Here is a 67635-nt window from a genome sequence, read left to right on the forward strand (position 1 = left end):
TTCAACCTCATTAGTCTTCCACAGAGTAGTTGGTGACACTCCAAACACAAACACATATCCAGGTCTTCAAAATTGTGCAAGGCATTGTTAAAGCTGAACTTTTTCAATGAAATAGTGAATCGTGTTTATTAGGACACCTTGGGGTGATTGGTGAAGCCCAACGTGTGTGAACTGAACATGCAGTAGTTGACTGTCCTCTTATACAGGGTGGCACACGAAAAACCGAACCATCTCCGACTCCAATGTCGACGTACGTTTCTTAGCCCGTAAACACAAAATGAAAGACAAGCAATACAAAAATCTGTACTTACTGGTTAGAGGAGGTGCTGGAAATGATTTCCTTGTGCGTCAATACACTCTTCTGCACGCCGCACCATATTGTCACAGACGCGACACAGCTCAGCCGCTTCAGTTTTTCCAGTTTCACTCCATATATTGTCCTTCAGTTCCCCTCATGTCTTTGGATTATTGACATACACCTTTCCCTTCAGATTGCCCCCCAGGTAAAAGTCGCAAGTGGATAAGTCCGGTGATCTTGGTGGCCATAAAACTTTGTGACAGTTTCTTCATCTGAGACAACATTGTGAATTCGAGAAAGTGACTCGCGAGAAGTGTGACATGTCGCTCTATTCATATCGCAACGGCTTCCGCCTGTATAACAGCTCGAGCCAGCCGGTCGGAGATGGTTCGGTTTTTTATGTGCCACCCTTTACCATATTTCTGTACTGTAATTTCATATATATTTGTTAGGCTGATTGCATAATTTCATTTTAACAGCACTGCTCTCTAATGCCCAAACTGGCATTATTGTCTCTCCTTTATTCCCCTCAGTTACTATGAGCTCTAACACCTCATCATTTATGAATTAAGTGCTGCAGCAAAATTTACAAAATGGATGCTGTCATGTAAAAGAAAAATACAAATGTAGAAACCACAAGTGAATAGACATGCAGTTGCTTCCAAAAATAGTTTTGTGAAAAATCTGAATAAGTCTAACCACTTTAGGAAGGGCATGTTCAACGTGTCACCATAAGGCCTTTACAGTATGTGTGCAAAACACAGAATGAGTTCAGACTTTATAGTTCATACCTCTCTCAGCTATAGCAATATTCACATTGTCATCAAAAACTGAAGTTTCTCAACTATTTTCAATACAATATTAAAATTATCCAAATTCATCACTTCACTTTTTCCACAGATCTCTCTCTCAGTTATTTCTTCCCAGGCATGAAAGATTGTAGAACATCAATTGGCAGGGGGAAAACAATGGTTGAATTTTTCTCGCTTGCAATGGTGGTTAAAGTCTGAAGGTAGCGCAGCTGGAGAGCTGAAGGAGACTCTGCAATGACTAAGGACGCTTCTTTAAGGTGTCGCGAGGCATTCATCTCCCCCTCAGCAGCGATAACCTAAACGAGAAGCACAGAACAATTAGTGAAAACTCTCACCCTTCAGATCTGGGTGCAACGTTGTGCTGGGAATGATCTTCACGAGAGAATGGCAGAGTTACATTTGCAAAATGAATTTATACAAAATGTAATGAGCAATAATGCACATCTATTAATGTAATGCTTATTTGTTTGCGGGTGTGTGTGTGTGTGCCCTGCGGTGGGCTGACACCCTGCCCGGGGATTTGTTCCTGCCTTGCGCCCTGTGTTGGCTGGCATTGGCTCCTGCAGACCCTCCGAGACCCTGTATTGGGATATAACGGGTTGGATAATGACTGACTGACTTTTTGATTGCAGAACTTTCTTTTCGAGGACGGTACTACAGAAAGGTAGTAGAAATGAGTGAGCGCTGGCAACTAATCTGAATGGGATGTCAGTCCTACAACAAGATGCATAAAACCCAGACAGGAAGCTCACTTGGGTGTAACTGTACTCATTCTGAATGAATGGCTTTCGTCCCTTCACTTTTGAAATAAAATGACATTTTCAAAAGGTGTTGTGCACAGCTCTATGCGCCATTGCATGGCTTAGTAAATTGGTTTTCAAATTCATTCCTGAGGCACAAATGTCTCTTTAGGTTTTATTGCCAAACAGTTTCTTCTTTTTAATTGGTTTCTGTCTTTTCTTGTGTTACTCCAGAAAGCACAAGTTATTGTACATGACTACAAATGGCTACTGTAAATGATTGCTGGATGAGATAAGCATTTATATGTCTTGTAGGTGGAAGAATTCATTCTTTTTAACATGTGCTTTAATATATATACAGTGGTACCTTGGTATATGTCCTTAATCCGTTCCAGATTCTTGGACTTATACCAAACAAATTTTTCCCATAAGAAATAATGGGAAAATGATTAATTCGTTGCCATGAAAAAAAAAATCCTATTGTTATTGGCATATTATACATTGATGGGGTTGTATAAAATAATTTAAACACTGCTTAATACTAAAATACATAAATACAAAAGCAATTAGATGAAATAAATGATAAAGACTTGTCCGATAACAATGAGTTTAATTTTACTGCACAACAAAGGAGAGCGTTACAGCTCTTCCAAAGGAGCCACTTCAGGCGATTGTGTAGCACCACCGTTGTTCTTCTTCTGGCAGTCTTCAATCTAAATCCCTAAAGCAGATTGATTCCATCCAGACTACTGCCTTATTACATCCACTTACAACTCATTTTGCACCCTGGTTAAAAGGACACTGCGGCCGTAGATCTTATATTCCTTTCCTACTTTTTAAATAAAAGAATCGTAGCCTTCAACAAATCCAAAACGTTTACCTTTTCGGCAATCATTAACATCTTCCTTTTGCGCTTGGGCACGGCCCCTGAAGCGGTAGCAGATCATTTTGGAGCCATAATGAAGGGCTTGACTATGCACAAAGATAAACACAAAAGAGCACAACTCTTTACACAGCGAAACACGTTGATGCTGAATGAGCGAGACGAGACTTCCTGGTTAACACTGCATTCAGCAAGCAGGAACTTAACTGCGTGCTCTGATTGGTTAGCTTCTCAGTCAGGAGAACTTAACTGCGTGCTCTGATTGGTTAGCTTCTCAGTCATCCGCCAATAGCGTCCCTTGTATGAAATCAACTGGGCAAACCAACTGAGGAAGCATGTACAGGAAGTAAAAAGACACATTGTCCGCAGAACCCGCGACGCAGCGAAAAATCCGCGTTATATATTTAATTATGCTTTCATATAAAATCCACGATAGAGTGAAGCTGCGAAAGTCGAAGCGCGATATAGTGAGGGATTACTGTACAGGTTAAAACTTTTTTTTTTGAAGGCGCGCGCCTGGTATACCACACGTGTTGGTCTAGCACACGAGTCGTATTCCAAACAAAGGTCGTATACCAAGCAAAATATTTCGCCTCTAAACAGGACGTATACCAAGTTGGACTTATTCCAAAGCAGACGTATACCGTGGTATCACTGTATATATATTTGTTCTTTATTTCGTCTTATACAATTTCTTGTATTAGGAATTTGTTAGTTTTCGCATACCCCTTGGGGTCAGAGTGCAGGGTCAGCCATTGTACAGCACCCCTAGAGCAATCGCAGGTTAAGGGTCTTGCTCAAGGGCCCGTCAGAGTAGGATCTCTTTTGGCAGTGACAGAGATTCGTTCCGGCAACCTTCGGGATACCAGCGCAGATCCTTAGCCTCAGAGCCACCACTGCTCAGGTTATTTAAACCATTATTTGCTAAGAACTACACTAATGGTGTCACGCACGTGCGAGTAAAAGGACATTGTATGGACCAAGCGAAGGTAATTCCACGCCAGGCCAGGGGGCGTGGGGTGTACTAAACCTTCTCCTGTTACCTCTACAGACCAGCTGCAGGAAAACCTCTCTGACTAAGCATTGAAGATGCCAGTTCTGGTTTCAGCGTCTAGGATGATGGCACTTCTTGTCCCCGGTGGATAGGACAACGTCATTTCTAGTCCTGGCACCTAGGATGACGTCACTTCCGGTCCCGGCGACCAGGACGACGTCATTTTCGGTCCCGGCACCTAGGATGAAGTCACTTCCGGTTCTATGGCCTAGACTGACATCAGAAGAAGGTCACTTCCAGCTTCCCTACATCACTTCCAGTCTACTCATTTCAAACCACCATCTTTCCAAACCTTCCTCAGTTCATGTCTGGACTCCAACAGAGACACATCTCTCTACAAAACAATCCCATTGAAGCCAGGGATAATATACGGGTGGCTGGCACAAACCTTTTTAAGTCTGATCTTTTCACAATGGATAGCACAGAAATAGCTGCTGCCCTATAGCATTTAGTATCATTTGTACCCACATCTGCTCTGTTCATCATTAATTGTCAATATATTGACATAATTAAGAGAGTAAACTCCACAAAAATATCAATTACAAAGAACATAAAAAACAGGGTTGAACATTTAAAGTTATGGCACACAATTCTGAAATGTAAATCTCTTATTAGTGCACTTTACTGAATGCGAAATAAGATAAGAAGAAAGATCAGCTAACTAAATAATTTGACTTGAAGGTAAAGATGACTCACCGATTGTGAAATTAGATGAAACAAAAATCTGCAGCCACCAAGGCTTAGTGAAAAGCGGGCAGCAAAGGGCAACACTGCCAGTTCAATCCCTGCCAATTCCTCACTGTGTAACCCCCAGTGGGTCACTCCCTTTTTAAAAGAAATTTGCAATTGTCTCGCTTGTATGATGAATTTGTACGTAAAGGTGTCTGGCAAATATAAATGTTAACACATGTAAATCTCTATAAAGATAAAATCCAACATCTATCTGTCTGTATGTCTGTTCGCTTTTCATGAGAGAAATACTTAACAGATTTAGATCAGGTTTTTTTTCTAGAATTTGCTTAAACATTCCGGTTGATTTTGTGACTTCTGTCATTGAGCTAAGAATCATAGTTCGCTTGCAGGAGTGATATAGTCGTGCTAATCCGAGAGAGAGGATGTGGGCCGAGGGGAGGGAGAAGCGTGACGTTATGAGTGGGGAGCCGGTCTACCTCGGTTTTTTGGAGCGTAATTTGCCCCAACTTAACTAGTGATACTTTTTGTTTATTGATTTTTAAAGTTTGTCCTGTTTCACTATTATGCAGGCGAAGCTGTGTGGATCGGCCAGCAACTTTATATATAGAAGACATAACTCATCTAAAAAATATCTAGAAGATGGCAGAGATTGTCACCCCATGAATAGTAATTAATAAGCTGTGACCACAAAGTTCCAAAAAGTGAAACGCACTAACTATGATGCACAAATTCAGAAATACAAACTTCTTTTTTTAAATACACATTTACATTATTTTGGCAGTAGCCGATTTCATGCTCGTACTGCTGTTAATTGTATAAATTTCTCTTTTCATACTCCTCTGTTGTGTCATGCTTGCTGTGGCCTGATTAATTCCAAGCTGGCATAAGGAAACTGCGAACCCCAGAAAAAGATCTGTAGATGTACAGTATATATCTGTAGTTCTATATTTAAAATCTACTTCATTGAATCATCTTTTGCATTTCACCTAAGCTGATTTTAAATGTGGGTGGCACAGTGACTAGTGCAACTCTTTAATGGATCCAGTATTTGAATCCTGTGTCAGATTGTTGTCCTCATGGAGTTTAATGTTCTCCCCGTGTCTTCAAAAGCTTCCCTCAGGGTACTCCTGCTCCCTTCCCACTTCACACAAAAATGTTACATTTTTGGTTCATTATCTGTTTCAGACTGGCCCTGTGGGTGTGTGTGTGTGAGTGAGTGAGTGAATGAATAAGTGACAGAGTCCAGCAATTGACGTGACGTCTTCTATAGGGTGGCTTCCCAATCACAGATACGGTATGTAATTTCACTCTCTAGCACATTCTGTTAATATGCTTCTTTCAATCAGATCTGAATGTAACGCTTTGATCTGTAATCTTGAACAACTGCAATGTTTTGGAAGGTTTGTATCAAAAGCAATATACTGTACACTGAATTGGGGTTTACTTTAACTTATAACTAGGGGGCTCTGCCCCCTGCTCGCTTCGCTCGCCCACCCCCGTGTTTGGTTTACCGGATATACAATTTAAAGAGATTGTTATTTTCATGGGAATTGTTACATATGCATTATTTTCACTTTTACTTTAAAACTTTTGTAAAAACAATACTTGTCCTTTATTTCTGGCCCCGGGTGTGGTTACATCTCTTTCTTGCAGGATGTATAATGCTGCTCGCGTTGTGAACGGGAGGCAGCTGAATGCACGCTAAGGAGATGCCGTCGGATCATCTGCTGTCTTTCTGCTGCTGGCGAGCTGCCTGTTCTGCTTGTCACATGTCGTGTTTTTAGGAGCTGGGAGCACATGATGCATGTCTGCCAAAAGTAATCCAACAACTGCTAGGCTAGATGTTCGTGGACTTGTTTTAAATTATGGCTCACTGTGTTGTCTCACGTGACGTTGTAAAAACAATACTTGTCCTTTATTTCCAGCCCCGGGTGTGGTTAAATCTCTTTCTTGCAGGACATATAATGCTGCTCGCATTGTGAAGGAGGGGGCTGCTGCTGTCGCGCGTCCCGTCGATCATTTTAAACCCGGTACAGCCGCTGTCCTTTTTGCCACTTCGTGTCTCTGCTGCTCGCGTTGTGAAGACAGGGGGTTAGGGTGGCTGAACGCACGCAAGGAGAAGTGGTCGGGTTATCTGCTGCGAGTTGCGTGTTTTGCTTGTCGCTTGTCATTGTTTTAAGAGCTGGGAGCAAGTTAAAATGTCTCTTGTGGGACTTCAAATTGTCTTCTGAGAAGATCACGTTTCGTCTCTCTAGTCTGCCTCCCCAAGATTTCTTTTTATAACAGAGAGATTACATTTAGCACTGATGTTTACAGGTTGCAGATTCGCATGGTGCATGCAATGAACTGAACATTTTAAGCATTGTCGAGAAAGGAATAGGCGAAAAGAAACGATATGGTGAACTGTGTACAATGTCCACCTTATTTACGTTCTGTCTGAACTGTGCAGTAGGCCGGTACACTGTAACGTCACTACACCAGTGTGTAGTACCCAATTTTCTTCAAGGGATACCCCAGTTCTCCACAATATTGCAAGCATTTTACAGCAAAGGGCTGTCTGTCCCCTACCCTGTTCTTCAAAGTATAAGTATATAAGCGTGCCCGACAATTCAAGCATGAAAACGTACCCGCAACCTTCTTCAAAATTGTATGTATTTCATACAACATTGTAAGGGGTAAAAAGCAGCGTACCCAATAACACAAATTGCTAAGCATGACTTCTTTGAGCTTTGCTGAACTTTCATCCCCTCATTTAGTTTCTGGTAGTGGTCTTCATTTGCATAAAGTGGCAGACCCAATTTTCGGTGAAATGACAGCCTTGGCACTTAGCTCCTACTCACTACAGTATTATTATCAACAAAAACTGACAAATAAAAAAACACGTGTTAGCTAATTTTCTTTTTTCTATAACTGGAACAACTTTCAATCTAATCAGTCAAAGAGTTTGGAGATTTTGGGGTAATTCATTTTTCTATTGGGGAATGGTTTACCCTGAAATTTTAACATATCGAAATGTCCATTCTTAGTGGATGCCCACTGCTTCGATGTATCATCAAGCCAAATTTCAGCTTTTTAACTAAATGAGAAACAGTGCGTTGGTTGATGAGTGAGGCACTGAGTTAGTTGGTTAGTCAAATTCGCATTATATACTGTAATGGACGGCAGGCATGGGCTGGCATCCTGACCTGGCCAGGAGGCCACAATACAGATTGGCAGACTGATCCCTGCTTTTGCCAGGAGGTTGGCAAGAGGTGGCAACCTCAGAGTGAATAGGCTGGCATTTGGCAGGGATGGACCATTGTCTCCTACCTGTCCAGGAGACCAGTGTGACGGAAGGGCCGAGGAAGATAATCTGTCAGGACTACGGGCTCCCCCCATATGCTAGATGGCAACATCCCTGGGTTAAGATTCCAAAACAGACATCCTCAGGGTATACTGGGGCCTGTTGCCCCGTAGGGCAGCCCAGTTGTGTTCTGTGGGGGCCACTGGGATTATTGATCCCTACTTTGTGGGGCTTCCAGTTGACCTGAAAGTGTTTCCACCAGGTTATGCCTTAGCACCGCAAGTGTTCCTGGGTCCAAGAAAAAAGAAGCCACACAGCCTCATCCTGGCAAGTTGGAGTCGGGTGTGTTATGTCCAGAATTGAACCCTGTGTTTCTTTAAGAGTTTTGGACATAGTTGATTTCATAAAAGACAAGGGGCAGGATGGGAATCAGGGAGTGTGGTGAACTGGGGGTTTGTGGGGAAAACACAGAAAGAATAGAAGGAAGAAAAACGTTTGGGCAAAACCCGTGGGTAAAGAGTTTTTTTGTCTGGATACAACAGGGTGGAAGAGGACAAAGCTTGCCTAAGAGCAGTGGAGGAATATCAGGAGGGACTGGACGTGTGTTTGTGTTTATTAAGACGTCTTTGTAAAGTCAATTATTGTTAATAAACCTTGTATTTGCACCCAGGATTTGTGTCTGTGAAGTTGTTTCTGGGGATTGGGATGCTGCAACACCACCTACTGGTTACAAAAGTAACAACAACAAAGTAAACTTACCTTGGCTTTCGCTTCTCTGGCAGCTTCTGCCTCTGCAGCCATTGCCCTCTGCATTTGAACGGGCAGTTTGACATCCTTAATTTCCACACGTTCAACTTTAATTCCCCAGTTGTCAGTTGCTTCATCAAGGGTCACCTGAAACGGAAAAAAATAAAGACGTCTCGTGTTATTGCAGGTATCTCAAAAGTTTTGTTTTCCATCCAACTATCCAGTCTTTTTGAACACACTCAATTCAGTTCACTGCCCATCCCAGCAACTTTGGGTGCAAACTGGAACCGATCTGGGCTGGTTAAATTCAACATCACTCAGTAAAGCATTAACATAGCATGGTGAAACATCAAAGGGCTTTGGGAAACAAGTGCAGATGTAGTGGGGTCCAAAAGAAGTTGCCAGCTTCAAAGAAGAAACGCCCTTATAAGCAGCAGCTTCATGAGACGCTTAAGCCAGTGGAGATCTCATTTGGTTCGAGTAGGTAGTAAGACAGTTGTTTTTTTTACACTCCATGCGATACGTGGATCAGAGTTTGTATCTTGGCAGTTCAGTGGGGAGTCCATCAGGAGCAGGCGACAGCCCTGGATACACTGGTTCTGTGACCCAAAATCACAAACAAAAAAACAAAACTCGCCAAGAAAGGAGAGCTTTTATGAAAGAATGTAGAAGGGCACACATGAAACAGGCCCAACACCAAGAGATATCCCTAAAATCACAATCAGCTGACAGAGGTTTCCTTTGACTCGATTGGCTAAAATTCATTTTTTCACCACTTTGCGTTAAATACGGACCTGACTGAGGGGGATGCTGGAGGCACAGCACGAACAAAGAAATGAGCCCAGGCGTTAACTGGGCCAAGATTGGAGCTTAGGGAACTCTGCACCACCATGTGCCACAATACCTCCCCAATACATTTAGTTTCTTTTCACTTACTGAATATTTAATAACACACTTAACACTATTTCATATATAAACCGTGTCTAGTTATTTATATATGCTTTAAAAAATATTATTATTAAATTATAATACGAAGTGACAGACAAAAATAACTGGATTGTTAAAAAAGTATATTTATTGATGAATTCCAGCATTCTAAATATTGTCACCTTCTATATACTCCCTCTCCCGATCTCAACACCACTCCATGCGTATCTTCCATTAACTAAAACAGGGCTGGAAGTCTTCTTGCTTGAGGTTCTTCGTGAACAAGTAAAAATCATCCATCCATCCATTATCCAACCCGCTATATCCTAACTACAGGGTCACGGGGGTCTGCTGGAGCCAATCCCAGCCAACACAGGGCGCAAGGCAGGAAACAAACCCCAGGCAGGGTGCCAGCCCACCGCAGGACACACACACACACACACCAAGCACACACTAGGGACAATTTCGGATCGCCAATGCACCTAACCTGCATGTCTGGACTGTGGGAGGAAACCCATGCAGACACGGGGAGAACATGCAGACTCCACACAGGGAGGACCCGGGAAGCGAACCTGGGTCTCCTAACTGCAAGGCAGCAGCGCTACCCACTGTGCCACCGTACCGCCCAAGTAAAAATCACAGGGGGCTAAATTGGGCGAATAGCGAGGATGATCGAGGACAGGAATGTTTTTGTCTGTCAAAGACTGCTTTATGGAAAAAGCATTGTGTGCAGGAGCATTGTCTTGGTGAAGCACCACATTCTCTTGTCCTTTCTTGAAACGCTTGTGCCACTCAAAAACTTGTGTGCGAGACAAGCTGTTATGACGTACACTGTTTTTATCATTTCATACGTTTCTGTGGCCGTTTTGTTCAATTTCGTGAGAAATTTGATGTTGATTTGCTGTTCGATTTTTTCACCCGACATTATAGCGGCAACTCGTGTAGCGATTGTTGTGCAAATACTGACTGGGCTATTCACAGATATACCTAGTTGGCTGGCGGTTAGGGAGGGCGTGTAGGAGGTGATGAGATAGTTTTATGGTTCACGTTTCGCTGACCTCCAGACGGTTTTCCAGGAAAGCCCAAATCCCAGTCCAGTTATTTTTGTGCCTCACCTCATATTTCCATCAGTTTTCTTCTTTTGCTTTTTCCTGAAGTATCCCTAGATTTACAGAGTGGTTATTGTCCTATGTACAGGGTATAGTGTATTGGTAGAAAAGATGTGGTGTTGTGGACTTTACACTAAAATAACTCTGATTCATTCTGTGATCCTATGCAACATTTTTTATGAAGGACAGACAGAAGAGAAAATGGGGGTTGCTGTTTATTTTAAATAATTTAAATACAAGTCTTCTTCAGTTGGATGATGAATCACATCTTAGTAAGGACATCTGGATCTGCCTGGAAAGCAGTAGGGAAAGAGGCCTTATTTTAGGAGTGTGCTATAGACCAAGGTTCCTCAACTCCGGTCCTGGAGGACCACAGTCACTGTTTCCATTCTAACCCTTCACTTAATTAGTGACCTGTTTTTGCTGCTAATTAACTACTTTTGAATTAATTTTAATTGACTTGTGTTTTTAAGATTTCTTCCCCTGAAATTCTTCATCATTCCTCTTAATTGCTTAATTTCTTTCCTTAAGTTGCACCCAAACAGAAATGAAATGTGAAGTGAGTGAGCCAACAGTGAGACCAACTAAGTCAGGGCCTCAAACTCCAACTAGTTGCTTAATTAGACGTCGAGTCTTGTTGTTAATTAAACCCGATCTTTAATTCCGCATTAATCTAGACTGATTAGGTGCGCCAGGAATCAGGACCAGAGTGAGTGGCAGACAGGCAAAGAATCATGGCAGGGGTGCCCGCAGCCCCAAACAAAGCACTCGGAGTCTCAGGACAGGCAGCAGAATCAAGATTTATTGTATCATATACATATAGAGTCACTTAAGATGGGAATGAGTGTCCAGCCATAAGCACCTTTTACTTTTATTACACTTATCATTTAAGCCATTATTCTTCCTCATCTGACTCCTAACATTCCATTACTCCAATCCCGTCTCTAATGAATTCCACCAATAATTCTTAGTTGAGGGGGTGTCAGACCCTGCTCTGTCTGTCTTATCTGTTTGATAAGGACTATTCTTGCTTGCTACCATGATTTAAGCAAGGGGGCCTATCCTTCAGCTCTCTAGCATGTCTGACATTTGGCTTATGAAAAACTGGTGTTTCCCAGCTCATACAAAATAATAAGGAATATGTAGGCATAAGTCTTTTTAGTCCTAACTTTTATATCTTAATGCCTATTAAAATATAGAGTTTACTTTTCTCATGTGTTTATAATACTTTCTAATACGTACAGATTACCAATTTTAAGAATACGTTTTTCTATACCAACAGCTAAAACTAGGCCATGCTATATAAAATTAATTCAACACATATCAGCATTTCTACAATTAAGTGGCTAAAAAAGAAAGTTTTTAAAGTTTTGGAATGGTGGAGTCAAAGTCCAAAACACCGGACCATCGAGAAACTGTGGTGAGGCCTTAAGAGAGCTGTGGAGTAAGTGATAGTCTCAAATATCAGTGAACTGAAGCAGTGTTATGAGGTGGAGAGGACCATAATTTAAGGAATAGAAGAGATGAGACTGATAAGTTTACACAAGAAAAAAATATCTGTAGTGGTGGTTCTTCAAGCTGCCAAACTGGGTATACATTCACATTGTTCACATGTGGCTTCTTCGTGTCGGTTTATTGCTTTGTTGAATTTATATATGTAAAATTCTTTTCGCGTTTGAAACGGAAATTGAGTATGACCATGCGAAACAGAAATTACGTAGGACCACAGAACATATTATAATACAGGAACTAATCACTTTGTTTGTGGATGCCATTTTTATATCGTGTTTATGAATTGTTATTATTTGTGTGAGTCCGATCTCCGATCTATCCCATAGAAGTGCGCCCTGCATCACCCTCTCCCAGCCCTCCTCTCTGAACTCCGGCGCTGAGCCGTCCGCCGCCAGGCGCGTTCTGACAGTGAAGTTTTATTTATTCATCCAAGTGACTGTCGCGGAAACTGCCACATTGTAACTTTTTTTTAATTGCCAGTACTTGATAGTAGAAGAGATGAAGAAACCAGCTTTGTGTCTTTCTACTTCTTAACTGTGCCGAGCTATAAACAATGTGAAGACAAGACCGTCTTCAGCGGCGAGGGGTCGTAACAACAAAGTGGACGCTCGGAGGCAGGAATGTCAGGCTGCTCTGCCGTGTCGACAGCTTCACAGTTTCGGGCAGCGTCTGCTCTTCTCGCACTGTTTGTGACACTTCAAGTGCCCTGTCGGCTCCTTGGACAGTGGAAATCTTTGTGAATGAGTGTAGTCGGCGCCATCAAAGTGTGACTCTCTTGGTAAATTGCGGTGCACGGCTACTTATTGTCCCTTAAGGTGAGATCTGGTCACTAAAACCCCGTAACATTCAAGGTTGCTTTTGTGATGAATTCTTTTAAGAAAATGGAAGGTTTACATCTAAGAATATGTACCAACCTCTTCATGTAAACTATTAGACTTGGGAATTATTTGGACCTTCTGCCCGTTAAGCACGGAAGGGCAGCGTCCACACTTCTCAGAATAATTTTTCTCTTAAATCACAGTCACGTTGTGCAAGGTTGTCAGGCAGGTAGTTTACCCGAAACCAATGCAGTAATACTCAATGTATCTTTACTTCTTAAATGTTAATGTTGTACTGTTTAATAATCTATACACTTCTTATATATCATTCAAATTCTTTTATCAAAATGTTTTACTACTTAATAACTTATTTTATAAATACTACATTTTATTTTTTCCCTTGCACTCATTGAGCGAAGCCACTGGGTAATCAGCTAGTAACCAATAAAATAGTAAAACCTGTTAAGTGTAGATTTATCTAATTTTGGGACTTTGTAAGGACTAGAAAATTGTTAGCAATGACCTAAACCAAAGAACTGAAACCAATGTGACGTTACATTCCAAATAGCATTTGTGTTATACTTCATAAATTGGATATTGACAAGTACAGCTATATTTGAATACGCCCTACCCCTGAATTTTACCCCTGCCATTTCAGCATCACAGCTGTTGAGTACTTGACTTCTCAACGTACAACTTCTGGTTTCTCTCTCTTACTGTTCGTTTCTTACCTGCATGTTGTGTGCGATTTCTTCTCTGTCTGACAAGATGTCAGAGAGGTTCTTTGTGCCGAGGACGTTTCTTAGGGTTGTCTGTGCCAGCAGGCGCGTTGACAAATCTGCCATTGAGACATTAGCAACTGATGAGACAGCAGATTGCACCCGGTAGTAAACGACTCCATCAACACAGATGGTCACTGAGTCCTTGGTGAGAATCTGGAATAATAAAAAATGTATTATTTTCTTTGATTTAACTCTAAAACTTGGCAAAGCAAGTGTGAAGAGAGGTGCCTTTGAGGTAAAATATGCAAATATTGCTTTACTTACTTACTTGTGACAAACAACTTTAATGTTATATAGCAACTAACCATGCGATCGTGCAGCACCTGAACTAACGCTTACCAGACCATATAACATTTGTATCAAGTTTTCCAGGTGCACGAGTTAAAGGTGTAGAAAGAAGAGTCCCAACAGTCCTTGAGAAGCACAAGGGCAGGACTATTGGGATGATTGTAATCCATGAAGTCGTTACCCACGTTCAGTATTAACAGTTGAAATTCCTAAGGACGGACTTCACATCCCTCATTCAGGCCATGAAGGAGAAGATCCTGGCTGTGAGAATTGTTGTATCAGTTCCCATTGTTCTGTAGATCAGATGAAACCTACAGTTGACTCCTGGCCCTAAACACATGGATAAGAACCTTCGGCGAGACGTGAAACATCAGCTTTGTTGACAACTGGGACCTTTTCAGGGAGAGGACGCTTTTCTACAGACATGATGGCCTACATCCAAACAGATTCGGTGCCCAAGTAAAATATATCTCAAAGGTAATCTGGCTGTCTTGACTACACAATTTTAGTCCTAATGTTTTTTATAATGCCGTGTTAGGATGTGATCATTCTGTAGTAAGTTCACCTATAGATGTGCACTGTATTAGCACTGAAACATAGTCTAACTAAAAAACCTGAACATAGTAATATACATGTAAATACCTTAATTATCATTTCACCTATAGATGTGCACTTTATTAGAAGTATAATAACAGATCATAGATTAAATAAAAATCACATAAAGCGGCATAAATAACTTAATTACCATTTCAACTGCAATAACACTTCCATTCAGCTCTGCTCTTCCAAGACCGTAAATCTGCCTTTAGTAAGTATTAGAGCTTTAACAAGCAAGAGTTTTTACATCAACGATATACAGTATGTGAAAATAGACTTTGTGCATTAAGTGAAATGTGGCTCAGCTCTGATGGCACGGTAGTGTTAATTGAAGCAGCACCTCCGAATTACAGTTTTGTTCATTCAGTTCTCCAAGGCCAAAAAGGTGGTGGTTTAGCAAGCATTGACTCAAGTTGATTAAACTAAAGATGCCAATTTTGGTACTTTTGCGCGCTTCGAATATGTTGCCGTGATTATTCAAGGAGTGTTGCAGTCTCTTGTATTGGCCACTTGTAGACCTTCAAAATATAAAGCTCTTGAGGATTTCTCAGACTTAGTATTTATAATAAAAACTAACTACGAGAGGTTCCTAATTGTAGGCAATTGCAGTCTTCATGTGGATAACCAATGTGACCCAAAAGCAAGAGAATTCATGTAAACTTACTGCACTCTTTTGATCAGAGTCAACACATCAGCCACCCACACTTAAGGGAGGACACACACTGGATTTAGTGATTTCAAAAGGATTACAAGTTTATGTGTGGTAGGTCATGGATATCAATATATCGGACCATTTTTGCAAATTATTTTATGTAGAAATACTGATAAACTAAAACTAATGAGAATCTGGATATTAATAAACATTAATAATTCTGATAGTGTAACCATTAAGGTGGAAAATTTGAAAGCTAAGGTGAGAGCTGCAGCTGACACAGTGGCCCCTGAAAATGCTGATAAGAAATTCCCCAGCACTATTCTACCTTGGAAGACCCAAAGAGTGTTTGATTTAAAGAGAACATGCTGAGCTTAAATGAAGAAAAACTGAACTGATAGACCACTATGAAATATTGATGGCAAAAATAACTGAATATAACAATGCAGTACACCTTGAAAGACAGTCCTATTTCTCTAAAATAATAAGTGATAATGCTCAGTTTTATTCTCAACTATTGATTGTCTTCAAACACAGCCCACTCAGTGGTATACGACCTAAAAACTACTAGTGAAACTTGTGAGGCTTTTGCTAATTTTTTTTTTTTTAACACAGAATAAATGATATTAGAAAAAAAGTTAATCTGATGTAATTGACAGGGTACTTGAATTGGTTAACTCATCATTAGATACGGGGGTCTTCCCTGACTGCCCAAAGACTGTATTTGTTAAACTCTGTCTTTGACAACTTTAGACCAATTTCTAGCCTGCCTTTCTTAAGTAAAATTCCTGAAAGGACAGTTTATAAGCAGCTAAATGATTATTTGATTAAACATTCTATTCTTGACTAGTTTCATTCAGGTTTTAGAATGAAGTACAGAAACTGCGGTAGTTAAGGTAATAAATGATTTGCAGGTTAATGCAGCAGAGGCCATTTATCTGTTCTTGTTCTCTTAGACTTGAGTGTAGCATTTGACACCACAGACCACCGTATTCTTATAAGTCTCCTTAGACAATGGGTGGGCTTCTCTGAAAGAGTCTTAAAGTAGTTTCAGTTTTATTTAACAGGCAGAAAATTCTTTGTTAGTTGTGGTGATTATACGTCGGAGACCTATGATATTTTATATGGTGTTATCATGAGGATCTATTCTGAGTCCGATGCTTTTTCTAATCTACAGACTTCCGTTAGGTCAGATTATCTCAAAACACAAGGTGAGTTACCCCAGCTATGCAGACGACACACAGCTTTATTTATCAGTAGCTTCTGATGACCCTGAGGCTCTTGACTCTCTGATCCAATGTCTTAGCAGTATTTCCAAATGAATGAGTAATAACTTTCTCAAACTATATAAGGGAAAAAAACAAAAATCTTTGTGATTGGCAAATATGGAAATAGCAAGGGAATTGGAAATAAACTTGATCACTTAGGCTTAAAAGTCAAGGTGAAGGTAAAGAATTTAGGGGGCAACTATTGACTCTGACCTAAACTTTAAATCACATATTAACCAGATTACTAGAACTGCATTTTTTCACTTAAGGAATATAGTAAATATTAGACCTCTTATAACATTACAAAATGAAGAAAAATGATTTCATGCTTTTGTTTGTAGTTGACTAGATTACTGTAATGCACTCCTAACAGGAATACCTAAGAAAGACATTACTTGGTTACTAGTGCAGAATTCAGCAGCCAGAAACTTAACTAGAAAAAGAAAATTTGAGCACATCTCACCAGCTTTAGCGTCACTACATTGGATACCCATGTCATTTAGAATTGACTTTAAAATACTGGTAATGGTGGATAAAGTCTTATGTAATCTCGTCCCTTCCTATATTTTGGAATGCCTGTCCCCCTACACTAATCTTAAGTCGTAACCTTAAATCTTCAAATGGGGATCTGTTTATAATTCCGAGAGCAAAGCTTAAATGAAGTGATGAGGCGGCCTTTTGTTGTTATGTACCTAAAATCTGGAATTCTTTACCAATTGAGATACAGCAGGCTACTACTGAGAACATTTTAAAAAAACTGCTAAACAATGATTATTTTAATTTGGCTTTTTTTGTAGCTACATTTTAGCTGTACTCCCAATAAACTATGTAGGCACTGAACTATCATATACTTCTGGTAATTACAATCTTTTCTAATCTCTGCTTTTCTCTTGCTGTCTTTTTCGGTTCTTCTGTGGCAGTGCTCTGCTCTACCACCACCTGATGGAGGCACCATGCAGCCACCAGTGATGCTGGCATGAAGGAGGGTGTCTCCGCTGTCTACGAGACCAACTTCATTGAATCCTCTCAGATGAAGGCTGGAAACAAAGAGGACTCACTTAAGAACATTAACATTAGGCAGAATGTCCAAAGGGGGCTGGGGGGTCTTTTGGCCTTGGGACCCCTGCAGATTTTGTTTTTTGTTTTCTCCAGCTTAACTGTTTTTTTTTTTTAATTTCCTGTCCTCCCAGCCATCTAGCCTTATCAGCAGACTCGTCTTTAGAGACTTACATCATGTTATTGTATATAAGGACACTAAATCTTCTACTTGATTTTGATCTGTTTTTTAAGATCTTATAGATATATTTGTTTTTTTCTTTGTTACATATTCTTAATCTTAGTTGTTTTCTTTTCTTGTAACTTTCTCTTTGATATCTTGTGAAGCACTTTAAGCTACATTATTTATATGAAAATGTGCTATAGAATGAAACATTGTTGTTTACAGTATGCCAACTACAACTCGTTCTGTTTCATTTGTGTTTTATTTTAGTGTGTTTTTATTTTAGAACTGTTTAGATGGTGACTCTTAAACTGTGTGACGAAGACTATAACTATATTTTAGAGCTCATAAACTTTTCCGTAATCAAAATGTTCTGTAACGAAAATAGCATGGAAGGTACAAAGAACTTATCAGATCATTAATATTCATGAGGTCAAATTTGGGATTAGATCAAATTCTCGGGTGTATGCAAAATAGACATAAACAGAAATTCTGGGGAAATGAGTGTAAAATTGTTAAATTAGAATGTGAATTTTTAAACTTAAAGCGACCAGTGTGTGTATGCTTATGAGAATATGTGAAATGGAGGGGTGGGACTTTAAAATGAACATGTTTCAAAAATAACTTAATTAACAATCACCCAGTCCATGGGGCACTAGAAATTAAAAGGATTTGAAAAGATGCAGTAGGAGGAGAGAGGGACAAATAACTGACAAGCAGAAGAGGATGGGAAAGCTGATGTGTAAATAAAATGCATTATTATTGTTATTAAGGCATCTTGGTCAGACTTTGCCACCTACAGTGTGCCCCTCCGCTCCCAAACATCACACTTGGTTTAAGAAAACAAAGACTGTAACCGCCAAAGATACTGGCACCTAATAAGAAGCTTGCTGTGTGACTCTGATTTGACTCGTTCAGGTTATATGGTTTCAAATCTAACTTTTACACCTGCCTTCTAGTTCTTCAAGTAAACATAAGTAATGATTGAAATGGCTGGAGTATTGCTTTGTTGAAGTTGTCCTTTTGTTTATTGACATTTAGTAATGACCAATAATTGTTAAAGAAATGAACTGTGTCTATTTAAGGTTACGTACTGTCAGGGGTAGCCATTAGCCCTCGGCTTCGGTTAGATTGCATAGACCTTTAAAGGTAGCCAGCGTGATGCAAAAACCCGACAGGTGTAGCAGTTCTTGGCTTTTGCTAAGGTATTCTGAAGTACAGGCCTTTCAGGAGAAACAAATCTGATGATAGATAGATAGATAGATAGATAGGAAATGCACTAAATAGATAGATAGATAGATACAGTGCATCAGGAAAGTATTCACAGCGCATCACTTTTCCACATTTTGTTATGTTACAGCCTTATTCCAAAATGGATTAAATTTATTTTTTCCTCAGAATTCTACACACAACACCCCATAATGACAACGTGAAAAAGTTTACTTGAAGTTTTTGCAAATTTATTAAAAATAAAAAACTGAGAAATCACATGTATATAAGTATTCACAGCCTTTGCCATGAAGCTCCAAATTGAGCTCAAGTGCATCCTGTTTCCCCTGATCATCCTTGAGATGTTTCTGCAGCTTAATTGGAGTCCACCTGTGGTAAATTCAGTTGATTGGACATGATTTGGAAAGGCACACACCTGTCTATATAAGGTCCCACAGTTGACAGTTCATGTCAGAGCACAAACCAAGCATGAAGTCAAAGGAATTGTCTGTAGACCTCCGAGACAGGATTGTCTTGAGGCACAAATCTGAGGAAGGTTACAGAAAAATTTCTGCTGCTTTGAAGGTCCCAATGAGCACAGTGGCCTCCATCATCTGTAAGTGGAAGAAGTTCAAAACCACCAGGACTCTTCCTAGAGCTGGCTGGCCATCTAAACTGAGTGATCGGGGGAGAAGGGCCTTAGTCAGGGAGGTGACCAAGAACCCGATGGTCACTCTGTCAGAGCTCCTGAGGTCCTCTGTGGAGAGAGGAGAACCTTCCAGAAGGACAACCATCTCTGCAGCAATCCACCAATCAGGCCTGTATGGTAGAGTGCCCAGACGGAAGCCACTCCTTAGTAAAAGGCACATGGCAGCCAACCTGGAGTTTGCCAAAAGGCACCTGAAGGACTCTCAGACCATGAGAAACAAAATTCTCTGGTCTGATGAGACAAAGATTGAACTCTTTGGTGTGAATGCCAGGCGTCACATTTGGAGGAAACCAGGCACTGCTCATCATCAGGCCAATACCATCCCACAGTGAAGCATGGTGTGGCAGCACCATGCGGTGGGGATGTTTTTCAGCAGCAGGAACTGGGAGACTAGTAAAGGTAAAGGTAAAGATGACTGCAGCAATGTACAGAGACATCCTGGATGAAAACCTGCTCCAGAGCACTCTTGACCTCATACTGGGGCGACGGTTCATCTTTCAGCAGGACAACGACCCTAAGCACACAGCCAAGATGTCAAAGGAGTGGCTTCAGGACAACTCTGTGAATGTCCTTGTGTGGCCCAGCCAGAGCCCAGACTTGAATCTGATTGAACATCTCTGGAGAGATCTTAAAATGGCTGTGCACCGACGCTTCCCATCCAACCTGATGGAGCTTGAGAGGTGCTGCAAAGAGGAATGGGCGAAACTGGCCAAGGATAGGTGTGCCAAGCTTGTGGCATCATATTCAAAAAGACTTGAGGCTGTAATTGCTGCCAAAGGTGCATCGACAAAGTATTGAGCAAAGGCTGTGAATACTTATGTACATGTGATTTCTCAGTTTTTTTATTTTTAATAAATTTGCAAAAACCTCAAGTAAACTTTTTCAACGTTGTCATTATGGGGTGTTGTGAGTAGAATTCTGAGGAAAAATGAATTTAATCCATTTTGGAATAAGGCTGTAACATAACAAAATGTGGAAAAAGTGATGAATACTTTCTGGATGCACTGTGATTACTTTCTGGATGCACTGTAGATAGATAGATAGATAGATAGATAATTAAAAAAAAATGTAAAAAATTAATGTAATCTTTATTTTGCACAATAATAAAAAACATGAACACATCAATATAAATAACAATTTCTCAAGAAAAATAATAATTACATTACACCTCCACTACTCTCCAATACACGTCCCCTACATCGCACACAAATTTAAATACTTTATCATGATTAGTAAATAGCTACATATTTAATTAAGATAATCGTTTTACTCCTCCACTACTCCCTGGTCCACACCTCCTACCCCACCCATTAAGTCAAATACTCAAGTTTGAAGTAAGTATTGAGTACTCAAAACAATCCTTATAACATTTAACATAACATTCGCACACCAGCACTTCTTCATTATTCCAAATTGATTTTTAGTCTGATAGTTTCTATATAAAAAACATACAGTATATGGATGTGAAAAGAGCTCCACTGTCAGTAAAAAGGTTAAGAACCTCCACATGTTTGTTTCTGTCCTGCAGGCTATGGACTCTCAGAAACTTGTCTTCCTATCCTGTTGTGTCTTTGGCTCTGCCAGGTCTGTTCCTGTCAGAATTTCTTCCAGTTACCAAGGTTCTTTTGGCAGTGTAAGAAACTGAACACCTTGGTTTTCTTTGCAGTTTCTGTAATGGAATAACTTACACTTTTAAGGGTTATAATAGTCTGCCTGTCATCTTTTGTTAATTGCACACTGTCCAAATAATATTACACAGTTGGCACCCCTGTAGGAATTGTTTGCATCAGTTTTCAAGACCAAATTAACTTTCACTGCTTCACGTAAGTTGTTAACCTCTTAATAAGGAGGCTTTTTTTGTATAACTTTGTAAATTACATTATTTTTCAGTTTTTGGTAACCTAATTTTTTTTAAAACTTGGTTGCTTACTAGCTCACTTGGAACCTTTTCATATTATTCACTGGAGTTGAACTGATTAAACTTAAACTGAATAAAATTGTCTTACCTCTTGAGGAGGAATGTCAAATGAAATAGTTCGGATGTCAACTTTAATAAACGAGTCCGTGCAGGGCAGCACAAAGAAAATTCCTATAAAAAAATACAAGCTGATGACTTTTCGTGTTGTTAACATTCAGTAGTTGCTCAGATTATTCATCTGTCTATAATCTGCCATCACATTTCTGTTTTCCACACAGTAATCAATGAGTAATTCAAGACCTGAGCTTCGTCTAAATTTAGTTAACTAGAGTGCTGCATGACAAGTCTTCCTTTTGCTGAGTAGGTGCATTGTTTCACTGAAGCGCTGGGTGAATGTCACGTGGACTTTAAGGACTGTTTGTCACGGACCTCCTTGGTTATTACTTTTATCAACTGTGTATGTGTAAATGATTGATAGTGTGCTGACACAGTTGGTGTCTCATGGTCAGACGCAGGCCCAGTTTCTGATTGCATGTTCCCCTGGTATCTGTCTGCAGTTTTCCTCCTGGTGTTCTTGTGTTACTCCCTCAACCTAAACACATACAAGAGGTAACTGTGTATGAGGATGCCAGTCCTTTCTAGGGCACACTCAGAAACTCCAAACCAATCGACCTGACCAACATGTCTTTAAAATGCATGAGGAGATGGAGTACGTAGAGAAAGTCCTGACTATCACTATAAAATAAAGCAGAGAACAAGATTTGAAAGTAGGACCCTGGAGTTTTGAGGAGGGGGAACAAACTGGAGCTCATTCTGTTCATTTTCAACTTAAAACATAGAGAAGTAGAGTTATACGGCAGTGCACAGGTTAGTGCTCTTGCCCCAAAGGTTCAGGAAGTAACATTCAAACCTGACCAGTTTAAATGTCTGTGTGGAGGTTGTGAGCTCTCCCATTTGCTGTGTTGTTTATTTGCTAGTTCTCCAGGTTCTCCACCCAGGTTAGCTTATCTGATGACTCTAAATGAGTCCTGCATAAGTGAGTGAGACCCGAGGCAGACTGGTACACCACAATTCAGGATTGGTTCCTGCCATGTTGCTAGGACTGGACGCAGCACCCTGGAACAAGTGGGATCAGAAACTGGATAGAACAACACAGTTGGAATGGCTTGACTTCATCACCACCTGAAGGTTTGCCTGCTACTTTAAGATGCACTCCCCATTAATGTAGTTATATCGACATTTTTGCATTAAATATTTCACTTTTTTAAAATGACCTACCTGGGCCTTTTGCCTTGCCAGATACTATTCGTCCAAGTCGGAATATGACAGCTCGTTCATACTCTTGAACAATCTGAAAGGAAATAAGAAAAACTAAATCTCCAATAATACTTTGTTATCAGCAAAAATGTTTTTTATTTTTTTAAATTTCAAATTTGAAAAATTATTCATATGTGTAGATTAGGTTAATTGGCAATGCTACTCTGGCTCAAAGCTACCAGGATGGCAGTGGCCCTTAACCCTTTCGGCCCTGACATTCTTTTACTAGTACATATATATGCAGACGTTTTTGTAAAGCACAGGTACATTTGCAGCCACTGGAACTGGGCATGTTACTATTAGCACAGACCGGAGAGACTGGCATGCAGTCTGTGAAATACAGAAGTGAAAATGGACACTTCCAGACTGTGCGCGCCACTTTCAATTGTATTTCCTCAAGAAGTTTGCAGTATTTGGCAGCTATCTTACGAGGGGGGACCCAAAAATAACCGGAATTTTGTTGTTGTTAGGTTGGTACTTGCAGTACGTGGTTGGGCCGCTAGGGCGATCTAGTTACACTCCTCACAAGTCAGTCTGCCAAGTGCCATCAGTCTGTGTGTTTGTGTTCAGTGAATTTTGTAAAACTAGTTTTGTGCAAGCGATGACCGATTATCGTGAGCAACGCGCGGCAGTGAAATTTTGTTTTCTTCTTGAAAAAAGTGTTGCAGAAACTTGTTATTGAAACGGTATGACAACCCTGAACCACCCACCCTACTCATCGGATTTAGCTACGTGTGATTTCTTTTTGTTCCCTCGGATAAAAAAAGACTTGAAAGGAAGGCGTTTTGCTGACGTCGAAGAGGTAAAACAAGAAACGACCAGAGCATTGATGGGCATTACTTCAGACGAATTTAAAAAATGTTTCGAACAATGGAACAAACGGTTAGATAAGTGTATTTCTGCCAATGGAGAATACTTTAAAAGGAGACTAATTGTAGTTTGTACAGAAAATTAAATTAAACACGTTTTAAAAATTTTTCCGGTTATTTTTGGGTCCCCCCTCATATATATAAACATCGACACGTGGAAGTGTGTGTGTCTGTCTGTCCAGCTTCGAAGTGCAAAAATACAGCATGAAGTTCAAAAAAGCAACTCTGTCGCCAAAGTGAAGCCGACGAGAAAAGAGAAATTAGCTGCTAATACACAAGCGAGGCGAGCACATCGGCAAAATGAAACCTCAGAGGAAAGAAAAACTCACTAAGCAGCTGATAGACAACGGAGGCGAGCACATCGGCAAAATGAAAACGCCGAGGAAAGAGAAACTCGCTAAGCAGCTGATAGACAACGGAGGCGAGCACATCGGCAAAATGAAACCACCGAGGAAAGAGAAACTCGCTAAGCAGCTGATAGACAACGGAGGCGAGCACATCGGCAAAATGAAACCGCCGAGGAAAGAGAAACTCGCTAAGCAGCTGATAGACAACGGAGGCGAGCACATCGGCAAAATGAAACCACCGAGGAAAGAGATCCTCACTTAGCCGCTAATGCACAACCGATGCGATTGATTGATTGAAGTGCCAGAATCCACGATTTCCAGGAGCCCAGACTTTTTACAGCACAGGCTTACACAGTTAGTTGTATAATAACAGTGATATTTTTTTTTTTCATTTTTCAGTTTCCTAGACACCCCAATGGTGAAATATCTCACAAAATAATTTTTCCCATAAAAACAGAAACTCCAGGGCTGAAAGGGTTAAAATGAAAGCCGATGGCTGGATGGGCAGTGGTCCCCTATGACTGAGTGTGCCTGCCACCATGATAGTGAGCTCGATAAGCGTGGTAGATAATGGCAGGATTAATTCAATTCTGTTCTTCTCTATAGCATAGTTATCTGTTCATTTTTACCTTATATTATGGCATGCCCATATCAATTAGAGATATCCCAAAGTGAATGTCAGAATTGGTAAAATGCAGCACACTTTTTATGACCACTGAAGCTTGTCTCCAAAAATATCAACACATATTTCTTTACAATTTAAGAGATCTGCAATATGTTTCAAGATAACTCAAGCAGATTTTCAGATACCTCAGAACAATGGTGTCCATTTTAAGATATCTCAAGTACCCAAATTGACCACCCAGGCATTTTAAGATACCTGAAATGCATTTTGAGGTTTCTCAAAACCACTGAGTCTAAAATATCTTCTTCTTCCACGTGGGATTTCCTGTCCAATTTGGAACATATCCAGAAAAGTACTTTGAGATTTCTTGAGATGAGCTGAAAGTTATTTTGAGATACCTTAACACAGTGGTGGCGGGCCTCCCTAGGGGGGCGCGAAGATGTGAAAAAAAGAAAACAAGAATCCAAAATATGAAAAAAACATCTGCTGGAACCAAAACAAATTAACTTAAACTACATTCTGATACTAGAACAATAAATATAGAGTTAGATAAATGTCGATAAAAGTTAAGTAGGTATCATAAAATATGCATCTACATTTCAAAAAAATGTTAGGGGGGGGCGGATTAAAACTGTTATGAAAACTCGGGTCACAAATACTTAATGGTTGAGAAACGCTGCCTTAAAATGTCCGTCATCTATCTGAAATGGGACAGGAAGCTATTTTGAGATATCTGCAAATGTATTAGAGATATCGTAAACTGTATTGTAGACAATGATATTCTGTTATTTTGAAACAAGTTCATATCTCTTTAAAGATATCTTAAAATTTCTTTGAGATATCTTGAAATATACTTTTAGAAATCTGAAATGGACCAAAACCACATTTTGAGATATCATGAAATGAAGAGTTGCCCAGCTTTCCTCCCAGATTAGAATGTAAAATGTACATGAGATGTCTGAAACACGAGTCACTATGAAGTGTCACACGCGTGTGTTTGGGAGGCAGTTGGAGTGGGCAATTATCCACCGAACTTAGGGGCTGGTGTTGTGCTGAATGCCTTCTACTCTTACGCCTTTTGCAGAACTGAAGATTGATGGATACTTCACTGCTGGACGCCACCTTCTGTTGTCTGCCCACCTAGACCCATCCATTCCTGACGACAGCTTTTATAAGCCGGGAATCTGCCATTTCAGTTCAGTTCTGTGTTGGACTTGTGTCTGAAAAGATGGCCCTCATATCTCAATAAAAAATAAAAAAAAATATTTATTTTTTTCTTTACTGCACATTATTCAAGATGCCCTAAAGCAATGGTTTGCAACTCCAGTCCTGGCTGCAGGTTTACATTCTAACCCTTTTCTTAATCAGTGACGTTTTGGCTGCTAATTAACTTCTTTTGAATTCATTTTAATTGACTTACTCTTGAAGATTCAGACCCCTTAATTGTTTCTTTTTCCTTAATTAGCAGGCAAACAATAATGAGATACAAAATGAGCCAAAACATGAACATCAAACTGTGTCCATCATACAATATCTGAAATAAAGAAAGATGAAGGTCTCAGGAATGTTGGTCTTCTGGGGTCTCCTAAACATTTGACCAGAGCTCTTAGAAAAGAGAAAATCAACAATTTAGGAAATGTCTGCCATTGTACAATGAGAGCAAAACAAGTCATGGAGTTTAAAAACGGGTTCAATTAACAATAATCGGTGCCTAATTAAGCAGCTGGTTGGAGTGAAATTGGTTGGAGTTTGATGCCCTGACTTAGTTGGTCTTCTGTTGGCTCACTCGCTTCTAATTCATTTCTGTTTGGGTGCCATTTAAGGAAAGAAATGAAACAATTCAGAGGAACGATGAAGAAATTCATGGGAACAAATCTTAATAAACAAGTCAATTAAAATTAATTCAAAAGAAGTTAATTAGCAAAAAAACAGGTCACTAATTAAGAAAAGGGTTAGAATGAAAATCTGCAGCAACTGCGGCCCCCCATGACTGGAGTTAGGGACCCCTGCCCTAAACATTGGTCCATGTTTAGTGTCCTCTTTTACAGAAAATATCAGAGATACATTTTTAGGGTATCTTGATTACATTTCAGAATATCTTAAAATAACTTGCAATAATCCCAAGTTTTCCAAAATTCATTTTAAAGTAACGTTCTGCTCATTTCAAGATATCTTAAAATAGATTGTAAGTCCCACTAAAAACACAAGCAATTGTAAAAAAAGTCATTTGGAAAAAGCTGAGTACTCTGTCTGTGAACACTGTTGGAAAAAATGATTTTTGACCTGCACAAAGCAGATGTCTCAAATGATATGCCAAATGTATAGTTTGTTAGCATAAAATCTATGGAGGGGTTATAAAGTGAGTTTTAAAGAATTCACTCTAAGTGTATGTAAACGTCTGACTTCAACTGTATCTCTAAATGAATTTCAGATATATTACAAATGCAGTTTTTTAAAGATATCTGAAGCTTGTTTCGAGATATCTCAAAATATGTAGCTTTACATTTTACCTTGGAATCTGTTTGGGCTGACTTTAAATGCATTGGAGCAGACGTACATTCAGACATCTGCCATGCATTTGAAGTTGTCTTAAATGCATTTTGAGATCTCTCTAAATGTTCGTAGGTGATGACGGGCATCCTGGCTGAGAAAAGGGATGGTTTACTACCCAGATGGGGACCCAGGATGGAACAAACGTTAAATTGCCCGGCTGGATGGACCTATGTGACCAGCAGGTATAAAATAATAGAAGGACCAGTGGAAGCCGGAACTGGTTTGGGGTCCATACCTCGACTCCCATAATGTGGAAGGACAAGAGAGATCAATGGTTCCTGCTTATTGTCTCCCCTCGTGTACTAGATGGCAGCAGCCCTGGATATCGGTACCCACCTGGACACCCACAGGGAATGCAGGGAATAGTAGTCTGGTAGTGCAGCCCTGCTGAGGTCTGGAAGTTCCACCAGGGGGTGCTACAGGGAGTTACACTCCTTACTATTTGGGATTGCCATATGACCCAGAAGTACTTCCAATTTGGCAGAGCCCTGGCAATGGATGTACTCCTGGGCCCTCAATAAAAGGCAAGTCGGTGTTGGGAGGAAGGAAGGCGACACTCAACTGGAAGAGCTCAGTGCAGTGGAGTGAGGAGGGGTGAACTGGAGGAGAGATAACTGAATTTTGAGCTTGCAGATACTGACGTATTGTGGATTAAACACCCTTTGTTTGAACCCGGGACTGTCTGGTATGTTCATGTATCGGGCTCTCTGGTGCCCCCTTGCTTTCACAGCTTATTTAAAGAGTTTGGTTTCAAATTGCAGTCCATAATCTGTATATATAAAGGAGAGTTGGGATCCGAGAGACTGTGTTTGTGGAGGGATGAAGAGCTAAGGTGGGTAGGGGAGTCACGTGATCATTCCCCTCCAATTCACGTCATTTCATTCACTTCAAATCATTTCGCTCCGAGCTGAGCTCCGCAGCTGACGTGGTCTTGCCGTTCTTCTTCCTTAGTGTTTAGTCCTTTCTCCTTTACTAATTTGCTGTTTAGTACACGCAGTACTTACACAGTCACTTATAAAAGGGGAGAAAACTCCGTGCAAGAAATGGATATTGAAACTACCTTGAAAGACATGCAATCAACGTGGCCATTAAAGGATCCCAAGAGAGGTCTTCTAGGTTGGAAAAAAAGCGCTTGGCTGCCAAAACCAGCACAACAAGAAACGACTTCTACTTTAGAAAGAAAACGATTCGCTGCCAAAATCAGGCAGTTAAACGAATCTAAAGAAGACAGGATTTCAAGATTTTGAAAAGGACGACTGGCTGCCGAAACCAGGCGGTTAAAAGAATCTGAAAAAGACAGGACGTCTAGATTGGAAAAACCACGATCCGCTGCCGAAACTAGCTGGTTAAACGTGCAGCGAAGCGCGCCAGGTCTGCTAGTAATCTATATTACACTACAGGATGAAACAGTGGCCTCACATCTCCAGAGTCGTGGTTTCAAATGAGGGTCTGGGAACTGCCTGTGCGAAGTTTTTACATTTTCCCTGTGCCAATTTATATTTTTCTATGGTTACTCCGGTTTTCTTCACGCAACCAAAGATGTGTATTTTAGATTTTTTAAAGATTCCCATCTTGGCTCCATGTGAATGCTTGTGAGTGTAGCAGCCATTCTGGAGCAATTTTAGTAACTGTTCATACTTATAGGGTAGGCACTGAGGGACTTTAACACTAAAATTACCAAAGCCTACGAAAAAAATCGTAGATCTCTCCCACCTTAAATTGCTTCTCACCACTCCGTCAGTGTCTTTTGTCCTGTAAATGTGTCGATAAGCAGCAAGCAGCCAGCAGCCTACTATCACATCCCCCACCGGCGCACAGTTTTCTCAGCTCAAGTCTGTTTACCTGCGTGTCAGTTGCTTGGAGTTGTATAGAGTGAGAAGTCAAGCAAAATGACACCTTTTATAAATACTATATTGTTATTTGGAAAACATAACGATCTATGTAAACACATCGTTAAAACAGAAATGTTTTTCATGTTTTAGTAATAATTGATAAAATGTAGACATGAAGTGTATCATGTGTGAAGCCTGAAGTCCAAATATCAAAGAAACACTTTCACAAAAGGTACAAATATAATAGAACAAGTGCGCTTTTATTCAAAAATATACCTTCAGAAAAAGAACCCGCATTAGGGTGCGACATTGAGACACAGTGGCTACAACAGCTTCGGTGGCACAATGGTATCAACTGTTGACTGGTAATTAAAACTTCATGGGTTCGATCCCCGACGAGTCCGTTTTGAGAAGTGAGCTACTTTTATTCTTACTATTTTAGAATAAAAACATACATTTGATTTCAGTCTGTAACAGCTGGTGTAAATTTATGATAATCGTAAAGGTTAGCTTTGTTTTTGTTTTTTTTATTCAGTTTCATTCTCTGTCATATCATGTCATAGCAGACTGCTTGTTGCTTGCTGCTTATCAACACATTTAAAGGACAAAAGACGCTGATGGAGAGGTGCGAAGCGATTTAAGGTGGGACAGAGTTTTTTCGTAGGCTCTGGTAATTCTAGTGTTAAACTGTGCCATATTGCCACTATAAACAGCTACTGTATATTCTGTTGTCAACACACTACTGAAAGAGGAAATCCAAGTTAATAGGGAGGAGTTTGTGCTTAATAACTTTTACTGCATGCCATCTGGCAATAAAAAGTACAATATCTCCAGCTCCCCTGTAAAGACAGTCAAACAGTCTGAGCCACCTATTCCTCCATTTTTAGAACTCACAATGAAGTCACGGATGGCCAGTGCCCATCCTAATGGCTTTAGATTCAAAGCGCTGTTAGTCCGTCAGGTGTCACCCTCATCCACCAGTCTGTCTGCCACGTATTAGAGGAGAATATGGACAAACACCACACAGACAGGCACCAAGCTGTGATTCAGAAACAATGATACCCTGGCTAAGTAGGCTATCAGTGCTAAGTTTAATTTATTTATCTGTTTATTGGCATATCTTCTTCTATAATATGCTATCATGGCTATCTGTTTTTAAATCACCTGTAGCTCGCAAACCGATTGACCTATTGACCTGAAATTTGGTCCACATATACTACATGACCTCTGCTGTCCGCTTCTGGGGGTGATGATTTTTATCCCTCTTTTTATTTTTATTTTATTTTATTGTAGAATCAATTCTCGGCAGTGGCCAGCAGGGCAGCCGTGCAACACATGCGTAAGGGTGCCGTTCTCATTCCTACCACCTTCATTGTCACTTCCCCTGCCTCTTCATATCTTAAATCATTCTTGAGGCAGATTGAAGACTTAAGTGCCAGCTTCAATGAAAAATGAAGAAAAATGTACTAAGTAATTGCAATACAAACACTGACTTAATCAGCTTAAACACGAAAAGATGCAGACGAAAGAAGAGAAGAAGCGGGCCGCTAGGATGGAGAAAAGCAGAGCTGCTCACGAAGCAGCAAGCACATCAACCTCTGAGCAAATGAATGCTAACCGTGCAGAGAAAGAGGATGAAAACTAGGAATGGTCAAGTCAAGTGTATTCGTGCAGCACGCTGTTACTGGTTTATTTATATGTTTGCTTAGCTTTATAATATTCTCTCCCTTGAAAGGTTTTACCTTTTATTGTTACATAACTTTGCGTCTGATCAAAGGAAAAGATTTGTTAATATCAAAGTGAAGTATATAAACTGAAATATAAAACACAGAATCGTTGCTCACGTAATTATTCAGCCCTTCAAGTCAGTATGGCAGCCATGCCAGCCTTGTGTCTGTAAGCACAGGTCTCTCTGTCAGCTTTGCAGGTCTGCACTCTGTCATTTTCCCCTTGTCGGTCCTCTCTGTAAAGCTGCTCCAGCTCCGTCAGGTGTCTTGGCGGTTGTGTGTTTTCTCAAGTTCAGCCACAGACTCTCAGTTGGATTGAGCTCTGGACTCTGACTCAGCCACTGCAGGACATTAATATTGTTGTTTTGACGCCATTCGTGTAAATCTTTGGCCTTAATGTTTGGGGTTGCTGTTTTGTTGGAAAACAGATCTTCTCTCAGGTTGTAGGTTTCTGGCAGACGGCATTAAGTTTTCCTCCAGGGTTTCCCCGTATTTTGCTGTATTCATTTTATCCTCACAAGCTTTTGTAGGGCCTGCTGCAGAGAAGCAGCAACACAGCCCAATGCTACCGCCAACGTGCTTCACGGTGGAGATGGTGTGGTTTTGATGATGTGCAGTACATCAGACTTGGCATTTAGGTGCTGTTTTGGTCTCATCAGACCATGTATCCTTCTTCGCGCTGACTTCAGAGCCTCCCTTTGTACCTAATGGCAAACTTTAGCCACAACATCTTGTGATTCTTTTCTCTTTGCCACTCTCCCATAACGCTGAGGCCAGGGATGTACCCAGGCACAGTTGTTGTCCACGCAGCCTCTTCAGAGTCAACCACTGTAGCTGGTAACTCCTTCAGAAGTCTCATGAGTCCTCTTGGTGGCCTCCCTCACTCATCTTCTTCTTGCACGATCATTCTGCTTTAATGACGGATTACAGCTGTGCCATGCTCTGTCCATTTCTTTATGTTTGAATAAACTGAACTCCAAGATTTGGATCTTTTCTTTTTGCCATCTCCTCATTTGTTCTTTGGATGTTTTTTAGTCTTCATTGTGTAGATTAGGCCACCAGGCTGACACCCCCAAGCTGATGCATTTACAACTCAGGACAGGCGACCGCCATTGAACTAATTGTGTGACTTCTAAAGCCAATTGGATGCACCAGGCATCATATTAATACTGTGAATACTTATGCAATTATTCTTTGTTATATTTGTAATTAAGGGCAGCAAGGTGTTGCTGTGGTAGCTGGAGTTCTTGTCCCAGGGACCCCCTTCATGTTCTTTCCATGTCTGTATGGTTTTCCTTTTACCTCCCACAGTCCAAAGGCATGCAGGTTAGGTGGACTGGCAATGCAAGAATTGTGGGGAAGCTGGAGCCTATTCTAGTGAGCATCAGGTACAAGGCAGGAACAATTCAGGATGAACACACACACACACATCAGGGACAATTTAGTGTCACCAATCCACCTAACCTTCATATCTTTGAACTGTGGGAGGAAATCAGAGCACACAGAGGAACCCCACATGACACGAGGAAGACGCAAACACACGTCTCCTTACTGTGAGGGAGTAGCACTACCCCTGGGCTACAGTGCCACCCAGTTCAATGAAGGATAGCACCCCAAAGGAGATGCGAAAAGGCAATTTCCGCTCAGGGATTACCAAACTCCAAATAAGCCAGAACCTACCTTTTGAACACTGGATACAAGTTAGGAACCCACCCTGGATGGGGTGCCAGTGCAATACCATGATGTGTGAATGACTATACCCAAATAAACAAGCAGAGCAGCTTGGTATGAATGAAAAAGATCATTTGATAATTTCCCAATACATGAATCCATCCGTCCATCCATTATCCAACCCGCTATATCCTAACTACAGGGTCACAGGGGTCTGATGGAGCCAATCCCAGCCAACACAGGGCACAAGACAGGAAACAAACCCCGGGCAGGGCGCCAACCCATCGCAGCAATACATGAATGCACTGTTTAAACAATTTTATTTACCTTAATGCACATCCATATGGAGATTGGGAAGGTGATGATTATCATCAAGTAGGAGAGAATCACCAGTACCCAGCCGCAGCATCCTATGCCAGACTCAGCTGCCTCTGAGAGAAAAAAAATGAGTTAAAAAGTAGATGGCACTACAGCTGGCATCAGTACGCTTTTAGAAGCGGGGTCAGTGGCTGCTGCAAAATAAACTGACTTCCAATTTTACTATATGGGAAAGTCTTTCTCTATAAAATATATTAATAGATAATGACACAATCTCTAATACAAATCAACCATGAATAAATAAACTAAATAATAATAAAAATGATGTTGGATAAAGATTTCTTCATGTCAAATTGACATGAAAGGAACTAATTAAACTGAAAGATGGGGTGACAGGAATGGCGCTATATGAGAGAGAGAAAGTCAGAGAGACAGAAAGTCAGAGAGGAAACGCGCTGTATAAAATAAAACCAGAGATACGCCGTGTGTGAGCGGGCAATGAAGCAGAAGGATATGAAAGATGCTAGAAAGAAAAGAAAAAAAAAAGAGGAACAATAATGTACCACCAACTGGCTGCTGGAGAAGGTGGAACTGAGTGTGTTAGGACACCCGCTGACGACAAAGAAATGCTCTAAGGGTACTGGGACATTAGTGAGAAAAACAAATATCCGCGATATCTGGAGTTGGAGCTCTTAGGGTCTTGTGTTTTAAATTATCATATTAAAGCCATGATAGATAGATAGATAGATAGAAAGGCACAATATGATTGATAAATAGATAGATAGATAGATAGATGAAAGGCACGATATAATAGATAGATAGATAGAAAGGCACAATATGATAGATAGATAGATAGATAGATAGATAGGAAAGGCACTATATAATAGATAGATAGATAGATAGATAGATAGGCATAGATAGATATGATAGATAGATAGATAGATAGATAGATAGATAGATAGAAAGGCACAATATGATAGATACTTTTAAAAAAAATTAATGTAATAAAAAACATGAACACATCAATAAAAATAACAATTTCTCAAGAAAAAAAATAATTACATTACACCTCCACTACTCTGATAGATAGATAGATAGATAGATAGATAGATAGATAGATAGATAGATAGATATGAAAGGTGCTATATAATAGATACAGTATGTAAGGAAGTATATAGTAGAGATACTGTAGATAGGTAAATAAATAGGTAGATATATTAGGCACTATATAACAGTGAGACAAATATGTAAGACACTATAGAATATAAAGTCAGAAAGATATGAAAGGTACTATATAACAGAGAGATAGAAGAATAGACAGATAAATATGTAAGGTGCACTATACAGTATGACAGAAAGATAGAAGGATAGATAGACAGATGGCTATACAGTACAGTATAAAGCATATATAACAGATTGATAGCTATACTGTATGTAAGGCACTTTATAGGAGACAGAATTATGGATATGTAGACGTGAAAAGTTCTATATTAATTAAAACCATATATAGATATGAAAGGAAATATATAATAAATATGAAATGTGCTACTATATTTAAACAAAACCACAGATAACAGATGTGAAAGGAGCCATATGATAGATATTAAAAGTACTGCACATAAAAGAAGATAGATAGATATCAAGAAGATAGATAGATATCAAAAGTGGTATTTAATATAAAAGCATACAGTATATAGATAGATGTGAAAGGAATTAAAAAAGAAGATAGATGGATAATTTTGAAGTGTTATATAAAACTCTATAAAGATAGGTGTGAAATTAGCTATATAAGAGATGGATATGAAAGGTACTATATGAAAAATAAACTTATAGTTGTTAAAGGCGCTATTTAAATGTACCACTTAAAATCGATATTTTAAAAACACACAAAGGGGTTTCGTACATTAGATGTCTTTATCTCTTTCCATGCGGCTGTGTAAACCTCAAATGGGAGCCAAGACGCGATTCTAAGGAAGCCCCTGTTTGCCTCCAGAAGTCTGAGGTTTGTCAGGCTGCTCTGCTTTGTCCCTGGTGGGCCCTCCTGTACCAGTCAGCGTCTCAGGCAGTGCTAAAGGTCAGTCAGTTGTGTTTCTGGCCTTGAAGGATACAAAGCCTAGCAGATCATTTGCTCTGTCCTAGCCGGCCAAGCCCTTCCTCAGGTGTCCAGTTATTTACTCTTATCTCTTCCATTGTTTTGTTCCCACTTTCTTCTTTTAAAAATGTTATTGTCTGAAAACCTGCTGGCTGTTTTCTCGATTACACCACACAGACTGGAGACAGTCGTTTACTCTTGGATTCACACGCGTGAGTAAAGGGGAATCATTCACAACAGCAGCAAAATAATTTGAAGTCTCATTTGTATAAAAGTGAGGAATGACATTTATGCACATCCAGATACACAACTGTAGCCTGAAGCTTCCATTCAAAAACCATTGGCATCTGAACGGTAAATAATTTTTTTGCAATCATTTGTTTAAAAACCTTTCAAATTTTAAGAAAATAGAAATTTTACATTTTCAGTTTGGATTTCCTGTCCTCTTCTCATAATACATGGATTTATTAAACCTTACAAAAGCTTCTGAAAAGACTGGACAGCTGATCAATTTCAGGCAGCTTTTGTGATTTTAATGACGAATGTTATCATCCTTATTACCCCCAAGGTGAATTTAAGTGTATCTTGCGTCTTATTTACAGAGCATATTGAACAAGAACAAACTGAAGGACTCACCGATGAGGTTCTCCTTACTCCGTTCCGCTCCGTTCCGTTGAGCTTGCATTTCCATAGACGGCTGAAGACAGACAGACAGTGGTCTGTACAAGGTGAAATGAAGAAGTGTGTGACTTCATGCATTTTATTTCACTTAGTTGATGATTTACAGAGGGGCGTCAGTCTGCACGGTTTGTGACATCTGGTCATGCAGATGGCCCAGGCATGCAGGCAGTTATTTTATCAATGTGAGGATGCCGTCATCACAAATGAATTATTACAATGCAATTCAGGGATTGAGTTTTTAAGTCATAAAGCTGCCAAGATAAAAGGTGCACAGGTGAAAACGTTAAACTGTCCTTGTTTGGCAGGATATCAATGTATGTGGCAATTCTCCAGTCAGGTTTCATTCCATTGCAGTTCATTCCAATTCATTTCTAATGGTTTCCCACATGTCAGCCATTATGAATGCCGTTTGCAGGGGACCCAATCTGAACCCAGTTTGAAGGATTCAGGGGTCAGCACAATAAAGGAACCTACGAGACCCTGGCAAGAATAAAAACATATGGCAATATGACATTATTGCTGGCATGATGGAGAATGTCCCGGATGTTACTACCTCAGGAGTAAAAAATTATGGGAATGGCAATGGGGAGAACCAAGTCCAGTGTTGCCAGTTGGGCGGTTTTCACCCCAAATTGCGGCTTCTTTTCAAATACCGTTACGGGAAAATTTAGGTGGTGGCAGGTTGCGATTTTTGGGCTAGTTTTAATAGCCATGTTCGAGTTTTTGGGCGATATTTCAACATCATCAATGACGTCATATCAAATGGTTATTGTATGACGTTGTCTGAAAATAAATGTATGGACATGTATTCTTTCAAAGATATGTTTGATTGATTATATGCTAATTATTGGTTACATCGAAAACTGTTAAAATTTTGGAGCATCTCGTTTTAATCGTATCGTCATCATGGACAAGTGGTCCAAATATGGGTGGCAGTATTGTGGAGGGTTGGAAAAAGAAGCGGAATTTAAGGACTGAATTCCAGCAAGTATTGCCGATTTGAAATTCGCACTCATTGGGCTGATTTGAAGTCGCATTGCGCAACTGAAAAGCACCATCACAACACAGCTTCTCATTCTAATGCTCAAAGACTTTTTAATGTCAGATGTCAGCCCACGAAGCCAGTCGTTGTTGACAGCTCAATCGAGTTTGCTGAACTGCAGTTAGCTGTACACATCTACGCTTCATCTACAGAAGACAACGACAGTGATGACCTCGATGCTTTACGTTTCTCCTAGTTGACAATATTCTAAAACGTATATCCTTCTCTACTATGCCGTTAAACTACTTCTTGTTAGCAGCTAACATTGTCGTACAGCCAGCCACAAAATGGTGCCTTGCACCTTGAATACTATGAACGCTTCATTTTATGGTCACATACACTACATTTATTACTTTTAGCGTGATTCTTATTTTCTGCCATTTGCATTAGCTCTGACACTGTTCCTGCATGTCATTATGCTGCACTGAACGTCAAGTTGTGTCACTGGCTGTGACAGATATTAAAGTTAAGGAAACAAATTTATGCAGTTTCCATGTAGAACATTGAATGTTTTCACAATAATGGAGAATAGTGGCGAAATGATGACTTTGATTATATTTCTGTAATATTGTTCAATTTGTTAAGATTTATTGGGCTAGTTTTGGTGAGAAAAATGCAGACTGTCTGGCAACCCTGATCAAGTCATTCTATAAACAGGCATACAGGACATGACGCTAATGGTCACTTAGTTCTGCATCTGCTTGTGCCCCCACCACCTTCAGCTCACCACTGTTTGCCCTTGACGTCTAAACTTTTTCAAAACGACATAATGACAGTCAGCTTACCTTAGTGGATCCGATCATGGCTGCTTCACAAAGAAGATCACATTAGTAGTACGGAGAAAAAGATAAACTGACCTGAAGGCAGCTCAAGGAGAATCCCACCTCTCCCTTCATGGCTTCATTAGTTGAAGAGATGAAAACATTGGTTGGGGAACAGTTGAACTCCTTACATGGCATCACCCAGGAGAATCGTACCGAGCTCCGGGCTGATATGAATGCCTTAAGGGCTTACTTAAAGATGCTTCAGTAGGACGTTGCCTCCATTGAAGCAATGACTGAGTGCCATACTGTGGAAATCGCTGGCAACAGTGGGGAGGATGAGTTATTGCCGGCAAAGCTCACCGAGATGGAAAATCATGAAGTCTGTAATAACCTTACACTTGTCGGCATAAGGATTGGTTGAGAAGGTAATGATATATGGTAATCTTCCTTCGTCATCTCTGGCCAAAACTTCAAGCCCGTAAAGGCGCACAGGGTGTAGTAGTGTGCGGGATAATGCATCTCGCCCTCCTGCCAGTGTTGCCACTCCTATGTTTTTCCACGTACTGTACAGGACATGATTGGCGAATGGGACCCACAAATGATGCGTGCATTGCAGTTCCAGAATGCGCTTGATGGAGCGATCGAACCATACAAAAGCCTCCTCGCGCAAATGAAATGACAGCGCCAGCAACTGCCTATCACAATTTTTTTCAGCCGCGCACCCAGACACCCACTGCCTACTCCTAGTACTGCTTCAGCGGAAGAAGGCAACGATGCACCTGCTGAAGATACTGAACCACCTTAAGACTCTCCTACTGAGGTCGTGCCTTCATAGGTTAGTGGTTGTGTGTAGGAACGGTGTGTGTGTAATTAATTGTACAGTACAATAATAATATTATATTTGTAACATCTAATATGTCTTATTTTCTCTTATTTTGTGTAATATATTGGGTAATACACATGTAATGGTGACTAACGGGTGTTTTTTCATGTCTAGAGGGCTCTACTAATGTTAAAAAACGTATTTAAAAGGTCGTAAACAGGTTTTCTATACTTTAACTGCGAAAATGTTCGATTTATAAATAAAGAATCCTACTTCGCGAAAATTCATTTATCGCGGTAGAGACTGGAACGGATTAACCGCGATAAACGAGGGTTCACTGTAGATCTGTTTTTCTGTTTCTGTCTATGTTTCTAAGTTTTTGTCCTCTGAATCTATGCTGTTTTCAGCACAATCATTTATTTCTTTTTGCACAATTTCTCAACGATAATTTCCTACATACATTATTGTTTTGTACATGTTAACAAAAAAATGATCAACTCTATGCATCTCTAAAATGTAATTACTAGTCTGAGCATCACCAAATTAGCTTGTCGATTGTGATTGGTGACGTATGCCTTGACATCACATCCTGCATAGTGCACATGGCACAAAGTACTGATAGCAAAAGAGGCCATTAAATGTTAAGGTGCTTGAAAATCGTCAAAATCTGTCATCGAGGGCATTAAAGGACGGTGACATAAACGATATTGTGAGAAACTGGAAAATTACAAATTGCTAAATCAAGATGAAGTTGTTGACTTCAGCAAGGATTGAGTCCTGTTTAACGAACGCTCTGCTTGAATTTGTCACTGTGATTTAGTTTTTTGACGCTTTGATTTATTTGAGAGATACATAGTTCTGTTATATTTCATTAGAAATTTCCTTATATACCTTATTAAACATGTCTACGTTTTTCTGTTTTTTTAGTTACACGGCCGGTGTTTTGCCTAAAAGTCTGAGTGGCAACACTGGTTGTTTGGATGCTTGTATTTATGTGGCCAAAGTGAACTGCAATTGTATTTAGTTAGACATTTTATATGTTTACCTTATTTAACGTGTCTATGTTTTTTCGGTTACATGATCTAACTTTTTGCTAAAAGTTAGGGTGTCAACACTGCCTCCCGCTATCAAAATGCGGTGTATCAATTATAAATACCGGCTGACAATTATTCAAGAGTAAAGAAAATTTCGAGAGCTATCCTTTGAACGGAATAAAAATTATTTTTATCAAGGCTTATGTGATAAAATGGGCAATGAACACGCTGATCAGAAGAGCGAAGAAGTTTGAAGTTAACCCCTTTTTCTTTTTTATTTCTTGCATGTCTCCGGTTCTATTTTGGAGGCCAGCAAAGCTTCAGGGGATGTCGAATCGCTCTGTGAAGCTTTGCTGAATGCCTGCACCATTTAGTTGTCCACTGGGAAATTGTCACAACTTTTCCAACCAGCACCATTGTAAAGTTTTCATTGCTAAGGTTCTGCCGGTAATTGCTTCGATTTTGTCAAAGAATTTTACAAAGACTGATTATCCCTCCATTTTTCGGGGACTCTGTTTTAATTTTGTTTAACTGTTGTTATTATGATTTCACCTCACAGGATATTACTGTCAAGAGGTTATCAGTGTCTGGTTATATAGTTTATGTTTTGTGTAATCACTGATCCTGATGCTGGGGGCTTTCATCTTTGTATCGTATTTCTTTTATCCCATTATTGAGTGGGGTGGTGATTCAAATTGTTCTGTCATGGTGTGGATGGGAGAAGAAATGGGGTAGGAGTTACTCTGAAGGAACAGCACGTCAAGAGTGTTTTGGAGGCGAAAAGAGTGCCAGGCAGAGTAATGATTATGAAGCTGGAAATTAAAGGTGTGATGATGAATGTTGTTAGTGCATATGCACTGCAAGTTGGGTGTGCAATGGATGAGAAAGAAGATTTTTGGAGTGAGTTGGATGAAGTGATGGACAGAGTACCCAACGGACAGAAAGTGGTGATTGGAGCGGATTTCAATGGGCATGTTGGTGAAGGGAACAATAGAGACGAGGAGGTGATGAGTAGATATGGTGTCAAGGAGAGGAATGAAGAAGGTCAGAGGATAGTGGATTTTGCCAAAAGGATGGACATGGCTGTGGTGAATACGTATTTTAAGTAAGAGGGAGGAACATAAGGTGATGTACAAGAGTGGAGGAAAATGCACACAGGTAATATAACACAGATTACATACTATACAGAAGAGTCAATCTGAAGGAGATTGAAGACTGCAAAGTGGTGGCAGGGGAAAGTGTAGTTAAGCAGCATGGGATGGTGGTTTGTAGGATGACGTTGGAGATCAAGAAGAGAAAGAGAGTGAGGGCAGAGCCAAGGATCAGATGGTGGAAGCTGAAAAAGGAAGACTGCAAGGTTAAGTTTAGGGAGGAGGTGAGTCAGTCACTGGGTGGCAGTGAAGAGTTACCAGACAGCTGGGAAACTACAGCAGATGTCGTAAGGGTGACAGCAGGAAGTGTGCTTGGTGTGACATCTGGACAGAGGAAAGAAAAAAAGGAAACCTGGTGGTGGAATGGGGAAGTACAGGAGAGTATACAGAGGAAGAGGATGGCAAAGAAGAAGTGGGATAGTCAGTGAAATGCAGAAAGTAGACAAGAGTACAAGGAGATAAGGTGCAAGGTGAAGAGAGAGGTGGTGAAGGCTCAAGAAAAAGCTTATGATGAGTTGAGAGGTTGGACACTAAGGAGGGAGAAAAGGAACTGTACCGATTGGCTAGACAGAGGGGCCGAGCTGGGAAAGATGTGCAGCAGGTTAGAGTAATAAAGGATAAAGATGCAAATGTCCTTACAAGCGAGGAGAGTGTGTTGAGCAGATGGAAGGAGTACTTTGAAAGGCTGATGAATGAAGAGAGCGAGAGAGAGAAGAGGTTGGATGATGTAGAGATAGTGAAACAGAAAGTGCAACGGATTAGCAAGGAGGAAGTAAGGACAGCTATGAAGAAGATGAAGAACAGAAAGGCTGTTGGTCCAGATGACATACCTATGGAAGCATGGAGGTGTTTAGAAGAGATGGCAGTGGAGTTTTTAACCAGATTGTTTAATGGAATCTTGGAAAGTGAGAGGATGCCTGTGGAGTGGAGAAGAAGTGTATTGGTGGTAATATTTAAGAATAGGGGGGATGTGCAGGACTGAAGTAACTACAGGGAAATAAAATTGATGAGCCACAGCATGACGTTATGGGAAAGAGTAGTGGAAGCTAGGTTAAAAAGTGAGCTGATGATTAGTGAGCAGCAGTATGGTTTCATACCAAGAAAGAGCACCACAGATGTGATGTTTGCTCTGAGGATGTTGATGGAAAAGTTTAGAGAAGGACAGAAGGAGTTGCATTGAGGCTTTGTGGACCTGGAGAAAGCATATGACAGGGTGAGGAGAGAGGAGTTGTGGTGTTGTATGAGGAAGTTGGGAGTGGCAGAGAAGTACGTAAGAGTTGTACAGGATATGTACGATGGAAGTGTGACAGTGGTGAGGTATGCAGTAGGAGTGATGGATGCAGAGCCCTTTCTTATTTGCAGTGGTGATGGACAGGTTGACAGACGAGATTAGACAGGAGTCCCCATGGACTATGATGTTTTCTGATGACATTGTGATCTGTAGTGATAGTAGGGAGCAGGTTGAGGAGACCCTGGAGAGGTGGAGATATGCTCTAGAGAGGAAAGGAATGAAGGTCAGTAGGAACAAGACAGGATACATGTGTCTAAATGAGAGGGAGGTCAGTGGAATGGTGAGGATGCAGGGAGTAGAGTTGGCAAAGGTGGAGGAGTTTAAATACTTGGTATCAACAGTACAGAGTAATGGGGGTTGTGGAAGAGAGGTAAAAAAGAGAGTGCAGGCAGGGTGGAATGGGTGGAGAAGAGTGTCAGGAGTAATTTGTGACAAACAGGTATCAGCAAGAGTGAAAGGGAAGGTCTACAGGACGGTAGTGAGACCAGCTATGTTATATGGGCTGGAGACGGTGGCACTGACCAGAAAGTAGGAGACAGAGCTGGAGGTAACAGAGTTAAAGATGTTAAAATTTGCATTGGGTCTGATGAGGATGGATAGGATTAGAAATGAGGACATTAGAGGGTCAGCTCAAGTTGGACGGTTGGGAGACAAAGTCAGTGAGGCGAGATTGCGTTGGTTTGGACATGTGCAGAGGAGAGATGCTGGGTATATTGGGATAAGGATGCTAAGGATAGAGCTGACAGGGAAGAGGAAAACAGGAAGGCCTAAGCGAAGGTTTATGGATGTGGTTAGAGAGGACTTGCAGGTGATGGGTGTAACAGAACAAGATGCAGAGGACAGAAAGATATGGAAGAAGATGATTCACTCTGGCGACCCCTAACGGAAGCAGTGGAAAGAAGATGAAGAAGATTGAGTGGGGTGGTGGACGCATGCAGCCATTTGCGATTTGGTAACGGGCACCATGGTCGTGTTAACTCCAATGCCATGCATTCTTGCCTTGTATGTGTGTCTGTTTTTAAGGCTTTGTACTACATCCCTTAGATTTATTTTTTTAGTCCAGGAATTTTGCTTCACTCGTGCAAGGTCAGAGGTGGGGTAGGGGGTTGGTGAGTGCTTTGGCATCCTCCGTGCCTAATTTAAAGTTTTATGACTGCCTTTCGGAATGGCTGAGATGGCGGTTTTCCAGAGCATGGAGTTACGGGTTTTCTGTCATTTTTGGTTGTGTTTTACTGAGACACTTTTTTGAGTTTGCGGATGAATGGCAGACGTGTGCTCCAGTGGGGATGTGCATGTCTCTTTTGGCACATCTTTCTGTTTTTCTTCCTTTACTGCTCACTTTATTCTTTCTTAGAACATTAGAGTCATGTCGACACCCACAAAAACGTCTTGTGTGACTGACCTTTTACATAGTCACTGTATTGATCTCGCTTTCTTAACTGAGACACATTTGTTAAAGCAGGATGTGATGTCAGGCTGCCTGCAAACGTTATATGGTTGTATTATCCGTGTCTGCCCCCTCCTGCAAGTGTGGAATTGCGTTAATTGTACGGCGATCCCTGCAGCTTCAAGTTCTGGGCGTTGAATGTGATTCTAATGGTGTTATCTTCTGTCTGAGCTGGGTCATAAGAAGATTGGATTCATTGTTGTGTGTACTCCTACACAGCATCTTCTTCTAGGAGTGGGCAAGTCAGGTTCTTGCACACCACGACTATGAGTTTGTTATTGGCAGAGACGCCAACGCTAATAATAATAATAATAATAATACATCAGCACCTCCAAATCCGAGACCATGGTCCTCAGCCAGAAAAGGGTGAGTGCAGTCTCAGGGTTGGGAGCGAGATCCTGCCCCAAGTGGAGGAGTTCAAGTATCTCAGGGTCCTGGTCACGAGTGAGGGAAGAATGGAGCGTGAGATCGACAGGCAGATCGGTGCGGCATCCGCAGTGATGCGGGCTCTGCATCGGTCTGTCGTGGTAAAAAAGGAGCTGAGCCATAAGTCAAAGCTCTCAATTTACCAGTCGATCTACCTTCCTACCCTCACCTATGGTCATGAGCTATGGGTAGTGACCGAAAGAATGAGATTGTGAATACAAGCGGCTGAAATGAGTTTCCTCCACAGGGTGTCTGGGTTTTCCCTTAAAGATAGGGCAAGAAGCTCAGTCATCCGGGAGGGGCTCAGAGTAGGGCCGCTGCTCCTCCGCATCGAGAGGAGTCAGATGAGGTGGCTCGGGCATCTGATCAGGATGCCTCCTTGACGCCTCCCTGGTGAGGTGTTCCGTGCACGTCCAACCTGGAGGAGGCCCCGCGGAAGACCCAGGACATGCTGGAGAGACTACGTCTCCCGGCTGGCCTGGGAACACCTCAGGATTCTCCTGGAAGAGGTAGAAGAAGTGGCCGGGAAGAGGGAAGTCTGGGCATCTCTGCTCAAGCTGCTGCCCCCGCGGCCCGATCTCGGATAAGTGGAAGAAGATGGATGGATGGTCAAGGCACTTAACAGAACAATGCTGTGCTTGACCCAGTCTTGGATGAATCTTCCCCTCTTCTGGGATGTTGGCGTCCTGCTTCAACTCGCAGTTTTTGTAAATTTGATACTGATCTCAATCTGGTTGATTCATATTACATTTCCCTTGGGATCAATAAAGTATCTATCTATCTGTCTATCTATCTATTCCTACCAACTATGCTAAAATATCTATCTATCTAATCCTGCCATCTACACTAAAATATCTATCTATCTATCTATCTATCTATCTATCTAATCCTGCCAACTACGCTAAAGTATCTATTGTTTAATTAACCCCTCTGTTAAAAAGTACTCCTTTTTTTTCTCATCGTTTTAAATCTTAACCTTGCACAGCTTTGATTTTTGTTTCTCCTCCAGCATCTCTGATCATAAGTGTGCGGTGTTATACTTGTTTTTGCCCTCTCTGCTCACCCTGGCACCACAATGAAAATGTATTACATCTCTGCTTCAGAACCCTAAATCGATTGCTTATTTGGCTCCTAAGAAGATTTTTTTCTATCAATGCTGGGTCAACTCAAAATCCTCCCTTTTGTAGGATGGTTGTTAAAGGTTTCCTTTGTGATGCTACAATTGCTTTTGCCAGTGGCTTGGCTTCTGAATCTCGTCAAAAGATCTCCACCTGGAAAATCATCTCTTGCTTTCAAGGAGCTCATACCTCCACATGGTGGACAAAGACCATGAAACTTGCATTGCTAGCACTACGGCCGAGCTGAATGCTTTGCTGCTGCGTCATACAGAATTTATGTTTTGGGGTCTAGACCCAATAAATTTCTGACTCTCAGGTTTCACAAAAGTGATTCCTTCGCTATGGTTTCAGCTATTAATACCAAGGAGGGGTGTCTTGCTATAAAGCAAGACAAAATGAGTTTTTTTTTTCAGCTCTATATTTTCCTTCTGATCCTGCTAATGTGGACTAATTTCTAAAATCTCTGCCCCCCTCTGAACTAATTCTAAAGGTTGCCAGTTCTATTCTGGGTTAGAATAATTAGTGTAATCCTGAGCAAGTTACCTAACCTGCATGTGCTGCAACTGTAAAAAATGTACATATATATACATATATATATATATATATATATATATATATATATATATATATATATATATATATATATATATATATATATATAGATATATATATATATATATATATATATATATATATATATAAAGTTGCATATCCTGACATTGTGACTCACTTTAGAAAAATGCTAAATTTAAAATGAAAAATAGGATCTCCTCTATATCCACTAGGTGGCAGCAAGGAGCTCAGTGGCAATATGTCTGAGTATGCAGATTGAGTTATGTGGGACTTAAACTAGGGCTGACGACTGCACGACTGGAATGTTTAGGAAGCTTTTGTTCTCAGCATTTTTTTGGCCACCTATAGCTGACAGCCACTCATTATTGTAAATTCTGCATTCCAATTATAATTTTTTTTTTTCTACATATATTTATGTGAAAAATACTGTAACAACCCAAGGTGCAAAGAAGAGTTGGCATACAAACTCAAATAGTCCATTAGTAGGCTGAACATGGCTGTTTATTGGAAAGCAATTCCTTAAGTGCCCATACTGCTTCAACTGTTATGCCTTTGGAAGGTGCCAGCCTGGCCTTGCAAGCTAATTTTTGCACTGTTACTCTAAGAGCTGCCATGCTGGACCCTTTTTGTTGGTTTCACCTACAGGTCTCTGCCTGGTGTCTTCTCTCAGGTCTGAGTTACATGCTCTGTGCCTATTTGAATCTCTTATCTTTTCTCACTTAAAAATTAAAGAATAAGTTAGGTATTTTTCAAGTCAAAGTTATTTCTTCATGGCGTTGTATACATTATTTTGCCACATGAAATCGTGCTCTGAGGTGAAGTATATGATAAGCTGTTGTCTTTTATAATGGAAGTTAAGAGTACTTGGGTTTCCAATGTGACAATTATTTCAAGAAAATATACTTTCTATGTTTCTGATGCATGCTTTTGAAAACCAAAGTAAACAGGAAAAATAAACTTTATCACAGATATTTAGCACAGCGGTAGAGCTACAGCCTCACAGTAAGTAGACTGGGGGTCTTGCTTGCATGGAGTTTGCATGTTCTCTCTGTGTCTGTGTGGGTTTCCTCCCGCTGTCCAAAGACTTCATGTTAGGTGGATTGGTGATCCTAAATTGGTCTGGTCAAGGATATAGTATTGAAATGAAATGAGGAGAGCTTTTGTGAGTGTGTAAACTCATTGACACTCACAAATACCAATCTGCGCATAAATACACAGGGTGGACATGCAGATTCAATGCCGAATCTGGAATCTGGAGCTGGGGCGGGGGGCAGGAATGCCAGCTTTTCACTCCCAGTCTATGCCTGAACATCAGTACTGAAGTCACAAAACCTCAACCTAATTAAAACCAAACTTATGCCTCTACCATCCGTTCAGATCTTGAGTGCAGTCTTTCTCTTAATAGACCACCAAAGCACAAGTGTGCATCATCATACAGGCATGAGCAGGTAATGTCTTGGCGAAATAACAAAATAAGGTTCTGTTTACTGAAAGAATGCTGAGTGATCATTGCGTTTTATTGTCTAGCTGTCTACAGAACAGAGACGGCAGTTAATGTCTGGGCATCAACATTCAGTAATGTCAGTAACAGTGCTTGGCAAAGCCCTTCCAAGGTGAAAGTCAAAAAGACGATCAGCGAGGGTGAAATGCACAACAGGTCTCCTTTTAAAATGGCCCAGTGTCACAAATATGTTGGATTTTTTTGCTTTTTACTTTTTCGTATATGAAGTATAGGGAAAGTATTGTAATTGTCCAAAATTTTGATGTCGAGATTTTGATGAATCTTGACGTTTTAGACCTACCTGACTTTCTTGTATGCAAAGTACAGGGAAAATATTAGTATCCTCCGAAAATTCAATTTCGAGATTTTAATGAGTCAAAACTACCTGACCTTCCCGAGTCCGAAAATACAATTTTTGAAATTATGTTTGTCTGTATGTGTGTATAAACACGATAACTTGAGTACGTTTTCACTTAAGTCAACCAAATTTAGCATACAATATTAGGTACAAAACGTAGATTTCTATCAACTTTTGGGCTATTTCCGCTAACTAGAAGTGGTACTTTACCTTTTATTCATGCAGCTGCAGAGTCCAATTCATTTAACTTTATTTTTATAATAATTGTTCAATATATTATTAATTTGATTTGATTTGTTGTTGATGGCTCTTTAATGTACATAATATAAAAATATAATTATTGTCTTGTGGTTTACTCCTCAAATATCCATCCCCATACCAAAGTATACGAGAAAGTCTAAGGGAGACCACTCCCAACTTTTAACCTTCTTAAAACAACATGGAAATGCATTTTTGCAGTTTCGGTGCAATCTCAAGATGTGGACCAATACTTGGTAACATTTTTAGTTTAAAAAAATGGATGTATTTGTTTATTTTTAATGCCTTTCTTCCATATTGGGCCCGCAGTACCTATTAGCTCCATTAAAAAAAAATGCAATAGCAGGCCAGTAATTTTTTTTAATTTATAAAATATGCTCAATCTTAGAGCTCAATTTCACATAGCTAATTGCTATATACCATAATTGTAAAGAAATAACTTGGGCGTGAGTGATATTTGTCAAGTCTTGTGATACTTGTGTGCGTGATATTTGATGGGACCTGTTCCGCCGTGACGGGTTACATCTGAACTGGAGGGGCACCAATGTATTGGGGAGGCGTATGTGTAGGCTAGTCGAGGATTGTTTAAACTAGAGTTTAGGACAGGCCAGATTTAGATCTCTACATGGAAGAACAAACAATGGTGTAGAAATAAAAATGCATAGTAATGTAAATTATAAGAAAACACGTAAATGTAGAAGGATTAACACATTTAAAATAGCTTGCCTTAATGCTAGAAGTATCAAAAATAAGGTAAGTGAGTTGGAGTTGTATGTAGCAGAGCATAATTATGATATTATAGCAATAACGGAAACCTGGCTAAATAACAAAGATGGGGATGAGTGTAACATAAAGGGATACACATTTTTTAGGAAGGATAGACAGAACAGAAAAGGAGGTGGGGTTGCTGTTTATGCCAAACAGGGTTTAAATGTAAGTCATCTTCAGTTGGATGATGAGCCCCATCTTAGTGAGGACATGTGGCTTCACCTGGAAAATATTAGGGAAGGAGGTCTCATTTTAGGAGTGTGTTATAGAACATCCAATTCAGACAGTAATTTCAACACACATCTTTTAGTAATATCAAAAGGCAAGTTTACAGGGGATATTATAGTCATGGGGGACTTTAAATTATCCAAATATTAACTGGGATAACCTTGCAGATGGAGGAGCACAAGAGCAGGAGTTTTTAGAAGTAATCAGCGACTGTTTTTAACACAGCATGTTAAAGCACCAACAAGGGGTGAAGCCTATCTGGATTTAGTATTCTGTAATAATCAGGATAGAATTGAGGGTGTAGAGGTGATTGAACCACTAGGGTCAAGTGACCATAATGTAATACAATTCTCAGTATTTTGTACAGATGCAAAGACTAAAATTGTTAAGTTGAACTTTAGTAGGGCTAATTTTGAGCAGATGCGACAAAGTCTAAGTAGGATAGACTGGGATAAGCTTTTAAATGTGGAGACAGTCGAGGAGCAGTGGAACAGGTTTAAAATGTTTTACATGTAATGCAGGACAGATACATACCTAAATTTGGAAGTAATAGGAAACTAAAAAACTCCACGATGGATTAATAAAGATTTAAAAAGAAGTTGCAAAGGAAAAACTGCTGTATAAGGCATATAAGACTAATGACTGCAAAGAGAACCGTAGAGCGTATGAGAACATGAGGGCAACCATTAAGAAGGATATCAGAGAGGCTAAAAGACAGTTGGAGAGGAATATAGCAGATAAGGCAAAGAAGACCCCAAGAGATTCTTTCAGTATTTTAGTAGTAAAAGAACAGTTAAGGAGGAGGTCAAGTTCATCAGGAATAGTAAAGGGAATTAAAAGATACAGACAATGAAATAGCAGATGCCCTAAACTTACATTTTTCTGAGGTGTTTACAAGTGAGCAAGTGGATAACCTCCAGAGGTAAACGCAACTACTAAGGAGGTACTGAGGGATTTGGAAATTGTAGAGGGAGAAGTGCTGCTCAGATTAAATAAGATGAAATCAAACAAATCACCAGGCCCAGATAATATTTATCCTCGTGTTCTTAAGGAGGCTAGTGAGTACATATATAAACCCTTGACACATATTTTTAGGAAGTCACTGTGCACTGGAGAGATTCCAAAGGACTGGAAAATGGCAAATATCATCCCATTATATAAAAAGGGTGACAGGGCAGATCCAAGCAACTATAGGCCAGTAAGCTTAACAAGCATCACAGGAAAATTAATGGAAGGAATTATTAAGGATAAGATTGAGCAACACATGGCAAGGACAGGAGTTATTCTGAACAGTCAGCATGGGTTCAGAAGAGGGAGGTCGTGTTTTACTAACATGTTGGAATTCTATGAGGAGGCAACAAAAGGATACGATCAAAGTGGAGCTTATGATATTATTTATCTGGACTTTCAGAAAGCATTTGATAAGGTGCCACATGAGAGGTTGGGCATCAAGTTAAAAGAAGTGGGAGTTCAGGGTGATGTTTTTAGATGGGTGCAGAATTGGCTCAGACACAGGAAGCAGAGGGTGATGGTGCGAGGAACCTCATCAGAACTGGCCGATGTTAAGAGTGGTGTTCCACAGGGGTCAGTGCTAGGGCCGCTGCTATTTTTAATATATATAAATGATTTAGATAGGAATATAAGTAACAAGCTGGTTAAGTTTGCAGATGATACCAAGATAGGTGGATTAGCAGATAATTTGGAATCCGTTATATCATTACAGAAGGACTTGGATAGCATACAGGCTTGGGCAGATTTGTGGCAGATGAAATTTAATGTCAGTAAATGTAAAGTATTACACATAGGAAGTAAAAATATTAGGTTTGAATACACAATGGGCGGTCGGAAAATCGAGAGTACACCTTATGAGAAGGATTTAGGAGTCATAGTGGACTCAAAGCTATCAACTTCCAAACAGTGTTCAGAAGCCATTAAGAAGGCTAACAGAATGTTAGGTTATATAGCACGATCTGTGGAGTACAAGTCCAAGGAGGTTATGCTCAACCTTTATAATGCACTGGTGAGGCCTCATCTTGAGTACTGTGTGCAGTTTTGGTCTCCAGGCTACAAAAGGACATAGCAGCACTAGAAAAGGTGCAGAGAAGAGCGACTAGGCTGATTCCAGGTCTACAGGGGTTGAACTATGAGGAAAGATTAAAAGAGCTGAGCCTTTACAGTTTAAGCAAAAGAAGATTAAGAGGTGACATGATTGAAGTGTTTAAAATTATGAAGGGAATTAGTACAGTGGATCGAGACTTGTATTTTAAAATGAGTTCATCAAGAACACGGGGACACAGTTGGAAACTTGTTAAGGGTAAATTTCGCACAAACATTAGGAAGTTTTTCTTTACACAAAGAACGATAGACACTTGGAATAAGCTACCAAGTAGTGTGGTAGACAGTAAGACGTTAGGGACTTTCAAAACTCGACTTGAAGTTTTCTTGGAGGAAACAAGTGGATAGGACTGGCGAGCTTTGTTGGGCTGAATGGCCTGTTCTCGTCTAGATTGTTCTAAAGTCTACACTAAAAAACTAACATTGCTGAATTCATGTTTCGAAGTCTAGTTTTTAGCTAATGATCTACAACAAAAGCATGAAGATGGTGATGGCACCCAGACTTAGGCACATAATACACGAGAAGTCATGTGTGTCTGCGTACATCGTGAAGGAGTTGGATTGGATGGGAGAGAGACTGTGAAGCTGAAGAAATGTCGAAAGAGAGGAAACACAGCCACCACGCAGGACCAGGTTGGAAGGGTTAGTGTAGGAGATTGACTGGCAGAATGACAGCCAACCTCTTGCTGAATCCAAACGGTGCCATCTTTCACCTTTACGCCGGTGTGACTCGACATTTTTTGTGGGGAGGGTTTTTGTTCTTTTCTCCGATGTAGAACCCTCATGTTCATCTGAATACATCTCTGTTATAGCACGTCTATTTGAGAACAGCAGTGTCAGATCGAGGCAGGTGTGAACGTGACCGAGAGAATACAACAGAAGTAAAAAATAAAAACGCTAACCTTTACAAGTACCATAAATTTACACCAGCTCTTACTGACTCAAATCAAATGTATGTTTTTATTTTATAATGGTAATAATAATAGCTGCTCACTATTCAGAACAGCTAATACGTGAAGGAACTGGGATCAAACCCACAACCTCTCAACTTGGAGACAGCTGTTCTTACCTCTGCACCAGCCAAGCTGATGTATATGTGTGTGTGTTTGTGTGTGCCATGCCCAATTCCAATTTCTTATACTTTGGATAAATTCTAGAAAAAAAGAACACTTGTTTTGTTATACTTGTAGTTTTTGTGAAAGTGTTTATTTGATATTTGGACTAAAGTCTTCACATATTATACACTTCTCATCATTATTACTATAACATGAAAAAGTTTCTGCTTTAGGTATGTGTTCAGCATTGCTTGCATTTCCTTTCATCCTACACTTTACCCAGATCTTTGTGGACACGGAATTCACATGAAATACATGTATTTCAAATAACGATATACTCTATTATTTACCCTATACAACTCCAGGCACCTCACAAACAAGACTCGAGCTGGGAGAAGTTTGTGACTGACTTCAGCTCCATTGGTGGGGGATGAGATAGTGGGCTGCCTGCTGCTTGTGCTGATCAACACATTTACAAAAAAAAGACGCTGACAGAGAGGTGTGAAGGAATTTAAGGTGGTCTGGGATTACGAGTTTTTTCGTAGGCTATAGGGATTCTAGTGATAAGAAGAAAATGTTTCTGTTTTTCTTGAACTTCAATAAAGTCTTAATTTGAAGTATTATTTACAGTATCAACCCATAGATCTATCTATCTATGAATTAAAGTAACAACCACACCTAAAATATTATTAACCCATACTAATTCTGAAAGATCCCGTAGTTTGGTTATCTTAAGAAAACAATAGAAACTTTGTTTTCAGGAAGCAATGAGTTCCTGCGTGATGTTGGCTCTGGGCCACTTTCTCATGTTGCGTTCCAACAGTACAACAGGAACTGTAACCTTTATGCAAAATATGCTACTTGCAAAGATGAGTGATGGAGTGTGAAGTGTTGATATTCAGGTGTTGACAGAGGACCTCCCATCCCACCTTACTGCTTCAACATGATCTCAACTTCATGGGGGAAATTATTGCTTCGATGCAGTGCTTGGTGTGGCACATCAGGGAGGAGGCTATGAAGAGTGATGCAGTGCAAAGTGTGGCACGACATGTTGACCAGTAACTCTGTAAAGTCCAAACTACCAACAAAGCTGTAAGATGGCATCAGGACTTGTGGTCAAGCACTGAGCACAATTTATCACCCGAGCCCCACCCTTGATAGTTCCTGGTCGAACAAAAAGTACATACCAGTGTTGTGCAAGTTCACACACCTCACAAGAACTAGCTCAAAGTTCAGTTCACACAGATTAAAATAAATAAATTCACCATTTAAATTTTAAACTAGTTTATGTTCAGTTCATTGTGTATTTTTTAAGGAGTGAGAATAAATGACCCATGAGTTTACTTTTTTTAATTTTGCATGCCTTATATTAGGCTATCACAGTGTTCTTGAATAAAATACAATAAGCAATGGACCTGTGGCCTCATATGAATGAGAGATTGAATGTTTTGATTTTTACTAAATTTGCAAATCTTTCTAAAAACATATTTTCCCTGTGTCATTATTTGACCGGGGTGAAAATATTGATTTTCCAGTAAATTGCTGCATTTAATTTAAATGATTTGATATTGATTCTTAAAAGTATCAAGATCAATCTCGTGAATCTCTATCCTGCTCAGTTACTATATGTAGCTAATTGCTTATCTTCGTTTTTGGCATCCGATCTAGTAGATGCTGCTAATGCATCTTTTAAGGCTTTCTACGAAAAGTTCACTACCTCACATTGAATGAGAAATGCCGTCTTACCAGCATCATAGGCTGCTGGGCAAAGTAGTGTGCTCTGGCCACTGTGTTGATAGCAAAATAGAAATATACACAGACATCAGAAACACTGTGGGTCCCTGGGGTCCCAGGCCAGTGCCCATTGTGCCCATATGTTAAGATGGTCCTGACAATGAGTAAGGTCTGGCTTCAAGTAGAACTGCATAAGATGGGGTATCCTCCTCCACTCGTTAAATCAGATGTGTGGACTTACTGCAGATTCAAACGATGTGTCAGTAAAGAAGAGCCGGATGAAAGCAAAGCCATATGTAAGCTGTGCAGCTCAGAAGTTTAGTATTGTTGTAGCACAACACATTTGAGAAATTGTTTATCCTGATGTCATCCACAAACATAATCTCTGTCGACACCTAAAACAGTAGAGCCTAAACAATCCACCCTGGAGATGGCGGGTAGCTCCAAGTTTCCATTTAATTCACCTCCTGCCCAAAAATTAACAGCATCTATAGCAGTTTTCATCTGTAAAGATACGAGACCCTACACCATTGTTAAAAACGATAGCTTTCCACAAATGATTCAAGTTTTTGAACTGTGGTATACAATACCAAACAGAAATCAAACATGTGAAGTTACTGTACAAGGCTTTATGAAGATCTTAAGCAAAGCAGCATCATGTTTTTCTGGTCAGCAGAGAGAGTAGCCTTGACTTATGACAGCTGAACATCCAGGGCCACAGATTCCTATGTAACAATCATGCGTCACTACATTAGAAAAAAGACCAGGTGCCTGTGGTGGACGTGTTGCAGACATGAAGGCTTCATAGTAGTCACAACAGGAGCAACCATGCTGCCTATACATTATACAGAGCTAATGAGATGTACGGCTGTTGTTCCAAAAACCTTTCTAGCATTTCCAATGCACTGATCCATTGCGTGACTGTATCAATCACAAGTGAGTGAGTGAAAGTGTGTGTGTGTATGTTGGCAGCTCCAAAAAACATTGCTTCTGTTTAAGAATGTGACTAGCCGTACTGCTAAGGTGGAAAAGGTTTGCAATGCGCCTCACCCAGCTGAGCAAGCGGGCTATTGTTGGAATTTCCAAAGCAGCCTGCGATACAAAGTAAACGTGTGCACAAAGCAGCCAATGTGGGTATCGCCATAAGCTGCACCATACAGACCATTTTAGTGGCGTTATTAGTCATGATGGCTGGTTCTCTTTCTTTCATGCTATATTCATCCAATGCCACTATCAACAAGCATCAGCACTAAACTGTCATTTTAAAACGCTTCCTTTTTGTCTGAGGAAGAACAGTCATTTTCAAGACTGATTAACGTGACTACTTACAAGTGAGCAAATGAAGATACGTGTCGCTTATAGAATTATAGAAGGACATGAGTCTTCCTGCTGTATCTTTAATTTAGACTAATTCACGATTATTTTAAATGTCCAATAGGGGATTAAATTTGGCTAACAGTTTAGTTGCAGGGTGTCTACATGGAGATTTGTAACACATGAAGAGATTATTGAATAACAATATGTAAGATGCAATATTTGATTTTATCATAATATTTGCAAAATGACAGTTATTGTGTAAAGTAGATGCCATTGCATTGTATTAAAATAATAAAATAAGACATATGTTTGTTAAATTATTGTGATTTTTTTATTTTTGTTTTAAAAAGACCAATGATATTTTGTTCCACATCCTCAAAAGCTGATATTAACTGTTCATTACAATTGAAGTATTTCTTCTTAAGTGTCATTCCATTCTTATGTATATGTTATGAAGTCACTATGTAGACATCCTTCAAATAAAGTGTTACTGAAATTTGTCACATTATATTAGTTCTCTATGCGTGGTTAAGTGATCTCTAAAAAAGCCACCACTTCAAATAAACCTGTGCACACCAATTAAGTCAAGATAAAATTGATATCGACTTAGGGCTTTGTGAATTGGAGTCAAATCAGAATATTGGTGCCAATACCCAGCCCTAATCATTATGCATTTCTGAGTAAAAAACTGCAAAATGTACCCATTTAAAATATGATCGACAACACAACAAAGTGTGCAGAAAGTAAAAGGGTCTGAATACTTCCTGAATCCACTGTATCTCAGTGAAGACCTGAAGCCAATCCCAGGTGGGGTGCCAGTCCATGTAAGGGTGTATGCAATGCGGGCTTCATAGAGAAGTGGGAGGAAACCACCAGACACTGTGTGGCAGAAATACCAAGTGCAGCATCACCTTACCTCGCCGATTTAAGAAATCTTTTACTGGTAACTTGCCATTTGACTTTGCTAAAATGAGAGCAACGTCATACTGTTGTAATTCTATAAGGAATCAGACATTAAAAACTTTTAAGTGAAGGCCCAGTTATTGTGATGCAAGTTTGTTGAGTTAGTCGCACAGATTTTTTGGAGTTTATTTAACACTACAGTAATCCCTCGCTGTATCACGCTTCGACTTTCACGGCTTCACTCTATCACGGATTTTATATGCAAACATATCTAAATATATAACGTGGATTTTTCGCTGCTTCGCGGGTTCTGCGGACAATGGGTCTTTTTACTTCCTGTACATGCTTCCTCAGTTGGTTTGCCCAGTTGATTTCATACAAGGGACGCTACTGGCAGATGGCTGAGAAGCTAACCAATCAGAGCATGCAGTTAATTTCCTGTGTGCTGACTGGCTCAGCGATGGAGCGCCAAATTAGATTCTGCTGCATTAACCAGGAAGTCTCGTCTCGCTCATTCAGCATCAACGTGTTTCGCTGTGTAAAGAGTTAACTTTTGTGCTGTTTTGTGTTTATCTTTGTGCATAGTCAAGCCCTTCTTTATGGCTCCAAAACGATATGCTCCTGCTACTGCTTCAGGGGCCGTGCCAAGCCAACGGAAGATGTTAACGATTGCCGAAAAGGTAAACGTTTTGGATATGTTGAAGGAAGGGAAAAGCTACACCGCTGTAGGACGCCATTATTGCATCAATGAGTCCTCGCTTCTTTTTATTTAAAAAGTAGGAAAAGAATATAAGATCTACGGCCGCAGTGTCCTTTTAACCAGGGCGCAAAACGAGTTGTAAGGGGATGTAATAAGGCAGTGGTCTGGATGGAATCTGCTTTAGGGATTTAGATTGAAGACTGCCAGAAGAACAATGGCGGTGCTACACAGTCACCTGAAGAGGCTCCTTTAGAAGAGCTGTAACGCTCTCCTTTGTTGTGCAGTAAAATTAAACTCATCGTTATCGGACAAGTCATCGTGTCATTGTTGGTGAGTAACCATAATTAATTTTCTACTTACAGTACTTAGTACATGTACGTACGTTTACTGTCACTGTACACACATTTGCTGTATACAATTTTTCTTGCATTGTACGTATTTATTGCTGGTGGCCTGTCTATCGTAATGGCTGTAACATATGTGATATCGGAGACACTCAATATCTTTAAAATAATATTTCGAGGAGGGATTACTGTAATTATTATTTAGCATTAATGAACTCAATCCCAGATTCTTTCAGTGAACAGACTCAATCCAGTTTTAGGGGGCAAGAAAGCTATACTAGCAGCCCCAGACACCACAGCAATAAAATAATAATATACTCACAACAGTTATTGTTTAGCATTTCTTTTTTTTTACTTTAGAAAAACAAATTGGCGATGAAGTGAAGCCCTGTCAAGATTTTCTCTCCGTTTGGCACCCAGGAGGGACAGCAGCCCCTCACAACACTGAACAGGATTATGCAGGTTTGAGAATTTTCTGCTAAAAATAATTTTATTTACATTGAGTGCTTTTTGTTGCCCCGTACACATTACATCGATGTTATGTATGCTAACATTTGAAGACTTGCTCAAGGTCTACCACTATGTGCCCAGGCTACTGCCCTAATTTCTGAATATCCTGACTTTATGGAACAATTTCAGCAACTATTTAATGCATCAGAGATAAAAACCTATTTTATGATGGCCTAGTCCTTATTTATTGTCACCAGCCATTTCTATGGTCCTCTTCATCAGCTCAGCCTACAATCCTAAGCCATAAACTCTTAATAACACCAAGCGTAGGCTTGTCCTTATCGAAAAATTGATATTTATTAGTTTCCATAAACAGCCAGAAGGTCTTGCACAAGAAAGGCAGATAACAAACATGGGGTTACTTTTTTTGGTTGATATGCTATGAGTGTTCTTTTGTTCATTTTCACTGGGTCTGCTCTTGCATTCAAAGCAGCTTTCAGATAACTCTAAATGCAAGTTTCAATAAATATAACAAGAACTAAAACGTGTGACTGTGACACTCCTGCTCTTAAGCTCTTAACTCTCCTTGGCATCAGCAAAATTTCTGCAGCCACACTTTTTATGAAACAGCCTTCTGTTTAAAGCCCAGCTTAATAACCAACCACCCTTTCTTCTATTTATTCCTACATCCAAGAGGTAACTTCAATATCGAGGAAAAGGCACACACTGAACAGCAGGTGCTGCAGAGCCTGACATTCCCTTTTATCGGAACATGAAGGCAAAGTAAATGTGGCATAGAATTTAAGGCAGTGCAGTGTAAAGCCTTTCAGCACCATTGTGACAGTCAAGTGCCATGCTGGAGGAGATCTGCCTGGTAAAAGGGGAGAAAGCTGAAGAAGATCCATCATCTAGAGCAGGGGTGGAAAATGTCGGTTCTGGAGGGCTGCAGATTTTTGTTCCAACCCAGTTTCTTAATGTGAAGTCAATTATTGCTGATGGAAGCACTTACTGCTCAAGAGACATTTTCCTGCTTCATTTTAGTGGTCTCACTTGTTACAGTTCCCCCACCCTTAATTGCTTATTTTAGTCTTAAATAGCTGCATTCACTAATTGTAATGGCTCCTTATTAGCAATGAGATGCAAATAAAAAAGGAGCCAGCAGTGGGGTATTGCACAAAAGTAGAATTAAGAAAGCCAGGATAACAGAACAGTCGCTGCTTGACCTAGTTTAATCAGTGCATCCTGGCTTAATCCGTTGCACGTTTGCTGAGCCAGGATGAGAACGCGCGGATATGTTAAGCCAGGTGTATATAGTTTGGATAAATGCGCGTTCATGGTATTCTTAAAAAGATCACGAAATCGATCACAGAATCACCGATGCAAAAATGGACAAAACCCGTGCGGCATACTTTTCGCCTAATGAGCAACAGCTTCTTATGGAAACGTATGAAGAAGTGAAACATATAATATGTAAAAAAGGCAATACAGCTGCTGTAATAAAGCAAAGAGAGAATGCCTGGCAAACAATAGCGGACCGATTGAATGCGTAAGTAGTCCAAATAACCAGTGCTCCACTGAAACCCTCATAATTACAATTCAAGGAGTTACTTGTCATTTTCAAAAATAATTGTATACTTTGCCTTAAATGTGTCCAGTGGACATGCATTTAACATGAAGAATAATTGCAAACACTTACCCACTATATGCATCTATTTGATATATTTAGTTTATTTTATGTCTCTAATGTGTTTAATCCTTTTACTCTTATCTATTTGTATGTAGGTTTTGTTTCTAATTAATTTGATGTAATCTATAATCAGATAATTTGCTCTATTTTTATCCATCTAATCTATTTTATCATTTGTATCTTTCTATTCCTCTTAAAGAACAAACATGTCTGGCCAAAAAAGGACTTGGCAGCAAGTCAAGATTAAATACAAGAATATTTTGCAGGCTGGTAAGTGACTTGTTTGCTGAGAACATAGGTGACATGTTTGCTGACATTTTATTATCTGTGCTGATTTTAGCCATAAAAAGAAAAGTCATATTACTGGTATGGGGTGGCCCTCCAACCCAAGACTTCACCCCAGCAGAGGAGCTGGCCCTGGACTCAAATAAAGGGAAGCCAGTGATTGAAGGGATCCAGGGAGGGACAGCCACTGACTCTGGCCCAGCAAGGGATACTGGCCTCTTCATACAATGTACATTATTGCCATACTACTGCGCATGGAAAATATTAAAATCCATTTATATTTTGTTATGTGGACTGTGTGACTTTGCTTTACCTTGCAGTGGCTGGGAACACTCTTACACTTTTGGATCCCCCAGACTATGATTTGCCGGTGAGTATTCTTTATTAAATCATTGGCTTTGCGTGTTCTGTCAAAAATATCAATACCAGTAATGAATATGGCAGAGGGAAAGCCACATCTACAGCAGTGGAGTGCACTTCTGCCGATGATGAGACCGTGTCGTTGGACTCTAGAAGGCTCGAGGTATCATGTCAATTTTGTGGAAATGGACACATTTTTAAGTTTATAATAGATAAGAAGTCAGGAAGTGGTACTAATAGAAAATATCATTTGTTAAAGGATCCTGACATTGGGCAGTCTGATAAGCAGCCTGGTAACATAGTGAGTATTGCCTAAAGTAAATTTACATTATGCAAAAATTGTGCTATGCTAACAAAAAGGTGTTCACAGAATTCACAAACTGTCAGACATCTCTACACAACACATCTTAAGAGACAGATCGAGCTTTCAGAAGTCAAGATTGATGTGAACAAAAGAAAGCTGCAGGACATGGACCTTGACATGCAAATTAAACGCAAGACACTGAGGAAACTAGAACTGGAAATCCAGAAACTACAAACAGAAGTAAGTGACTTCAGTTCATACTGTAACCATGACTGTAACCCAATGTATTAATCATCATAATTTGTTCTGTCCACAGCTCCAAGCTGACAAGTGATAACAGCAAAATAATAAAAGAAAAATATTCCAAAACCATTGTGGTCTTCTACAATTTTTATGACTGTCAGGTACACTTTATAGTGATCGATCCAGTGAAGTGGAACTAGAATTTGGGAAGATAACCACAGTGTGTGCTACTGATGCCAAATAAAATGCATGTACACATGAAAAGTTATATAGCCTACATTATCCTTTATTAAGGGATGGGCTAAATCAAAACTAAATTAACTGAAATAATTTGCAATGTATTGTTCTCTAACAAGTCTACCATTTCTGTTATCTGGGAATATGGCAGCATTGTCCCAATCAACATCCAAAGCAACTCTGGGAGCCCTTTCTTTTCTTAGGCTGGCAATATTGTGCAGCACTGTGCAGGCAACAGTCACGCCGCATGCTCTGTCTGGGAAGACCCTCAGGTGGTGCAGGCACTGAAATCGGGATTTCAGGAGGCCGAAGGTCATTTCAATTCGAGCCCTGGTTTTGGCATGGGCATGGTTGTAAGCTTGCTGTGCTGGGGTTTGGGGGTCTGTAAGGGAGTCATCAGAAATGTCTCACAGGCATAACCTTTGTCCCCAGCAGCACACCAGAGAACTCACCTGTGAATACAAAACATAATTCTTACAAGTACTGTACTCTTGCTGTTCAAGGTGCTTAAAAAATGGGGTGGTTTACCTAGAGAGAGTCTCTGGTAAATTCTACTGGCCGAAAGATTCTGGAGTCGTGGACTGAGCCAGGCCACTTTGCCTCTAAATTTGTGATAAGGCAGTCAGCATCACAGATCATCTGTAACAATATATAGCCTATTAAGGTAATTTAATGCACAGAATAATTATGTAGCTGACAGTAACCATTACTTATTCTTACCTGAACATTGACACTGTGGAAGGATTTCCTGTTCACATAATCTCCCTCATGTGCCCCTGAGGGGCGTTGGATACGAATATGGGTGCAATCCACTGTACCAATTACATTAGGAAAAGCTATAACACAAAACAATGACTGTCATACTGTGACTGTGCTAATGTAACATTTTGTAGTAATCTGTTATTATTCATGTTACCTGCAATCTTGCAGAACTCCTCCTTGATGTGGATGAATCTTCTGTGGCCAGGAAGGTGATAAATATGTGCACAAGAGATTTCAATGCCAGACTTACTTTTCTTATTGTGCGGCAAATAGTGGCTTTATTGAGGTTTTCTGCATCACCGACAGAATACAGAAACATGCCACTTGCAAAGAATCGCAGTGCTATGCAGACCATCTGTGGGACAGTGAGAGCATGGCTCCGTGCGGTCCTGTGCTGTATGTTTGGACCCAGCAGCCTACACAAATATCTGATGCCATCACTTGAGAATCTGTACCTCTCAGTCAGATATTCGTCTGAAAAGGCCAATGGGTCTGCCCTATCTCGAAGACTCTTTCATGCCTGAATGCTCGTCTGAGTATTAAAACTTCCTCATCAACTACATCATTCAACAAAGGGCAAGCCATTGTGGATAGGAAACACACAAATCTTTAGTCTATATATACTACGTATTGACCTCGTTACGGACTTAATTGAAACCACATTTGCAAATTGAGGAGCCATTTCTTATTATCTCATCAACTGCAATAAAATATAATATATTGATATTTTTTATCATTCAACAATACATTTCTACTGTATACTTGCATATATAGATATACATAGTCTATATTCTATTTCTCATATTGTATAGTATAGTTCTTTTGCACTGTGTTGGCATTCATTGTGGACAGCAAAGTAATAATTGCTCAGGAAAATGTGCTTTCCTCACTGGGTGTTTTAAATCTCTTTAAATCTCGAATAATATATATATTCATCAAACCTCTGACAGTGAAATGAACAGCAGTTTTCAATAATAACTAAAATGACAGTACGCATAAATAGATGAATGACAGTATATCTAGTTTTTTAATGCAGGACCATGAAATGACTAAAACACATTAATATCTAGTAGGATTTAGGGAGGAACTAGCCGATAAATCACTAAGATTAATCTTAGCCTGGTTGTTAGCCTGCTCTGGAGCAGGCTAGCTGCAAAGTGTAAATCTCCATAGTAACTTAATGTAGATTAATTTAGCCTCCCTTCATGCAACCGAGTCAGGGCTAAATTCAGCCCGGATAACCAGAAAATCCCAGCTTAATTCCTTATCTTGGTTTTGTGCAATACCCCCCAGGTCTCCGTCTAACTTGTTTACATGTCCACCTGTGTGGATTCATCACGCAGTATCTGGTTTAATAAAATCAGATTTAATAAAAAATATAGAAGACTGAAAATGACTAAAAATGATCTGTTTTAGGATTCAAACTACTTGGATAATTTCCTTGGAAAAGGAAAAAAAAACCTTTGATATACAGTCATATGAAAAAGTTTGGGAACCCCTCTCAGCCTGCATAATAATTTACTCTCCTTTCAACAAAAAAGATACCAGTGGTATTTCTTTCATTTCCTAGGAACATCTGAGTACTGGGGTGTTTTCTGAAGAGCTTTTTAGTGAAGCAGTATTTAGCTGTATGAAATTAAATCAAATGTGAAAAACTGGCTGTGCAAAAATTTAAGTCCCCTTGTAATTTTGCTGATTTGAATGCCTGTCACTGCTCAGTGCTGATTACTTGCAACACCAAATTGGTTGGATGAGCTCGTTAAGCCTTGAACTTCATAGACAGGTGTGTCCAATCATGAGTGGTAAAAAGGTATTTAAGGTGGTCAATTGCAAGTTGTGCTTCCCTTTGACTCTCCTCTGAAGAGTGACAGCATGGGGATCCTCAACGCAACGCTCAAAAGATCTGAAAACAAAGATTGTTCAGTCTCATGGTTTAGGGGAAGGCTACAAAAAGCTATCTCAGAGGTTTAAACTGTCAGTTTCAACTGTAAGGAATGGAGTCAGGAAATGGAAGGCCACAGGCACAGTTGCTGTTGAACCAACAGGTCTGGCAGGCCAAGTAAAATACAGGAGCAGCATATGCACGGGATTGTGAGAATGGTTATAGACAACCCACAGATCACCTCCAAAGACCTGCAAGAACATCCTGCTGCAGATGTTGTATCTGTACATCGTTCTACAATTCAGTGCAATTTGCACAAAGAACATCTGTATGGCAGGGTGAGGAGAAAGAAGCCCTTTCTGCACTCACGCCACAAATAGAGTCACTTATTTTATGCAAATGCTCATTTAGACAAGCCAGATTCATTTTGGAACAAAGTGCTTTGGACTGATGAGACAAAAATTTAGTTATTTGGTCATAACAAAAAACGATTTGCATGGTGGAAGAAGAACACCGCAATCCAAGAAAAACTCCTGCTACATACTGTCAAATTTGGTGGAGGTCCCATCATGCTGTGGGGCTGTGTGGCTAGTTCAGGGACTGGGGGCCTTATTAAAGTCGAGGGTCAGATGAATTCAACCCAGTATCAACAAATTCTTCAGGATAATGTTCAAGCATCAGTCGCAAAGTTGAAGTTACGCAGGGGTTGGATATTCCAACAAGACAATAACCCAAAACACAGTAGGAAATCTACAAAGGCATTCATGCAGAGGGAGAAGTACAATGTTCTGGAATGGCTGTCACAGATCCCTGACTTGAATATCATCGAAAATCTATGGGATGATTTGAAGCAGGCTGTCCATGCTTGGCAGCCGTCACATTGAACTGAATTGGAGAGATTTTGTATGGAAGAATAGTCAAAAATACCTCCATCCAAAATCCAGACACTCATTAAAGGCTATAGGAGGCGTCAAGAGGCTGTTAGATTTGCAAAAGGAGGCTCAACTAAGTATTGATGTAATATCTCTGTTGGGGTGCCCAAATTTATGCACCTGTCTAATTTTGTTATGATGCATATTTTCTATTAATCCAATAAACTTAATGCCACTGCTGAAATCCTACTGTTTCCATAAGGCATGTCATACATTAAAAGGAAGTTGCTACTTTGAAAGCTCAGCCAATGATGAACAAAAATCCAAAGAATTAAGTGGGGATCCCAAAATTTTTCATATGACTGTAAAAGCCTAACATTGCAGACTAACAAGCCAGAAAATTAAATAAGGTCTGAGACTGGCAAGGATTCGTTTCTAATTAAGCAATTGGGTTGTAAAGTAAACCCGCAGCAACTGCGGTCCTCCAGGACTAAAATTTGCCCAATCAGCAGGGCATAAACAGCAACCGGTACACCACTGTGATGTGCACTTTACAAAACATACACGGCCCTGCATAATGTTTGGGACAAAGACCCATTTTTCCTTGATTGATTCCTCTGCTCCAGTTTAAAATTACAAATCAAACAATTCAAATGTGATTAAAGTGCACATTGCAGACTTTGATTTAAGAGGATTTACATACACTTGGGTCACAGCATGTAGAAATGATAACCCCTTTTCTACACAGTCCCCCATTTCAGGGCCCATAACATTTCTGATACAGCAATGGCAGGTCTATTAAAGCCATCACATTTAGCACTTTGTCGCACATCCTTTGTATGCAATGGCTGCTTAAAGTCTGTGATTCACAGACATCAACTGCTGAGGATCTTCTCTGGTGATGCTCTGCCAAGCCTCTAATGCAGCCATCTTCTGCTCCTGCTTGATTGAGAGGCTTGTCCCCTTAGCTTTTCTCTTCAGCATATGGAAGGCCTGCTCAGTTGGATTTAAACTGAGTGACTAGCTTGGCCATTCCAGAATTTTCCATTTTTAGCTATAAAAACTGCAGTATGTCTGGATCATCAACTTGTTGCAGGATGAAGTGTTGTCTAATGAGTTTGGATACATTTACTGGGACTTGAGCAGATCCGATGTTTCTACACACCTCAGAGTTCATTGTGCCACTGCCATCAGCAGTTCCAACATTAATGAAGAGAAGTGCAGCCATACATGCCCAAGGCATACCAACCCACCCCACCCCCCCATGTTTAACAGATGAGGTGGTCTGCTGTGGATCTCAGGCAGTTCATCTCCACACTTTGCTCTTGCTATCACTCTGATCAGGTTCATCTTTGTTGCGTCTGTCAACAAGACCTTTTTTTTCAGAATTCTGCAGACTCTTTTAAGTCCTTTTTCACAAACTGTAATCTGGCCATCCTGTTTTTGTGGCTAACTAGTGGTCTCCATCTGGCAGTGTAGCCTCTGTATTTCTGTTGATAGCTGGTCTGACACACACACATATATACATATACATGTATATACACATATACATATATATATATATATATATATACACATATACATATACATACAGTGGTGTGAAAAACTATTTGCCCCCCTCCTGATTTCTTATTCTTTTGCATGTTTGTCACACAAAATGTTTCTGGTCATCAAACACATTTAACCTTTAGTCAAATATAACACAAGTAAACAAAAATGCAGTTTTTAAATGATGGTTTTATTATTTAGGAGAAAAAATCCAAACCTACATGGCCCTGTGTGAAAAAGTAATTGCCCCCTTGTTCAAAAATAACCTAACTGTGGTGTATCACACCTGAGTTCAATTTCCATAGCCACCCCCAGGCCTGATTACTGCCACACCTGTTTCAATCAAGAAATCACTTAAATAGGAGCTGCCTGACACAGAGAAGTAGACCAAAAGCACCTCAAAAGCTAGACATCATGCCAAGATCCAAAGAAATTCAGGAACAAATGAGAACAGAAGTAATTGAGATCTATCAGTCTGGTAAAGGTTATAAAGCCATTTCTAAAGCTTTGGGACTCCAGCAAACCACAGTGAGAGCCATTATCCACAAATGGGAAAAACATGGAACAGTGGTGAACCTTCCCAGGAGTGGCCGGCCGACCAAAATTACCCCAAGAACGCAGAGACGACTCATCCGAGAGGACACAAAAGACCCCAGGACGTCGTCTAAAGAACTGCAGGCCTCACTTGCCTCAATTAAAGTCAGTGTTCACGACTCCACCATAAGAAAGAGACTGGGCAAAAACGGCCTGCATGGCAGATTTCCAAGACGCAAACCACTGTTAAGCAAAAGAACATTAGGGCTCGTCTCAATTTTGCTAAGAAACATCTCAATGATTGCCAAGACTTTTGGGAAAATACCTTCTGGACTGATGAGACAAAAGTTGAACTTTTGGAAGGCAAATGTCCCGTTACATCTGGCGTAAAAGGAACACAGCATTTCAGAAAAAGAACATCATACCAACAGTAAAATATGGTGGTGGTAGTGTGATGGTCTGGGGTTGTTTTGCTGCTTCAGGACCTGGAAGGCTTGCTGTGATAGATGGAACCATGAATTCTACTGTCTACCAAAAATCCTGAAGGAGAATGTCCGCCATCTGTTCATCAACTCAAGCTGAAGCGATCTTGGGTGCTGCAACAGGACAATGACCCAAAACACACCAGCAAATCCACCTCTGAATGGCTGAAGAAAACAAAATGAAGACTTTGGAGTGGCCTAGTCAAAGTCCTGACCTGAATCCAATTGAGATGCTATGGCATGACCTTAAAAAGGCGGTTCATGCTAGAAAACCCTCAAATAAAGCTGAATTACAACAATTCTGCAAAGATGAGTGGGCCAAAATTCCTCCAGAGCTGTAAAGACTCATTGCAAGTTATCAGAACGCTTCATTGCAGTTATTGCTGCAAAGGGTGGCCCAACCAGTTATTAGGTTCAGGGGCAATTACTTTTTCACACAGGGCCATGCAGGTTTGGATTTTTTTTTCTCCCTAAATAATAAAAACCATCATTTAAAAACTGCATTTTGTGTTTACTTGTGTTATATTTGACTAATGGTTAAATGTGTTTGATGATCAGAAACATTTTGTGTGACAAACATGAAAAGAATAAGAAATCAGGAAGGGGCAAATAGTTTTTCACACCACTGTATATATATATATATATATATATAACATATACACATATATATATATATATATATATATATATATATATATATATATATATATATACATATATATATATATATATATATATATATATATATATATATATATATATATATATATATACATATACATATATACATATTCTTCTGATTGGTCGGACAGGTGTTTGGGGCTTTTCCTTTACCATAGTGAGGGTTCTTCTATCATTAGCAGTGGAAGTCTTCCTTGGTCTACCAGTTCATTTGTGATTATTGAGCTCACCAATGTGTTCTTTCTTCTTAATTAAATTCCAGAAAGTTAATTTTGGTAATGCTAAGGTTTTACTGACATCTCTAATTCTTGTTTTTCAATCTCATAATGTCTTCTTTGACTTTCATTGGCACAGCTCTTATCTTCATGTTGAACAGTGGCAACTACAGACTCCAAAGCGTAGAAGCAAGCTGAGGTATCCTATAAAGCCATGAAACACACCTGAGGAATCATAAACATTATGACACCAGGCTAAGGGCTCAGCCTAACTCGCGTGAGAGGGCAGCGACAGAAAACAATGCAGAACATGCAGGCTATGCAAAGATCCAAACAGAAAAATTGTAACTGGGTAGCATTTATTTCATATCTAAAATGTATCTACAATAAAAGAAGCAACATTCTTTCTTCTTAATTTGTTCCATCATATTATCATGACAATGAGCATCTGCCAAAATTTTTTATTTTTTGTTCAGTACCAAAGTGATGACTGAGGAGTAACCTGCATAATGGAATACGTGCAATCCACCTTCAAGTACATTGCTATACAGTAAAAAAAAAAACAAAAAAAAAAAAAATGAACACCTCTCAAA

At 40.0% G+C, this 67635-nt stretch overlaps 1 protein-coding gene across 1 annotated transcript; it reads right to left on the reverse strand.

Moving 5' to 3' along the window:
• Positions 1–883: 883 nt before the first annotated feature.
• Positions 884–35591, reverse strand: LOC120524022 (stomatin-like). Its single transcript, XM_039745824.1, has 7 exons — positions 35506–35591; positions 32787–32890; positions 22797–22869; positions 21607–21689; positions 13608–13811; positions 8523–8657; positions 884–1406 (listed from the first exon to the last, which is right to left on the reverse strand). Exons 1-7 carry the CDS (start codon positions 35558–35560, stop codon positions 1212–1214), a joined length of 849 nt encoding a protein of 282 aa, XP_039601758.1. The 5' UTR covers positions 35561–35591; the 3' UTR covers positions 884–1211.
• Positions 35592–67635: the final 32044 nt, after the last annotated feature.

The sequence above is a fragment of the Polypterus senegalus genome, chromosome 2, assembly GCF_016835505.1.
Source record: "Polypterus senegalus isolate Bchr_013 chromosome 2, ASM1683550v1, whole genome shotgun sequence".
In the NCBI taxonomy this organism is placed as follows: domain Eukaryota; kingdom Metazoa; phylum Chordata; class Cladistia; order Polypteriformes; family Polypteridae; genus Polypterus; species Polypterus senegalus.

Coding starts and splice junctions, on each gene's coding strand:
- LOC120524022 (XM_039745824.1), bottom strand. CDS start 35,560: ATGGAAATGCAAGCTCAACGGAACGGAGCGGAACGGAGTAAGGAGAAC. Junction 21,690..22,796: donor TGGCAAGGCAAAAGGCCCAG/GTAGGTCATTTT, acceptor ATTTTTTTATAG/GAATTTTCTTTGTGCTGCCC. Junction 13,812..21,606: donor TTGACATTCCTCCTCAAGAG/GTAAGACAATTT, acceptor TTATTATTCCAG/ATTCTCACCAAGGACTCAGT.